The following is a 52,945-nucleotide window of genomic DNA, read 5'->3' as shown; positions in this document are numbered from 1 at the left end:
TAAGAGAAATCAGGTTAACTTAGCGCTAATTTACAAGCCTCCTGCTTAATGCATTGTGTGTGCAGTTCTCTCTTTAAATAAATGGGATATCTCTCGGTTTCCTGCTATAAAGACGAGCCTATTAAAAAGTAGCATGTCATTTAATAAGTCCGCATTTCAATCATTTTCACATGAACTATGCATATTGTCTGACAATCAAGACCAAATGATTGATGAAAAATGACGTTTCTTGATTTCGATTAGAGGCTTAGGCATGCAGGTAATGTTAGGCATATGAATTAAAGTGATACCTTGCCGTGGATGAATACCAATATACTGTTGCAGCAATAGGCCAAAACGTGCATGGTGACAATTGCATTTCTCACTCTTCAGTGTCAGTCTTTACACTGGCCATTATCCATTAAACAGAGGGCAGTGCAATGTCATTACTTACCATATAGGCTACTCGGAGGTTAGATCAATGGAAAGTGGCGAAGCGTTGGAGAGGCATGCCCAGGATCCCAGAGCAACTACACCTGCTCTGCACATGGGCGTGGGCCTACACCTTGACCCCAAGGACAAACCATGAAACGTTATTTGTTTTCAATATGGCGCCTAAAGTTGAAAAGAGTTGTGGCGCCAACTCGTGGCTATTCTAAGTCTTCAGCAAAAGGCTTCGACCACAATGCTACTATATAACATTGTTAGGCCAATTTGTCGTTTCCAAAGTGACTAAAAGCACACAAACTGACATAGCAAATTGTAATTATTCAATGTAGCTCTTAGCGTACTTAAATATCTAACTGCATCTATCAACTAAAATAATCAATTAACTGTGAATTAGTTTTTTCAATTGTCATGTTTGTTGTACTATTTTCTTATTCAAATAAAGCCAGTCGTTAATTCATACGCCCATCCTTTATTTCAGTAACCCTCTCCCCATTTAATTGTATTTCAGGCCTGCTCTCTGCTCCACTGACCCTGTCATTGCGTTAACTCCCCACTCTTCTCCATCTGTTCATCTTCTTCTCCTTTTCAGTTGGTGTGTGTTTTAGCACATTGTCATTCACACGTTTATTGACACCTCTTTTCCACGTGCACTCTGCTCGCCTTTGCAGGTCGCGAGCAGCCTTCTCATCTGGTCCATTAACTCATTGAGATGAAGTCTGGTTAAACAAAAGACAGAAATGTGATGCCTTGTATTCATAAACCGTTCATCCCCTCACGCCTGCTTCCCAGTCAGCCTGGTGGGCATGGGATCCATTCTATAATATATCTGTTAATACACCATGAAATCTGTGAATAATCTCACAATGTTAAACAGGCCATGTCTATACTAAATCAGGCTCACATAACTTGATAATAAATTGACATGATAATGGACCCAAAGTATTTACGCATTTAAAATATCGATTTGAATTGCTATCATTGGTTGGAGAAAAAGTCAAAGAATGTTCTACATGCTTGGAGAGTTCTATATAGTTGTAATAATGAAACCGAATTGTGATCAATATTTGACATTAAAGACCGTGTTCATGCTTAATTGTGTTTTTGATCGAAAACAATACAGATATGGCCAGCCAATAGGCCTCTCAGATGCATGGATTATTAGGGACAATCACCATGTAGGCAGCCTATCGGAATTGAATCTCGCATAAAAGGATTATTAACCAAGAATAATACTATTTTATAATAGAAAAAAATAAGGCGGGTTTCTGCCTCCTAATTTGTCATGATGGCAATTACCATCCAATTTAGCAACACCACCAATCTTGTATTTGTCTGGATGCTCAGGCGTTTTTATAGCAGGATAAATAAATCAACCAAATCGTTATTCAGTTCTTCTAAACGCACACCTATCGAATAAAAAATGCATTCTGTCCCTGAAAAGCACAAGAAGCTCGTTGAGTCGTTATGAAGGTTAATGATATTCAAATGACTTGTATCTTGCCTCATTGAAACTTTTAAAAACTGGATTAGATATCAAATGGAGGAGACTTGCAAGGATTGGATTTAGAATCAACGGATTATATGCATTTGAAGTTTGGATCATCCATCTGATTAAGATCATATTTCACCAATGCAATTATGAAACTTTTTTGAAAGAGAAACTCAAATGAGTAGAAAGTTACTTAACTGTGATGGTTTAATAATAATGGTTTTAGTAACTGGTTTACGTAACTGGTTTAGAACCTGTTTAATTGTGGCCTCTCATTCTAGAAAAAAAAACTACATTTGACTCCTGTTTTTCAGGAGTGTAGAGAGAAACTACAGAGTTGTTGTTGTTTTTTTACATTGAATAGGCTTTAGGAGACTGTAGCAGGGCTAGTTGTGCTATAGCTCTCACCTAAGAAACAGTGGCATACTGAGATAGTCCAGAACAAAGTATGACCAAGGAGATTGAGAGGTTGGGGGGGGGGGGGGGGGACGACGACGACGAGGACATATAATTCGAGCAGATATAGTGTGAGCAAAGGGAGAGGAATCCCTATGATGAACCAGGTGTTCAGCAAGCGATGCCATCTGGCAGCAGAATTAGCCATTCATGAGCCAGGTGCTACAGTACAGGGGAATAATCTAGAGGAGTGCCTCTGTGATCACTTCACCCAGCCTTTGATCATAACACTGTACTGTTGCATAATGAGAATAGTCCATTTTGTGGGTTGATTCTACTATAGAACTACTATTTCCAGCTATTTGACCTCTTGGTGATGGGGTTGGTCCTGCTATGGTGTGTGTTTATGTGGATTCCAGTGCCTCTTCAACAGGGAGTTGCTGCTTTAAGTTAGGCTTTGTTTCTAGTAACATAATCATTAACAATCGCTTTCTTTTTCATACTCATGTCGAAAGTGTCTACAACTTCATACTTTCAAACCTGAAACTGACTAGGTAGGCCCACCCCCACTAACTCCCCCAGTGACACTTCTGTACATATATATTGTAACTTTATCTTTGTAATGACACATTTCCTCTACAGTTACCCTTCTATTAATGTATGCATGAAACACGAGATTAGAGAGTCTATTAATGGGACTGCCACAATACAAAAACACAATATGACCAGTAATAAACAACCGGATGTTGAAGACTGTATAGACGTCTGAAAGAGCTCTGCTGTCACCATCTGGTAATGATATGCCATTACATTGACTGCAGTATTGCACATGTTCCTCTTCAGACTCACAATTGCTTCCAGTGTACACAAACGTGCCTAGCTCATATGGGCCATTTCATCAGCATGAATGAATCACCTATAGCCTATATTGTGCTGATTAATAAAAGGGCACATTTACTTGTGAAACAATGATATGTGCTCTGTGAATAACACATCTGTTATTCAGCAAGTAAACAAATACAATATCAAACAGAAAACAAAGTTGGAAGGTGATAACTATCCAAAATCACAACTAGCATCATTCTGCTTATTTTGTGTGCTTTATTATACCCTAGTTATAGACCTACCATGATTACAGAAATGTGATTAATTCTGACATGGCCTTTCTGAACTAGTCTGGCGAGAGACTAGCTAGTCACCTTCATATTTAGTCACAGTGACACGGAATTATTAAGAGCTGTCCGTGGTGCTGGTTTGAGACAACCCAAACACGTCTCAGTTAGACGTTTCGTAAAATCCAGCATCATGGACAGTTCTCAACAACGCTGTGTCACTGTGATTGATCAAAACAACGCTCCATCCCTGCCTCGTGTGGTACATTCTGGAACTCCCTAGCTAGTACAACCGCGAGGAGGGGCGTAAACAACAGCGTCAGTGACGCTTCGATGTAGCTGGCTTTCAAGAGAGCTTGCTAGCCACTCGCTTCCTCAAAGTTTAACGTTAATTTCAAAGCAAGAGGGGGAAGAATAATCAAATAGAGCTGTCTGGTTGAACCAAGTCTCTGGGTAAGTGAGAGGAGTCGCCTATTGCTGCATGTATTTTTCAATGTACTATGGTTTGCCGTTAGTTATCGTATCTAGCTAGCTAGTCAGCCAACCAAACCAAGGCAAGGGTGTCTCCAATCCATATTCGCTTAAGTGTTAGCTAACTAGCTAACGTTCGTGATGGTAAACAATTGTCCCAAATATATTTGTGCTAAATAGTATCCGTTTCGAATTAAAGTAAAGTTAAATTAGTAATTAGTAACGACTTAATGTTAACGTTACAGTAGTTGTCTAGGATGTTAGCTAACAACGTTAGCTTATCAGCAAGCAAGCTAGCTTAATTTAGTTGTTGTTGGCCTGTAAACCAGGAACAAGCTCATCAATGGTATTCCATAAATAACTCACTAGTTAACGTTAGGTAGCTTAAACACAGACAATACTAACAATGGTCTGCTAGGTAATTGCATTTATGTCCTCGAGCGATTGTACAGGGAGGAGCTGGCCTAGCTACTAGCTAGCTAGCTTGCGGCTAGTAGAGAGGGAGACTGCTGCTAGATACCCCATAATAACTTAGCTAGTTTAGCTAACATTAGTCAAAATGGCAAATTGTAGGTAGCAAGAAGCGATGGCATGATTCAGCATTCGTTATCATAGGAAGTCCTAGCTACCTACATCTAGATGGTTAGTTAACTACCTGTCAGTGGACATTCTTCCACTGACTGTACACGTCCATTATAAGCCTGTTACATAAGCGTAACTAACGTTAGTTGAAAGGGAAGCACGTAAACAAAGGGACTTTTTAAATAGCCTAAAATTGATATGCTGAATCTACTGTTCTTAAAAAATGAAGTGACGCAGACTAAGTTAGTTTATTTAGATAACCTGTCACAGGTAAACAAACATTGTTTATGGATGATCTTAGCTTATCTATGTATCTTTCAATTGAAGGGTGTATCACCATAGTGCCATGGAGTTTCCAGATCTAGGAGAGCATTGCTCTGAAAACTCCTGCAAGCAGCTGGGTGAGTGGTTTGTTATGAAATGCTATCTCCATTTACTACCTCAGTGCCTCTGGGACCCTGCCAATACAGAGCCTGTTTGTGTTCCCTTCCTGTCCTTTCTAGTATGGCTTTGGTATCTGTCAATAGTTGTGTCAAAAGTCCAGTCGTCCATAACCAATTGGCATGGGCTGCACTACCCATTATCATGATTGAAGAGTGATAGTGAGAATTTCATTTATCTAAATTCATATGGATGATCCTTTGCCATGGAATAAACACCTTGACATATTTCTTATATCTGACAGATTTCCTACCATTGAGATGTGATGCCTGTGAAGAGATTTTTTGTAAAGACCACATAACCTATGCAAATCACAAATGCATGTCATCCTACAAGAAGGTACATTTTAAATAAATTAGCAGCATTGTATGTTATAATTAAAGCAAAGTTCCTATAAAGTGCAGTTAGTATGTAGAAATTAATATATGTTGTTCAACCTTATTAGTTGTCTGTATGTTATCTATTGATCCAAACAGAGCTTTATTACGGCTCTCTGCTTGATTCTGTCCCCAGGATATCCAGGTCCCTGTGTGTCCTCTGTGCAACACCCCGATCCCCATCAAGAGAGGGGAAATGCCAGACATCAAGGTTGGGGAGCACATCGATCGCGATTGCCAGTCGGACCCTGCTCAGAACAAGAGAAAGGTATGATTGATAGGCTTCTCTACAGGACAATTTACACAAACTACCCATGGTTAAAGTGAAGTAGCTATGCCTAATCTAAGCTAACCAACCTTTTTTTATTGTAGATATTTACAAACAAATGCTCGAAAGGAGGCTGCAAGCAGAAAGAAATGATCCGAGTGACATGTGACCAGTGCCACATTAATTATTGTCTTAAACACCGACATCCACTAGACCATGACTGTAAGCCTGAAGACAAACCAGTCTCCAAATCTGGGTAAATATTTCCCTCCACCTGATGCCATTTATTGATTGTGGTGCACATTGTGAGCTTTTGCGGTATAATGATGATTACATTGGATTTCTTTCAGATTCGCTGCTTTCATGCGGTCCCAAGGAGCATCCTCTAGCAGTGCCTCCATTTCAGGCAGTAGAGGAAGTTCTAGGCCTGTTTCTAATGGGAATGCTAGGACCCAAAGTAGTCGGTGAGGATCCTCATATTGATTTTCGAAACGCCACGCTGAAGAACCACATGAAGCTTACATAAATTAACAAGTGATATTGGCAAGCACAGTTTGTTCTCCACATTCATGAGGCATATTCTCACTAAAACACATGGGATGGATGAATTGACATGTTGTTTTTTATTGTCAGTGAAATATACTAACACATGGAAAGGATGTGACATTTGTTTTTCCTTCACAGAACTGCTCTTACCCGTTACCGCTGTGCTTTTGTTGAGTTGTTGACTCTATAACCGCACTATAGCATTATTGTTTTTGATTCTATCACAGCAGCGCTCAGGCCATTTATAGTCCAGCTCCGGCCATGCGGCCCCTTCCAGCACAGAATGTAGTACCTGCTTCGGCATCCTTTCAGGCTGGCCTGGTATGCCTAACACTCTTACACCACTTGATTGAAACTACTGTAAACTCTCTTCTCTGAATAATTCCAGTTCATTTATTGAGATTATTTAGTTTGCTCCTGTTTTATTCATTGAGATTCTATAGCCTGCTGTTTATTCATTGAGATTCTATAGTCTGCTCCTGTTTATTCATTGAGATTCTATAGTCTGCTCCTGTTTATTCATTGAGATTCCAAGAAGAAAAGAATAAACATCCTGTAAGTGTTTATCTGCATGGTGTGATTGTAGACTGAGGAGCAGGCCTTACAAAGAGCGCTGGAGATGTCCTTGGCTGAGTCGGCTCGCAGCACAGTCCAACAGCCAACGCTCAGGTAATAAACAATCCCCATTAAATCCCATAATCCAGCATCACCCACACATAATATAGGCTGTAATCATGTCCAGATGCCATCAACACAATCCAGTTACCTATTGTTTCTCTTCACTAGCTCTTATTGCTATGTGTTTGTTCTAGCTGAAATGCAGGCTATTTGGTTATTCTAGGAAAACACAATATTAATAGGTTTGACATTCCACTGTTTAGCCCATCTTTCTTGCCCATGACTTCATAAATTAAGTACAGTGGTGCCCACAGTTCAGTTTTCCTCATCTCATGATGTTGCTGTTCCTCAGACCTGTGACTGACTGTATGTGTGTGTCTGTTATCCACCCTTTCTGGTGAGTGTGTCGTTGTGCCTCTTGCATGCTCTCTGCAGTGTGATGATGATGCATTCCTCTGTGTGACATAGAAGTGTCTGTCTCAGCCCTCAGGAGCAGGAGGATCTGGCTCTGGCTCAGGCCCTAGCTGCTAGTGAAGAAGAGTACAGACGCCAGCAGCGGAGACAACAGGTATCCAGAAAACTTTGGCGTCAGTAGCATGCTAACAGGACAGGACCTCACCTAGGTACATTGTCTCCCTGGTGTTCCCTATATTCCTTCATCATCGTCACTGGGTGCATTTAAAGATCAGCTACGGAGAAAATTAATGACACTTTGAAGTACTACTTAATGTGTATTTTATCTGATTGGACCTATTAAATTATACTTTTTTTTCTCTCCCCGTGTTGAATATTTACCGTAAATGGTGAGACAAACCTCTCACTAATGATTCTTTGTCTTGAATTAAATTGACTTTTGCCTGTACTAATATCTTACTTTCTATCATAGGAGAGAGAGTCCTCCAAGCAGTCTTCCTGCAGCCTATCATAAACCCAGACCAGTGTCTGAGCCCAAACTGCTACCACCAGTAATCAACTAGCAACTGTGCTACATCGATGGAACCCTCCAGCAGAACTCTAACGTCCAGTATCACTGATCCCAACTAATGAACAGTCTGGAACTTTCATTGAGATATATTGAATAGTATCACTGCTTTCTCTCTACTCAACACACCATTCTAGACAGACTTTCTGTCCTGTTTACCAATGGCTCTCTTATGTACATATTTTCTATGTTGAACATGGACATTTAACCTCAGCATCAATGTTTCTTGAATAAATTATTTTAAAGATGTATTTGTTTCTGATGCACGTTCTATGTCCAAGGCATATATACAGGAGAGGAATGAAGTTTGGAGAACAGAACTGGAATGCGATTCAATTTCTATGGATTAGAGAGAACAATCTCAGGCCAAACTTTGACAATTAAGAATAAAAAAGGAAGGCCATTATATAATCCAACATATTTAAATCAAAGTTATTGGTCTAGTACACAGTTTAGCAGATGTTATAACGGGTGTAATGAAATGATAATGTTACTAGCTAGTCAAAACAAGTAGACTCTTGTCTGCATCATCATGACAACTGAAAAACAGCAGGTACACAATACAGTTGGTTGTATTGTGCTATTGTCTAGTCTATTCAATTGGCAGTGCTTGGTAAATGGAATGAACACAAATACACTTGTTGATTTCCATGATGTTGATGTGCATTTTGTTGTTCCCCAACACATCCATCAGGGCCTTTGCGACGCAGTTCCAGCTTTGAATTCTCTCAGGGTAGGCCTTATCGACCTTGGCTGTTGAATTTGAAGGTAAGTGGATAGAAAGTGTCTTTATTGTCAACATTTCATCAGTAATGTCTGTTTTCAAGAAGACCTTAGCAGTTATTAAGCACCACCCCTAGAAATAATTCCTAACAGCAAAAACAGCTGAGACAAAACCAACATGAGCAATATAGCCGGAGTAGAGCAAACTAACTTCAGTGCATATTCATTACGATGATTCTGTTGCAAAACGTTTCTTAAACGGGACAAAATGAGGAGGGACCTACCTGAATTTGTCCAACAGAAACTCTTGTTTAGCTTCTGTTGGTTCTTAAACGGTAAACGGTTTCCGTAATTAATACATACACCTCTGGTAAATCGTTCCTGTTATTCAAGGAATGAATAGTCGTGAGACCTGTCTTTACCACTACGCATTCATACTTTGTCCAACAGAGGGCAGCATAACGTTGAATGTGAAATCTTTGAGGGAGGCCAAAGAGGATAAAATAAAATTGTATTTGTCACATGCGCCGAATACAACCGCTGTAGACCTCACCGCGAAATGCATAATTACAAGCCCTTAACCAACAATGCCGAGTTAATAAAATATTTACTAAATAAAGTAAAACATATTTTAAAAAGTAACACAATAAAACAACAGTAATGAGGCTATATACATGGGGTTCCGGTACCGAGTCAATGTGCGTGGATACAGGTTAGTTGAGGTAATTTTTTTACATGTAGCTAGGGGTAAAGTCACTATGCATAGATAATGAACAGCGAGTCGCAGCAGTGTAAAAACAAAGGGATGGATTATTTCCATAAAGAAGGCTCATTTGTTGACCATTTCATGACAGATTGGGGAAGTGCTGCTCGTGTTGTCATGGTTATGAATTAGTCAGGCTAGTGTGTCACGAGCATGATTGTAGCACTCACAATTAAATTCCTTGAAATACATCGGATGCCATAAATGAAAGATTATTAAATACATTCTGAGTAATATTTTTCACTGATAAAATATAACCAAGGAAAATATGACCAAGGATTGACAGAAAGAAACCATGTTCATTGGCAAACTAAGTTCATTTGCATAATGGTGTGCTTGGTCACCTTCATTTAGCTCCCTTAGCTGTTACGACCTCCTCACCCTCAAACATTTGGAAAATAGCACATCATTGTCAATTGTCACATAGTGAGATTAGTTATAGGATTACTCATTTGGATCTAGTTTCATCTGAGCAAACAGAATAAAGGCACACTCTGTAGCTTCCCTCTGGGCACACCGAATAATTTCAACATGGAAATGTGGGTAATGTTTGATTGACGTTGATCAATGAGATTTCAACCTTTATTCACCCTCTCAAAATGACAGCCAGAAGTGTGTTGAATTCCCAATGTGTTATTACTTCCAACCATCTAAAAGCACAACCAAATTCCAATGGAAAAACTAAGATTTTTAAATTAGTTGTCATTATGTAAATGTACTATCACTGCGCTTTCAACCATTTAAAAGCACAACAAAGTTCAAATTTAAATACAAAATATCTGACATTGTATTTATACAAAAATTTAATGTGTTATCACTGTGTTTCTTCTAATAGCACAACCAAATGACTAGGATTGCAGTTGAGATAACATTAAAAGTACAGAGTGTAAGTGACCAGGCATAATAGGACCCATTTCATCCGAAAAGGTATATGTTTGAATCGTCTGTCCATAGAACATTCTTCCATGAGTCTTGATCATCATCCAGGTGCTTCCAGATGCTTTTTGACAAACTTGAGTCAACTTTTTGGCTGGTCAAAACCAAACAATGCATTTCACAGTAAGAACCTCATACCAACTGCCAAGCAGGGTGGTGGTAGTGGGATGCTTTGGGGATGCTTTGCTGCCTCAGGACCTGGACGACTTGCATAATTGAAGGAGCTACGAATTCTGCTCTGTATCAGAGAATTCTACAGGAGACTGTCAGGTAATCTGTCTGTGTGCTGAAGCAGAAGAGCAGCTGGGTCATGCAGCAAGACAATGATCCACAACACACAATCAAGTCTACATGAAAATGTCTGAAATGTAACAAATTGGACGTTTTGGAATGACCTAGTCAGTCCAGACCTAATCCCTATTGAGATGTTGTGGCAGGAATTGAAATGAGCAGTTCATGCTTGAAACCCACAAATGTCGCTGAGTTAAAGCAGTTCTGCATGGAAAAGTGGTCCAAAATTCCTCCACAGCGACTAATCAACAACTACAAGAAGTGTTTGGTTGGAGCCATTGCAGCTTAAGGTGGCACAACCAGCTATTGAGTGTAAGGGGTCAATTACCTTTTAACGCAGATGCATTGGGTGTTGCATAATTTAAAATAAATAAATAAATGGAATAAGAATGTAATTGTTGTGTTATTTGTTCACTCAGGTTCCCTTTATCTAACAATGTTTTGTTTGAAGATCAGATAACATTCAGTATCAGAAATATGTAAAAGTAGAGCAAATTAGAAAGGGGCCAATTACTTTTTCACATCACTGTAAATATCAACATTTAAAGAATCAACATTTATTTAAAGTGATTTTAAAGTTTGATTTGATTTAGTCCTGTTCTTCAACTTTGAATTTTGGTTTAGATGGAGATGTGAATCCAACATATCAATTATAAATGATGAACTTGAAGAGTACATTTGAAATCGACCACAGCTTGAAACTATATTTATTGTCTGTTTTTAGTTGAACCCTGGGTTAAATTGAAACTAGCTGTTGATGATTTTGCAAATGCTGTTTAAGCCAATTGATGATTGTTGATGATGTATGACTAAAGTATAGTTACATTTCATTTGCTCTGTTAAACCTACCATTGGAATAGTTATTAAGAGATCTATCAATAATCATTCTCACAATAGCACGTTGGTTGTAGTCAATCATAAATATCAAAGCTATGCAAGGCTGGCCATAGTTAAAACCCTGGATGTGAGACCAATGGATAGCTGTAGATAGGTCAACCTTCCAGGAGGAGGTGCTGCTGCACTTTGTTTTTTTCTGATAGTGGATATATAACGTTGAACGTTGATCTTGATCTGACATTGTTTCAAAGGTACTAATTCAACATATTTTATACAAGGTTTGTCTGCTGTTGAAAATTGGTAACCATGATGACAATCCTGTGGTAGAAAATGTACCCTTGACTTTTTGCAAATCCAATGTATTTTCCCTGTAGATTCCACATCACAATACATTGAGAAATTCCATTGAAACAATGTTGTGTGCTCAGTGGGTTATGTTTCCTGTCAGCAGGGTGGCCCTGATTGGTGTAAATAAATGGTAGACTGTAGATTGGGGTAACTATGGTTTGGTGATGTCTATGGTATAAGAGGAACTAGTGAACCCATCTGTTAAGTAATGTATTCTGGGAAATAACCAAAATGCAGGTCCTCTCACATGTATCATTCCTCAGAGTGACAGAAGAACCATCCCTCCAATGCACCCTGTCTACACAAATCCTTATCAGTTGGGATGTGAAGCATATTCAGGGGAATGACAGCTGCACCTGTTACACCAGAAGCATGTGATTGAAAATATATCTGAGCGTCATGAACATATCAGTTATTAGGAGTCAATATGCGAGTGGGTATCAAACAGAAATATATTCTGTTGTTGCACATTAATCAAGAACATCCCATTTGATTACTAGTCTACCTTTCACGTTCAGGAAAGCTGGAAGATCCTCCAATCTGTCTTGTTTGTGCTTTGCAGTGCTCTACATCAAGGGTTTTCAAACTGGGGCCTGCGGCGGTATTGCAGGGGTTCTGCAAATAAAAATAAAATTACATTGGGAAGTCTACAGGAACAGTTATCATGCAAGCTGTTCCTGATCATCTTACTCTGGGATAGTAGATAAAGGGCTTCATGCAAAATCTCAAACTATCCCTTGAATAGAGAGGAAATTACAGTCATTGGAGCTAATTTCACTTTTTTTCATCTATAGAGAATTCTTATGTGGGCAGTCTAAGTGGTCATTTTTGGGATGAAAAACTCTTTCAGTGTCAATTTAAAAGACCAAAACCAGATAGAGAGCATGCAGAAAATTGAACAATATATCTTGTTTTATAATACCATCTTTGATTTTGTTCTAACGTTTGAGCAAAGGTACATAGCATTAGCCATGGCAAAATGTATAAAATGCATAAAATTGCAAGAAATTAGCTTTAAAACTATAACATTTTCTCTCAGCTCAATGGAACATTTTTGAAAAATGTGCTTTACAACTGTGAAAATTGTCTCTATGTCGCAAGATACCTTTACCGTTTTACCTAATAGACCATGTTAGAGTTTACATTTCCTCTTCCAATGAACTGTGGGGAGGCAAATAATGAAACTGTCTACCAAATCTATTTATTTTAAAATGTTGATTACTTCTACTCAAGACATGATTTTTTGCTAACATATAATGGGGGTCCCTGGGTAGCCGATTTACCTGAGTGGGGGTCATTGGGCAGGAAAAGTTAGAAAACTCCTTCTCTACATTATTCAGCAGCACCTCTTGGCTGACCTTGAAACAAGTTTCTCTCTGCATTGTCTGTAGTGCTGGTAACATAATGGATCCTTTAGTTAACTGTGTGGATGGTAAGATTCAGTGAAAGGATATTTACCTTGAATCCAGTAGTATTCAAACTGAGATAAGAGCTCAGTCATCAAAAAAATAAACTGTGTGGGCAGGGTGTTTTGTTTTTCTTGCACATAATGCCCCCAGTGACTGAAATAATATAACATAGAAAACAGCAAGTAGAAAACATGTAGGCCTATTCTCACATCAACTACAAAGCCGCAAATTCAATGTAACCTATCCACCTACTTTCTTTTTGAAGGATTTGCACACTTACTTTCATGCTCAGGCTCCAATGAGACAACCGTTCTCAAAGTAGTGCTATATTGTATTGCAGGTGCATCTGGGTTAGCGCTGCTCCTTGGAAAATTATTTTCCTCTCGAGTGCAGGCAGGCAGCCTCTCAGACGGGTGGGCGATTGTGGTTCAGTGTGGCTTCAGGGGGTTGGTGATGAATTTGTGGGCTTCTTTGGCTTCTTACAGCAAACAGGGCTTTGTGAATATTGTCAACCTCAGTAGGATGTGTCCTTAATCCTCGAGGATATGGTTTTGTAAAGAGGTCTGACTTGCAGTGTCCTTTGTGTTTTCTAGAACACGAGATCAGCAGAAGGTTTATTACAAGCCATAAAAAATAATGTAATGATCTGTATTTATTGGGTTGTACCTTCTTGTGCTCCGTCCAATACATCTATTGACACAAGTAGGTAACACCAGGCTCCCTGTCTGTTCTATTTCCTGTTGTATTACCTGTCTTTGACAATCATGTTAACCCGTCTCAAAAATAAAACAAATTAAACTAATATTATTCTGAAAAACATTTGCTTTCATTACCCTGTATGTCTTTTTTTTGCTCATGGAAACTCACATGGAACAAATTTAAAAAATATTATATTATCATGCTCACGTGAAAAAAATATTTCAGTTTACTATAGAATACTACATTACTTACTATATAATTGTATAGTAAACTCTAGTATACTGTAGAATACTATACTACAGAATGTAGAATCCCTCGCTCATGTGTAGGTAGTACTTACTATAGAATGTTGAAGTATATGGAAAAATACTATGCTAAATACTACAGTAGATATCTGCCAAAAAAAGACTGGAGTGTTCACAAAGACACTGCTATAGTAAAAACCACAGTGTCTATTTCATTTACATATGCCCTGCTCATTCCACTCGCCATAGCACAATTTGCCACATTGTGTTCCCTACAGCTTCTAGAAAATAGCGGAAGCTCTGAACTCAGAAAATGTGCTCTTTTAGTATTTCTCTGGTAGGTTTCCTGATATATCTGCAATAACACTACAGTAAATACTACAATATACTACAGTCTGCAAAAACACTACAATATAGTACAGTCCCCAAAAATGCTACAGTAGATACTACTACAGTACTACTACAAATACTACTACAATTTGCAATAAACATTACATTATACAACAGTTATTTTCCTACAGTATTTATACTATAGTTAACTATAATACTTTAGCATACTACAGTCTTTAGTCTGCAAAAACACTACAGTGAATATTACAGTAAAGTCTGCAAAAACACTACACTACAGTGTGGTCCCATGGTGTTTATACTTGCGTACTATTGTTTGTACAGATGAACGTAGTACCTTCAGGCATTTGGAAATTGCTCCCAAGGATGAACCAGACTTGTGGAGGTCTACAAAAAATGTTCTGATGTCTTGGCTGATTTCTTTTGATTTTCCCATGAATTCAAGCAAAGAGGCACTGAGTTTGAAGGTAGGCCTTGAAATACTTCCACAAGTACACCTCCAATTGACTCAAATGATGTCAATAATCCTATCAGAAGCTTCTAAAGCCATAACATAATTTTGTAAGCTGTTTAAAGGCACAGTCAACTTAGTGTATGTAAACTTCTGACCCAATGGAATTGTGATACAGTAAATTATAAGTGAAATAATCTGTCTGTAAACAATTGTTGGAAAAATTACTTGTGTCATGCACAAAGTAGATGTCCTAACCGACTTGCCAAAACTATAGTTTGTTAACAAGACATTTGTGGAGTGGTTGAAAAACGAGTTTTAATGACTCAAACCTAAATGTATGTAAACTTCCGACTTCAACTGTATGTCTCATAAACAATGAAACATTATAACAAAGGGCTGCATTCATTTAAAAATTCACCATGACACTTTTGAAGCTTGTATTCTCTTATGTAATTCATTAGTGTCCATCAATCTTTATGAAAGTAGATATCATACAGTATTAATACCTGTGACAGCTCTTTTATAGTCAAATGATTGCAGGAGTTTCCCATTCTGCATTGTTACTGTGTTCTCCTGCCTGTCATCAGGTAATGTGGAGCTGATTAATAGCCAAGAAGGAGAGCTATTACCTAAAGAAATCTTTGAATTTCAAGATGTACTGTTATCCTAATCAACCTCACTGCAGGGGGACAATGCTGCATCCTCTACCAGCTCTCACAGTCTCACATCAGACTCAGACGTTCATCCATGTTTATCAAACGTCAACTTTCAAAGTTGTTCCAAATGTCAAATTCCCAAGTGTTTCAGGTTAGGTTTAGCTGTTAACTCCAAATGTTTAAGGTTAGGATTAAGCTCAGGCATTAACTCCAAATGTCTAAGGTTAGGATTAAGCTCAGGCATTAACTCCAAATGTCTAAGGTTAGGATTAAGCTCAGGCATTAACTCCAAATGTTTAAGGTTAGGATTAAGTTCAGGCATTAACTCCAAATGTCTAAGGTTAGGATTAAGTTCAGGCATTAACTCCAAATGTTTAAGTTTAGGATTAAGTTCAGGCATTAACTCCAAATTCTTAAGGTTAGGAATGAACTCTGAATGGTCAAGGTTTGGGATAGGCTTAAAAAAATAACTCAAAAACAACTTTCTATCACTGGGTTCAAACATTTTTGACAAGAGGCAGATGTTAACACCCTAGCAAAACCAAAACTTTCTTGAAGGTAACAGCACTCACTGCACCTGGTGGTTGGTTTCTACATCATCTCCCTACGTCCACAGATATAGATGGACGTCGAATACTGACTTGTATCACGATTGAACTGGCTGGCGAGCTAGTGTTTCATCACAATGTGTCACAGTCACACATAGCAAAACACAGGGAGAACCCCATACTGAGCTCGTATTCCAAGTATGTGCTGGAGCATTCTAGTACTGGACAAAAACAGTCTGAATAATTAAGTGAATCAATATTATTTCCTGCAATTTTTTTCGCTTAGTCTAAAGACGGACTGCCAAGAGGTGTCAGAACAACAGGTTTCATTTGGGACTGTTAGAAAAAGCATTGGTAGTGCTGCAGGCCCTGGATGTTCTTATTGGCTGCAGAAGCCAGTAGAAGCAGTGAAGTAGCAACAGCTTGAAATAAAGAGAGCGGCAACTCGTCTGTCAAAGACCAACCAAGCCTCCAGAGTACACCCTGTAAGAGTACACCATGTAAGAGTACACCCTGTAAGAGTACACCACGTAAGAGTACACCCTGTAAGAGTAGACCCTGTAAGAGTACACCCTGTAAGAGTACACCATGTAAGAGTACACCCTGTAAGAGTACACCCTGTAAGAGTACACCATGTAAGAGTACACCATGTAAGAGTACACCCTGTAAGAGTACACCCTGTGATTCCAGCTTTCTTAAGGTAATAGCTCTCTTTCTTGGCTATTAATCAAGGCCAACATCAGGTAGTGCAGCAGATGGCATCTCAGTGACATCAATATTTTAAAGCCAATTATCTCCACTGCCTTTTGCATGAAGCGATTCCTCAATAACTCCCAGGGCTCTAAAGGCACACAATGTTGATATCCACTAAAGTGGTTGCAAGATGACATACTATATGCCAATGTCTCTAGCCTTTACCTGCATTAGCTGGCCGATATTGATGTATGTGTGCGCATCTCCACTTTCTTTCAGCATCCCCACTTTAGCAAAAAAGGTAGTTGTATAATTACGAACAGTGTCTTGCAGGACTCAGTAGTTGGAATTGTAAGAGTTGTTGTCCTGTCCCTTTCTCTGTGATGTCATTCTAATGGAATCTAGAAAGAACAAAACCCTGTCCTCAAACATTTCCATCAAAAGGTGCAGAGTTATGGGCAAAGACACAAAACATCCACATCAAAAGTAGTGCACTGGGCCTTTACTAGTCCTGAAGTAGCACACCGATATAGACATTGGTAAAAAAAAACGTAGCACCCACACCCCCAAAAATACTTCCTGTGGCTATGGACACACCACTGCAAAGTGACAATGGAGCTGATAAATAAATTGAGCTATGACTGTATATTGTGAGGCTCAAGGCCCGCTCTCATTAGCCTGGCCAAAAAAAGTTGAGCATCTATGTCAGAGAAATCAGACAAAAGTGCACCTTCATTACAGCTCACAGAATATCACTGTCTCCTTTGCCATTGTGATCGTAGCATTGGCTATTCATCTGCAGTTTAGGAAGAACATTCAATCAGTGATATGCAATTTACAGCACATAGAATACCACAGTATGCTTTGCCATTGTATTTGTAATATCGGCTAGCATATTCAAAATATATTATAATATACATTCCATTTAGTCATCTGCACTAGGTAGAGCGTGCAATCATTGACGCAATCACTGACGCAATCAATTTGATTAATCCTTAAGAGTCTATTGACTCTTTATTATCTAAGTAGCATAATAAAGAGATCCCCATCAAAGTCAGTCAATTTAAGCAGCATCTATTTATCTTTGATGATTTTTCACACTAAAAATCGAATCAGTCTCTGAAGCTATGCAAACTGTTGCACCTGGGTAGGAGAACTGGTTGACGATTTACTGTAGAGCACGATTTACTTTACTCTCTGCTGGAGAGTCATCAAGGACATATTAGAGAATTTTGTATCAGGTCAGAGCAATTAGACAACTCTATCTAACACCCAACAGACAATGCTGTCTGAATTCAGATACTTGTGTTTCCATGACAACTAGGAGAAAGACAGGAGGTGATTTGTGTATTTATTGGAAGCTGGGACTGATCCCTATATTCCTGATCTAGGGAATAAACATGACTGATCCCTATATTCCTGATCTAGGGAATAAACATGACTGATCCCTATATTCCTGATCTAGGGAATAAACATGACTGATCCCTATATATAGGGAATAAACATGACTGATCCCTATATTCCTGATCTAGGGAATAAACATGACTGATCCCTATATTCCTGATCTAGGGAATAAACATGACTGATCCCTATATTCCTGATCTAGGGAATAAACATGACTGATCCCTATATTCCCGATCTAGGGAATAAACATGACTGATCTAGGGAATAAACATGACTGATCCCTATATTCCTGATCTAGGGAATAAACATGACTGATCCCTATATTCCTGATCTAGGGAATAAACATGACTGATCCCTATATTCCTGATCTAGGGAATAAACATGACTGATCCCTATATTCCTGATCTAGGGAATAAACATGACTGATCCCTATTTGATCTAGGATGATGATCCACTATAAACTGATCTGAATAAACATGACTGACTGATCTAGGGAATAAACATGACTGATCCAATTGTGACTATTCATGATTTAAGGCTGAGATCCGCAATAGGTGAAACAGCACCACTGGCTGCCCCAGGGGAATTTGTTATTGTTTTTGTTTGGAGGAATTGAGCATCCAGCATCATGGTAACAAAAACAATTTTACTATATACTCTGTTTTTCTATCTCTGGTGCAATGATGAGCAATGATGTCTGAGGGGAAAAAAGCAGTGTTTATTGTTTGAAGTAACGTCTTTGTTGTTGTAATAACAAAATGTAGAACAATATTGGCATATCAACTATTTTCAATTACTATCTAATTATGAAATCTACATAAAAACGAAGGCGGACATAGTAATTGGAGTGTATATTGAAAGTCTAGAGGGTAAATCTGAAACTGCACCCTAATCCCACATGACAATTTATGAGATAGTGTGTCATTTCAGATGCTGCCTATGCTATCTCATCCTAGTGCCACTTCCAATGTACAGCACTCTTAACAGAGTGGTTGTTGCAATTCTGGAGAGAACTGATTAACTAGGCAAGCCAGTTAAGAACAAATTCATATTTACAATGACGGCCTACACCGGCCAAACCCGGATGTAGCTGGGACAATTGTGCACCGCCCTATCACGGCCGGTTGTGGTACAGCCTACAGACTCTACCAGAATGATTTAGGATAATATGTTCAGTGGTGTCAGAGGATTCCTGTGACTCAATTTTCCTGTAACCAATCTAACATCTTCAATGTAACCAAATAGTGTCAAATGTGTTTCTCTTTCCATGCTTCAGTGGTCACATATCTTCTAACACTTACAATTCCTGGGTGAGAGTGTGAGGTTACCTCCTAAATGAAATCACATGATCTGAGCTGACACTGCTGTTGACCTCAGAGGACACAGGTTCAGCTTCATTCCAAATGGGAAGAAACGCAATGAGAACTACATCAGGACAGAATTCTCATGAGAAGATCATCTGTCTCACAATTCTACTGTACAACATTTGAAGACAGAGATTGTGACCATTCGTTTATTTTTATTCAACCTGTCTTTACCCAGTCAATTGAGAACTCATATGCAGCAAGTTTCGAGGTGCTTGCCAAGGTACTGCACAATATACACTGATGTGGAAAGAGGTAATCAGCCTCTGCGTTTTCGTCACATGTTCTGTTGTAGATTGGAGCAGGTATTCCTCTAACTGGCCTGTCCTAATCAAAGCAGCTACTACTTCAACTTCCTGTGCTTTCATCATGATGGGAGAGAGGATCTCCCTCTAATCACCACAGTGTTCTGGAAAATAGCCCCAATCATGAGCCAAAATATACCTTTCTATGGGTTATACAATGACTGTGATGAGGATTCTTTTCAGCCTGCTTTTAAAAAATGTCTCTGTGAACAGAATCCTCTGACACGTCTGCTTTAATGGTATTATGGACATGAAAGTTTGAGTCTCATTAGTTGTAATGTACCTCAACTGGCTAATCGACAGAGAATTTTTTTCCCGGTCTAATTATTCTCATCTATTTTAGTGTTAGTGTGTTGACGTTGACTGGAACTAAAATAGTGAGAAGTATCATGTCAACCACTGGCCAAATCAAAAAATGTATTGTGATTATTTTCCTGTTTGATATTACTGCATACAAGCAGGCACAGATCTGCAGATTGCAACCATACAGTACAGGAATAAAATTAGCTGATTAAGGATTTACAGTACATACAGTACCTCTAACTACTCTGACAGATTGGCTCCTCTTAACCCCATCATTAGAGTGAGTATTATATGAGATGAGAACCCATGGAAGGTTGAAAGTTTAGGGAAGAAATAGAAGGTTGGAATAAATCCCATATATGCTGTATCGCAGTGCTTTTGACAACGAGTGGGTACTTCATGTTAATTCGATTACACAACACATGAATGTCAGAAGAACATCTCACTAATTGCTGTGCTCTTGATGCCAAATCAATCTGAAGTGTCAGATAAACTCAGTACGGAGCATAAAGTGCTAACGATCTGATCAGTGTCCTGTGAAAATGAGCCTTCTTTGGTTGCCATGGGAACCTGCCCATGAAATAACCTAGGAGGCATTTCAGAATGCTGATTTACTGTAACCTTGCCGCACAACTTCATAAGCCATGGGCACTTTGATAATACTTTAGTGTTTTCTTCCCCCACCCACAGACACCCATCTTACCATTCACTAAATACATCATGATGCAATGTACTGCAAAGCTGCCCACAACATGTTGACTTATCATTGCAAAGCTCTTTGCAGCCAACAAAAGCTTCCCTAGGCAACCTTGAGTCATACATTGAATTGTACCGTATGACGTTTCTTTCTGAATATTGTAACAATGCTTAACAACAATACGCTCTGAAATCTCAAGAAGTGTAATGACAAAGTACCACTTATGCCATTGCTATTCAAATGCAGTATGAACCCCGTAGAGTCGATGTCCGCGCCCCACTGTGGAAATCTAATTAGCATAAACATCTGTCAGTTTAAGCTAGAGATATCAGATTTGTTGCATTGGATGCGTCTCAATCCACCACATCTGACGATGTCGCACTTCCGCATCTGTGGTGAAATGTGACAGAGCTAGAGCGGTGTTTGTCAGACCACAAGACATCCCGAAAATCTGTCTTCTCACAAAATCGTCTGTAGTGTCAGAACTGTTTGGCCTACAAACTATTCTGGAAAGGTGAAACCCTCACAAATACGTCGGTTGTTTTCCTCTAGGACACCCAGAGGCCTCACAAGAGTCCTCTGAAGGTCCCCAATACCATTTGAAAAAATGAATGGAAGTACATGCAGTGCCTTCGGAAAGTATTCAGACCCCTTGAGTATTCAGACCAGTTTTCCACATTTTGTTAAGTTGGAGCCTTATTCTTAAATTGTTTAAATAAATAAAAGCTCCTCAGCAATCTACACACAATACCCCATAATGAGAAAGCGGAAACTGTTTTTTAGACATTTTTGCAAATTTATTAAAACAAAAACGGAAATACCTTACTTACGTAAGTATTCAGACCTTTTGCTATGAGACTCTAAATTGAGCTCAGGTGCATCCTGTTTCCATTGATCATCATTGAGATGTTTCAACAACTTGATTGGAGTCCACCTGTGGTAAATTAAATTGATTGGACATGATTTGGAATGGTGTGTCTATATAAGGTCCCACATTTGACAGTGCATGTCAGAGCAAAAACCAAGCCACGAGATCAAAGGAATTGTACGTAGAGCACCGAGACAGGATTGTGTAGAGGAACAGATCTGGGGAAGGGTACCAAAAATTGTAGAAGTTTGGAACCACCAAGAATCTTCCAAGAGCTGGCCGCCCGGCCAAACTGAGCAATCAGGGGAGAAAGGCCTTGGTCAGGGAGGTGACCAAAAACCTGATGGTCACTCTGACAGAACTCCAGAGTTCCGCTGTGGCGATGGGAGAACCTTCCAGAAGGACAACCATCTCTGCACCACTCCACCAATCAGTCCTTTATAGTAGAGTAGCCAGACAGAGCCATTCCTCAGTAAAAGGCACATGACAGCCCACTTGGAGTTTGCCAAAAGGCACCTAAAGACTCTCAGATCATGAGAAACAAGATTCTCTGGTCTGATGAAACCAAGATTGAGCTTTTTGGCCTGAATGCCAAGCATCACGTCTGGAGGAAACGTGGCAGCATCCCTATGGGGAAGCATGGGGGTGGCAGCGTAACACTGTGGGGATGTTTTTCAGCGGCAAGGATCGAGGCATAGATGAACGGAACAAAGTACAGAGAGATCCTTGATGAAAACCTGCTCCAGAGGGGTGAAGGTTCACCTTCCAACAGGACAAGCACACAATGCAGGAGTGGGACAAGTTTCTGAATGTCCTTGAGTGGCCCAGCCAGAGCCGGACTTGAACCCGATCGAACATCTCTGGAGAGACCTGAAAATAGCTGTGCAGAGATGCTCCCCAACCAACCTTTTATTTTATTGTTTTATTTTTTATTTTACCTTTATGTTACTAGGCAAGTCAGTTAAGAACAAATTCTTATTTTCAATGACGGCTTAGGAACAGTGGGTTAACTGCCTGTTCAGGGGCAGAACAACAGATTTGTACCTTGTCAGCTCGGGGGTTTGAACCTGCAACCTTTCGGTTACTAGTCCAACGCTCTAACCACTAGGCTACCCTGCCGCCCCCTGACAGAGCTTGAGAGGATATGCAGAGAGGAATGGGAGAAACTCTCTAAATACAGGTGTGCCAAGCTTGTAGCATACAACCCAAGAAGACTTGAGGCTGTAATCGCTGCCAAAGGTGCTTCAACATAGTACTGAGTAAAGGGTCTGAATACTTATGTAAATGTGATATTTCAGTTTAAGATTTTTTATAAATTTGCAAAAATGTCTAAAAACCTGTATTTTGCTTCGTCATTATGGGGTATTATGTGTAGGTTGATGAGGAAAATAAACAATATAATACATTATAGAATAAGGTTGTAACGTAACAAAATGCGGAAAAAGTAAAGCTGTCTGAATACTTTCCGAATGCACTGTATTGATATGGAACCTGTTTAATACCAAAAATAAGGGATTAAATACATGTAACAAATGTTTCCTGATCATTCTTATATCTCTCAGGACAGGCACTTCGAGATCAAACTTCCTTTTGATATTTTAGGGGACTATCTGTTGTTCCATGTAGTGAATCTGTTATTCAATATGACCTTCTTAAAACAATTCCATATAGCTTACTGTAATGCTAAATGAAACGTTTAATCAAATAATAGTTTTTTAAGGGGGGGGGATAGGTTTCAGGTGTCTCCTGGCGTCGTGAGGGAGTTTGTTCCACCATTAGGGGCCAGAGCAGCGAACAGTTTTGACTGGGCTGGCAGTGGTAGGGAGAGCGAGCAGGCCAGAGGTGGATGAACGCAGTGCCCTTGTTTCGGTGGGTTTAATCAAATCAAGGGGGTCTAAAAATTAAAAATCAAATAGCAAAATTATCCTTGGTATGACCTCCTTAAAACAATTCCAGTAAATAGTAGTAAATTGTTGAGCTAGCTAACTAGCAGATTTACATCAACAATCAGCTGATAGCCCACCCTCTTTTCCCAATGTCAATCATGTCATTAAGATGCACTGTAATTAGCTTGCATTTATGTACACACTCTTATCCAGAGCTTGAGCACGCCGACAGATTGTTCACCTAATCTGCTCAGGAACCATCAACCTTTCGATTACTGGCCCAACTCGCTTAACTGCTGGGTTACCTGCCAACTACAGCTAGGCTACCTGCCAACTACCGCTATGCAACCTGCCAACTACCGCTAGGCTACCTGTCAACTACCGCTAGGCTACCTGCCAACTACCGCTAGGCTACCTGCCAACTACAGCTAGGCTACCAGCCAACTACTGCTAGGCTACCTGCCAACTACTGCTAGGCTACCTGTCACCTTCTTACAATTTGTGATTGTAAGGAGTGTGTGTTGTGTGTATCAATTAGTGAGTGTGTGTTGTAGTAATAAATAGGCCTAATTCTAAAAACAACATTTTTGGCCACAGAGGCAGTTAGTATGTTATGAATTTCGAGATATGAACTATGAATATCAACAACCAAAAAATCTATCAAAGGGAGGAGGGGGAGAGGGGAGGGATGCCTCTTGGGTGGCTTTTTTTCATTTTGAGCACCTGCCCCCTGAAAGGTCTGTGCACGGCTCTGGTAATATATTATGGTGTATTGTAACTGAGGACAGACAGCTCTGGAGCGCTCAGACCAAGCATAAAGTGGTGCTGAGGTAATAAAAGGTCAATACCGTGAGCCTCATGTGAGTTTTCCTCTGAGGTTTGGCTTTCCTCATCTATCTCCTCACTGTAATCTCCCTGAAATTGTCTGGTTACTGCCTCCGTACGCATTGTATTCCCTAACCGTACAGAATAAAATACAAAAATGTATCACAAAAAATCATAATGGCAGATGTTATTTTAAAATGATAATTTGCTAAAATGTTATTGCTTAGTAATTACAATACATTTGTTTCTTTGTATTATAATCCCAGCTAATTACCAATGAATTACTTGAAGGAAGCACCAGAAGGAGTATGCATTTTGACCACACCATTCTCTAGTAAATACCAAGGACATACCAGCTGGAACAACACGTCTTTAAATGGCCATTGCAGTCAAAAACGTGATTTTCCTGTATTATATGCATAATTACACACTATGAGGTTGGAATAATACTGTGAAATTGTGAAAATTATAATAGCCTTTTAGTGTAAGAGCTGTTTTAAAAGACTGAAATTTCAGCCTGTTTTGGTGGGATGGAGTTATCAAAAGACTGTCCTATCAAAAGTATTGTTTGAGAAATTGCTGTTTGCTAATCTTTGCTAAGAAGCTATGTTTGTTTCTTTTTGACCATTTTAATTGAAAACAATCACAGTAAGGTACTTAATGGTTACCCAGAAATGATTTCATATGGAGATATACTGTAAATGGCTACATAGGACCTTTAAAGCAACTCTTGAGCACAGGGTATGTTCAAATATGCATACTTCACAGTATTTGTATGCAAGAGCATTAAGCCTCCTTCTCAACTGGTTAAGAGGCTGCTTTGAGAGGTCAAGCTTTAATTCCTGTTCAGCTGAATAATTGCCCACTTAGATGTGCTTAATGTGCTGTTGTCATTATTACAAAAAACCTATAATACTATTTTTGTAATGCATAGTAACACACACCAAGCCAACTCTGTGTAATTACGAGCTGGTTGTGAGTGTTTCTTAGTTTAGTTTAGTTTCTTAGGCTACAAGGTGTGAGTAATTAATTCTGTTTTCAAAATCTTGTTGGAAGTAAAAACAGAGCAAAATGTTAGGAAGATTGGAGACTGAACTCTACAAACAGATTTATACATCTAAGGCGAATGTAATGGGTTATTTAGATTTAGACAGCCCGTGCGGATTACGGAATATCAATATCATGTCACCCTGATGTAAACACTCACAGGGCAGACAGACACGCATACATGCATTGACGAAAGCACACACAACACAAATGTATTTGAACAAATCATTGAAATGTAATATATGTGGATTAGAGACCCCGTTTCCTTAGGGACTGCTTTATCAAACTGCTGTATCTGGTAATCCAAAAGGGTTTAGTTTAGAAAAGCATAAAGCATAGCCATATTCCCTAACGTTGCAACTTGATCTCACAACCAAACAATTAATATAACACCCTTTTCTGAGTTCACGAGTTCAAAGCCCCTAAAGACAAGCACTCCCAACACATTAGTGAGAACAATCCAAGAGAGCTGTATTGAGCTACTGTTCACAATAACCTACCAGTCAAAGTTGCCATAATGATGGATTTATGGAAAACTTTGTACCACAATTAATAGCTGATGAGTTCCAGCCGTAGTGCCGTAGTCTGGGTCCAGCAGGGGCTTGACTGATTGACAATATTATTCCTTTATTCTACCAGCTGATAATAAATAGTGGTTGTTATGCCTTGCTCCAGTACGGACGGTAGTGTGTAAAACACAATGCACCTCTTCTGCAGTGAAGTGTGAAAATTCAATTAAATGTGGATGAGGAGCTTTTGTGAGAGGGGGAAAGGGAAGGGTTGAACTGAGAAAGAGAGAGAGAGGGAGAGAGAGAGAGAGAGAGAGAGAGAGGGAGGGGGAGAGAGAGAGAGAGAGAGAGAGAGAGAGAGAGGGGGAGAGAGAGAGAGAGGAGAGGAAGAGAGAGGGGAGGAGGGAGAGAGAGAGAGAGAGAGAGAGAGGGAGGGGGAGGAAGAGGGGAGGAGAGAGAGAGAGAGGGAGGGGGAGGAAGAGAGAGAGAGAGAGAGAGAGAGAGAGAGGGAGGGGGAGGAAGAGAGGGAGAGAGAGAGATCCAGGCAGAATATCAATGTGCAACGGAGGAGAGGGAGGAGAGAGAGAGCTCAGGCTATGGAGCAGATATTAGCATGAGCAGCATTGTTTTTCTGTTGAGGGTAGCAGAACACAACAAACATAAACAGGACATTTGAACAACGGATATATCGTTTGCCAGTAATCCTGGTAAGTAATGATCACCCTAAATGCATCTACTTCTAATTTGCATGATGTGTCTACATTCATACACAAACACCTTCAAATATTTATAAAGCAATTATTCTAAAGGTTTCACATGCATTTACCATGTACCATATTATGTTGTGAGGAGGTGTATAACAGCCGACCACTGAAATGTGGGATGCTAGATGGAAATGAACTACTCTTACTGTTGCAATGAGAATGGGCTTCAGAAGTTTGGCTACATGTTGTCTGTGTCTTCACGTTCATTTAGTTTAATTACATTTGTTCATTATAAACATATTTATTCCACTGAGCTACACTCACCGGACAATTTATTAGCTACACCCATCTGGTACCGGGTCGGACCCCCTTTGCCTCCAGAACAGCCTGAATTCTTTGGGGAATTCTACAAGGTGTCAGAAACGTTGCCCAGGGATGTTGGTCCATGCTGATTTGATGGCATCAAGCAGTTGCTGCAGATTGGCCAGCGGTACATTCATGCTGCGAACAGCCCATTCCATCTCATCCCAAAGACGCTCTATTGGGTTGAGCTCTGGGGACTGTGCAGGCCACTCAAGTAAACTGGACTCGCTGTCATGTTCCAAACGACGTATTTCCACTCCTCAGTTGTTCAGTGTTGGTGATCACATGTCCACTGGAGCGGCTTCTTCTTGTTTTTAGCTGAGTGGAACCCGGTGTGGTTGTCTGCTGCAATAGCCCATCCAAGGAAAAGCAGAAAATCATATGTTTATTTTATATCCCGTCATTTACCCTCCTCTTATTTTCCATCACTGCTGTAATTCCAAACAAAACCATCATTATGACTCAAGACGAGAGGCAAATTCTGCATCCTCTCCAACTGTTGGTTCACACAAGCTAAGGGATTAGCTCGATAGCTCTTCTAGCTCGTCCTCTCTGCCTGCCTCTCAGGCTGGCTGTCATGCTGCTCTTCCTGTCAGACAGCTCCTGCTACTCAACTGACATCCCACTGCAAAACTCAAATGACATGTATGTCAAGATTGTTTCCCCCTGAGAGTTCAGCTTGCTGAGGGTGAGGAGAGTCTGGGCTCTGACTCTTGACAACAGGAGTGATGAGACACATCTTGGAAATGGAATATAGACAGTAGCAGTAAAGCTAAAGTGGTAGGCTAGAGAGCATTGATTTAAATACCAGAACGACTTACTTATTGTCTCACACAACTCCATTGAGGATACCTCAGAGTTTATTAAAAAATAATTGGTGTATTTCACATAACCACCCTTCCTCTTTTGGTAATCGGCCATTAGCCACAGAGTTTGCTTTTTCATTATTATTCGAGGTCACATATTGGCAATATGTGAGGAACAGTGGGCGAAGGCAGCCTACTGATTACGAATGTGGTGTTGTGTTAGGAAAATCTATGCTTTTATTATCGGATATATTCAATTTAATCCTGTTCTCCAAAAACCTCATTTACATTAAAAAGGCACAACACTGTACATGTTGTTGTGGTACCACAGCAACAGCAAAGTAGAATGTGATTATTAAATTATTTTATTTTTTTGTATTTGATTATTGGAGATTTTAGGTATGTTTGTATGTGGTCATTCCACGATGTTTGCTTCTTTGTGTTTGTGTTCCCAGGTTAAGTCAGTGTTTGCCACTGTAATTTTCATCTCCCAGATATTCCAATTAGATATCATATGAAGTCTGTAAGAGATTTAATAGGAGGTAGAAAGACAGTGTTTTTGAGAGAGACTGTTTCCCATTCCTACGAGCCAGAAAGCATTCAGTGAATGAGACATTTTAAAAGGGGTTTCCTGTATGCTGTGGTAATGCTCCAAGGCCTATATGAGAAATATGTAAGAAGAGTCAACAATAGTAGTACAGCGCCCCTGGAGCAAATTAGGGCACAGACAGATTTTTCACCTTGTCGCCTCAGGTTTTCCGACCAGCAAACCTTTTGGTTACAGCCCCAACATGCTAACTCCTAGGCTACATCAAATACCTGACTTTCAGCTGAATAATTTGACAGTGATTTGACAAAATATGACTTTTAAAGCTTTCATGATCCCTATATTAACTCAGAGATCAAGCCAAGGCATGCAATGTAAAAGGTGGGAAAGGCAGGATGCTGCACAATGACAAATCACCAGATGTACTTTCATATCACCCTTAATGTAGTATGACTTATGAACGATTTGGGAAGAATCTAAGCAGTTCGTTTCAAGACGATGTGAATGTGCTATAACGCCTTTACAGTTTTTGTTATTTTAAAGTGGGTCTTGAATCCTCTGCCACAAATATGTAAAACTGTAATAACAATAATGTCATATCAGATCAAATGTTTCGGACAACAATGCTCTCTGTCGTGGCAATTTAAAGTTGGTTACAGCAGCTGTTGTTTTGACATCTGACTTGTCATGTTCATGGTATGGTAGAGATCAGTCAGTCCTGTGCTGGATCAAGTCCAGTTTGGTTATGAGGAGTGATGGGTCTGGTGTAGGCTGATGGAGATCTATGAGGTGGAGGTATATGGCGGTACAGCTCTGCTTTGAGAAATGTGTGTTTTCTAAGAGCTGTCAAATTTATGCTAGACAAGTACCATCCAAGCTAACAGATTTATTGTAACCTATTTTTCCTGTGGTTTAATGGTATAATCGATAACAAATCTCTGATAACAAGTAGGTTTTGGACCTCAGTGGAGGTAGAGAAAACTAGCTTAACTGAACCCTACACAATAACTGCAACATCTACAACACCATCAATGTTTTACTCCTTTTATGATAGATCCCGATAGTGACATACTATATCTCAGAGGGAAAAAAAATGCAAAAATATGAATTACAGTGAGTGAAATGGTGGATTGCACGAGCAGCTTCTGCTGTATTTTGGAGGATGAGCCATACTCTGTCCAGAGTGGCACTTACAGCAAGTGCCAATTTACCAACACTCATCGTTGATCCAACATGAACATTGAACAGGAAAAATAGAGTGAGAATGGTCCAATGACGTCAGTAGGCATGGTACTCACATATAGACTGATTTACTATCTGCATGGGGTTAGGAAGTACAGTATGTATTTTTATTTCTAGTTTAGTTCACAAATAAGATAATGACTGCAGAACTGTAGACTCAAACAAGCCTCCACTGTATAGGCCTACATTCAGCTTTCATACAGTACAATGTAATCACTCTCATACTAACAAATCCATCTCTGCGTCATCTGTCATGGTTTCATCTGAATCTGCGTTTAAATAATACTAGTGATTGTGTATGTGTGTCATGTCATTTCAACCATTTCCATTCAAATGTGGACATCGTTGAAACGTTATTGAGACACACTCCAAAGCCATTGCTCTGGCAGGCCTACTGTAATCAGAGGTGATCTGATATCCTGATTTTATCAGTATGGAAAACTTGTTTCCCAAACTCGGTTTTTTGTTTGTTGCCCTAGCACTATTACAGCTGATTCAAATAATCAAAGCTTAATGAGGACTTGATTATATCAGCTGTGTAGTGCTAGGGCAAAACAAAAAGTGCACCCCTTGGGGTCCCCAGGACTGAGTTTGGGAAACTCTAAGTAAAACAATGACATCCCTGCGGATTTTGAAGTAAGCACTCCCAAAGATTTCTTGATTGACGTATTTCTATGCACATGATTTATTGAGACCTGTCCATCAGAAAGCAACATCTCTCCCTACTCAATTTCTTACTAGACCTTGCTGCTGGCATGGCTTAGCAGCCAATGGATGTGTGCAAGAGGCCATGCCATGCAAGAGGCTAACCAGGTCACTTTGGGTGGGAAGGCTACAGAAAAGACACAAGTGGCGTGGACAGGTCTGAGCATGCACCGGCTCCCTGTTATGAAAATACATGGTTGTCTTTTGTTTTCTTCTCCACAGCTCTGGTGATTTTTGACATGGAAGAAAAAACATTTCACCTTTTCCTATTCAATCGCCTGTTAGCACAAGAGCCTGATGACAATAGAGCTGTAGAGCGGGAGTGTTTCTCACACTGTGTACTGCATGCTGTGTTCTGTGTTGACTGATATATTCCCTTCCCCATAACTAGTGAAGCATTAGATTAGCTATCATACAAGCTATGGGTAGTGTTGTATATTGGAAGGAATTCTATCGGGTCGGCTTTGGTCTCACAATTCTTTCATCAGTCCCAGTGAAACCAGCATCAAACTATTGTACATGATTAATTTGAAAATACCATGGAAGCATAGTCTGTTGGCTTTTCTGAACACCAGCCTTTGACTTCAGAACTATTTTATCTCTCAATTGCTGTGGAACCATCACTCATTTCTGCAACGTCACTGTGATTACAGCATTACTAGGGTGACTCATGATTAAACCTATTAGGAGTACATTTTTATCCTCACAGTTGGAACACAATCCACCGTTCTTGTAAAATAACACATCCAAATGGAAATAGTTGCTCAAATTTGCGCAATGTAAGGGATTCATGGAAATGAGACATAATAGAAATTGTAGTGTTATGAGAACCAGAAATATTTAAGGAACTTTCCTATCTATCCTCGTGGTTTGAACATTTGAATTAATTGGTTTTAAAACATTTGTGAATCCATACGTTCAACAATGATCCGTCTTGTGTTCCCTAAAGTCCCTGTAGCCCCATTGCAGTCATAATTCAGCAGCATTAAACACATCATGTACTTCTCTTATTCTTTTACAGAACTTATAAAGTGCTCCCAAAATGTCAGATCTGGAAGACTTCAGCAAAACAGCAGGGCACTGGAACACATCCGACAGCTACCAGCTGAATCCCACCAGTGTGATCGTGCCCGTGGTGTTCTCGCTCATATTCCTGCTGGGGACCATTGGGAACAGTCTGGTCCTGGCCGTCCTCCTCCGCAGTGGCCAGGTGGGATACAACACCACCAACCTGTTCATCCTCAACCTCAGCGTGGCCGACTTCTTCTTCATCATCTTCTGCGTGCCTTTCCAAGCCACCATCTACTCCCTGGAGGGCTGGGTGTTCGGCTCCTTCATGTGCAAGGTGGTCCACTTCTTCATCAACCTCACCATGTACGCCAGCAGCTTCACGCTGGCCGCCGTCTCGGTCGACAGGTATGTACGCTGTAGCTCTTGTTCGCTAATGTCTCATTTTACGTTAAAATGTCAAAACATTGAAATACTCTATACAAATATTTCTACATGTATACAGATTCCATAAGAATATATTTATTCTAATATTGGGTTAGGACTTCTTTATGGCTCATAACAAGGAGCTGATAGGAATAGACTTAATTTGTGAAATACTTTGTCATTTTTATTCGGCTGAGTTCTAACCTGCACATAACCTGTGTAGCATCTCTGAAGGTCGATGCCAATTAAAGTACAGAGTTCAAGGTCACTATTTCCCTCACCTCATTAAAGTCCAGCACACTTCCTCTCTCTACAAGCGCCCAATGCTCTCTCTACAGAAGAGGATGGACGCTCATTTAGCAAAGCACACGGCATTAACCTATACTGTAGTCATCCATTGGTCATTATTACAAAATAGCCTTGACATTTTCACAGAGCATAGGGAGATAGGGAGAATGCTAATCAGGTATTTATTTTTTGGCAACCATGTTGGTCATGTTAATGAAACCCAGTATTCATGTGATCAAGGGAAGGGCATTTTATCTGTATTAAAATGTGGAAATGAAAGAGTAGGTCTTGACCTGAAATCGAGGCTGAATCTGTGATTGAGTACAGTAAAAGACCACTAATGTGTTATCCCTGCATGAAATTGACATATTCTTCTTTCCTGCATAAATGAATGACTTTTATTCTGCAGGGCCCTCGCTATGCTCAGCCCAGTGAAAAAAGCTGGTCTTTTTTCCCCCTACATTAAATAAGGGAGCAGAAACCCTGGTGTTGTTTACCTTTTGGAGGGGGACATTCATTTGATAGATGTCCTCTATGTGAACAATGAGCATCCACTCAGGCTACAGCTGAGACCTATGATACCCAGCAGCAATTATTTCACTGCCAGGTTGGGATGAACAATATACACACACACTGATTGCCCGTTCATTAGTTCCATTTGCAGCACCAATGTGTCTCTTTTCTATTAAACCCCAGAAGCAAGCGCTCATAATATTTGTATGTCTTTGTGCAAGCAACACAACAGTAAAAACAATTAATTCCATTTAGGAGGTGGAGTATAATGAAATCCCAGTTGACTTGCAATTACACATATAAAGCAAACAGCATACAATGAGTGTACAAAACATTAGGAACATCTGCTCTTTCCATGAGACTGACCAGGGGAATCCAAGTGAAAGCTATGATCCCTAATTGATGTCACCTGTTAACGCCACTTCAATCAGTGTCGATGTAACGCAGGAGACAGGTTAAAGAAGGATTTTTAAGCCTAGAGACAATTGAGACGTGGATTGTGTATATGTGCCATTGAGGTTGAATGGGCACGACAAAATATTTCAGTGCCTTCGAATGGGTATGGTAGTAGGTGCCAGGTGCACCGGTTTGTGTCAAGAACTGCAATGCTGCTGGGTTTTTCATGCGCAACAGTTTCCCGTGTGTATCAAGAATGGTCCATCACCCAAAGGACATCCAGCCAACTTGGCACAACTGTGTGGAGGATTGGAGTCAACGTGGGCCAGCATCCCTTTGGAACACTTTCGACACCTTGTAGAGTCCGTGTCCCGACGAATTGAGGTTATTCTGAGGGCAAAAGGGTGGGTGGGTTAAACTCAATATTAGGAAGGTGTTACTTAATGTTTTGTACTCTCAGTTGATTCATGGCATTATGTTTTAATGGAATATGTAACTAAGTATTTCTGTTTGGTATAGGTATCTGGCCATTCGCTACCCTCTTCGCTCTAGAGAGTTGAGAACGCCCTGTAATGCCGTGGTTGCCATGGTAGTCATCTGGGGACTATCATTGATCTTCGCAGGACCGTATTTGAGCTACTACGACCTCATAGATTACGCCAACAGTAACATTTGTGTTCCAGGTTGGGAGGAGTACAACCGCAAGGTGCTGGACACGTGCACTTTTGTGTTTGGTTATGTGATCCCTGTGCTCATCGTGAGCCTGTCCTACACCAGAACCATCAAGTACCTGTGGACTGCTGTGGACCCTCTGGACGGGATGTCAGAGTCCAAGAGGGCTAAGCGCAAAGTCACCAAAATGATTATCATCGTCACGGTGCTCTTCTGCATATGCTGGCTGCCCTATCATGTGGTGATCCTATGCTATCTGTACGGAGACTTCCCCTTCAACCAGACCACATACGCATTCAGGATCCTCTCTCACTGCATGGCCTACGCCAACTCCTGCCTCAACCCCATTGTGTACGCCTTGGTGTCCAAGCACTTTCGGAAAGGCTTCAAGAAGGTGTTCAGCTGCATTCTCAGTAAGAACGGCAGGAACAAAGTGCATGTGGTACATGTAGCCAACACAGTGCCTGGGTTCCAGGCGGGGTCCACAGAAGTGTCACAAATGAATGAGGACAATGTACGACAAAATGACTGTGAGATGAGCAGCCGGCCCATCGCCGAGCCGAGAGAAGCAACTATAAGCCATTTCCAGAAACAGTCTTGAAAGATGAGGCCTATGGTAAAGGACTGTGCAGATTGCCTTATCACAAAGACTTTGTATTCCAACCTCAAAGGGAAACTCACTGATGACAGTATCTCGGTATTTGAGATGGTGACAAATGGGAATTTGATGAGAGGGTAAAGAGAGCATGATCCTTAAAAAAACAAACATGAGAATGGTTCAAATATATCATTTTAAATTAGAATAGTAGTCATTTAAGTTATGGGTTGCACCTATGTTTCATCACAATATTGGTTGAACATTTGTTTTAGAACTGATGCCGACTGAGCATTCTACTCTATGCATTATCAATGAGCGCTGAGGAAGATATCATCAAGTGCATTACAATGGCTTGGAGATACAATTACATTTCAAAATGAGGCAAATAATTAGTAGGAAGACCTTTTGTCATCATTTTGATGTCATCAGATGGAATAACGTTAGCTAGCAAGCTAAGATTGAGTGGAGATCACCGGATTTTAGCTAGCTAAGTTTAGCATTGCTAGCTATTTTTGAAAAACTTTGCTAGTTAATGACAACATTACCCTCTGTCTAAAGTACATTTTATGAAATGATAATGATGGCAAAGTTGTTTCCTACTAAATATTTTCCTACTTTAGCAACGTCATTGTAACTTAGACGAAGCAGTTATTACCCTCCGTTCAGAATGACTGGGTTTATCACAACTTTTGGGCACCACTATGGCAGAGGGCGGCTTGAGAATGCTCATAACAACGGCATGACGCGACCAAGTGATGTAGGTGCAACCTATGAATAGGATATGGGTTCAAATGTATTAGGCTGGTGGTGTTATCTTTTTGCTTTGCACATATTTGTATTTTTTGCATGTTTCGCTCTGATGTTTACTGCACTCAGTCACTTAAGAGTTGTGTTGCTGTTGTAAATGCCATGCTGCTAACGATATTATCCTTTATGGCCTCTATTCACTTGTGTTAGCTAATCTGTCTGTTAAACTCTATGAAGTCAACGTTCTCTTTTCTCTGTTTCCTTTCTTCACTTTCCTAGTTTCCCCTTTTCTAGTCAAGTCTCCTTAAACGCTTGTATACTACCTCACTGCTGTGTTAAACTACCCTCCCTCTCATTTAGAAATTCCAAGAAATGCAATTTTCCACCAGCAGGACTGATTTTCATGCAAAAGGCCAGAATAGAAAAGTATATATTTTATATTTAGAACTGACCTTTATACCCGGCAATTTTATCAAAATGCAATGTGCTTTCTGTATGATTTGTTTTTGCCTTTGTGACACTTCCTTATGTCTGTACTTTATGCTCTTCTCTAACTTGTTTATGTGTATTGGATGAGATTATGTATTTGGTTAAATATTGGCTCAACATTTTAGAAGTGGATGTAAATATCAATGATCAAATAAAATGTTTTATGTTGCAGTATTTAATGCTATTATTGGTAACATATCTAACCCTAATCCAAGCTTCATGTGCACAACCCGGTTCAACCCTAAACATAGACATATCCTTAGGAAGTTTTTATGAAAGGTACGTTCATGTAAAGTAGCTATTCATAAGCAATGTTTAAACTAAGATGAGCAAATATTGTGTGTTCTAAACATTCAAGCTCTAACAGACCATGCTTTAAAAGCTCAATTGGTTCAGCTTACTAACAATTTTTCCAGTGAAACAAATAGCTCACCACCTCATGGGTATCTTAGCCCATATACTGTCGATTTTCAAGGTCTCTAACTCTCAGTATGACTAAGTAAAAGCAAATTCCGCCTGGGGGAATAGCAATTGCTTTCATGGGAATTGCTTTTTATCCCTATATGGGATTTCAGTCCCTACATCAATATTCATAAGTACAGTATTGAGACATTTAGAAAAGCAATAAGGAGTTGAAACAGTCTCATTACAGCTCATTGTGTTCTTTGCTATGCTAGGTTTGGCAACATGCACATTACCCATCTAAAAGCCAGGATGGAGTATGTATCCTTTTCTTGTTCACCCATTAATAATAGGAGGAAACACACGTGACACACACTTCACATTAGAAATGCTTTGTGTGTTCGTTTTGAGAGCCTTCGTTAGTAAAAGGTAGTAGGACAACAATGCTCTAAAGTGGTCAGTTTCCCACATCATTCGTTCTGAAGGTTGGAAAATGAAATGAGCTCATCTGATCTCAATAGAAGACAGCAACTATTATCATGCCAAGAGTAGAACTACTTTACAATGCAAGACGTGAGGAGCCTCAATTAGCTAAATCCCACTTCAGGTATACTGCATGTCTAATAAAATGACTTATCATACTAACAGTCACAGGTTCAGTCTCACCCAATTCTTATGAAGCATTTTCTAAGACCTTTCTAGTCAGGCTCACCATCCTACACATTTTATAATTGTCTCTCCAAATGGTGGTTTGATACATCCACCAACTCCATTGATGGTATTCTTTCAATCGCAGGCAATAATTTCCCATGTTTCATTCACTGGCATTACAATGAGTACAGAGAGTAAATATAATTATTGAACTACAGGCTCTCTGTTTTGCACTGTTATGATTATAGAAAGGCATTGTTTGTCTTGTGATTTTTTGAGGATTTTTCAATGACGCTCTAAAAGGCTCAGTACTTGTTTCTGAATTATGGCAACCAATCAATAAGCCTGCAGCCTCCCTTGTCCTCAGAGCGCTTACCCTCATCTGTTTCACACCTTGTAGCGTTACATTCCTGAATGCATCTGACCACGTTTGTACATGGAATAAATATGAAACTGTATGAAGATAGAGCACACAGTGCTGTGCGAACACACGAAAGAGGATTATTTTCTCCATTAAAGCCAGTGGAGGCTGCTGAGGGGAGGACGGCTCATAGTAAAGGCTGGAATGGAGTCAATGGAATGGTATCAACCACATGGAAACCACGTCTGATACCATTCCATTGACTCCACTCTAGCCATTATTATGAGCCGTCCTCCCCTCAGCAGCCTCCACTGGCTTTAATGGAGAAAATAATCCTCTTTCGTGTGTTCGCACAGCACTGTGTGCTCTATCTTCATACAGTTTCATATTTATTCCATGTACAAACGTGGTCAGATGCATTCAGGAATGTAACGCTACAAGGTGTGAAACAGATGAGGGTAAGCGCTCTGAGGACAAGGGAGGCTGCAGGCTTGGCAGATTGTTCCTTTTCCTCTAGGAAGTAACTCATACTGTAATAGAATATCAATGAAGCAGAGAGAGTGAGTGAGCGAGAAAGGGGAGAAAGAGGGAGCCCCCAGAGATCCTTGCATCTCTGGAATTTGACCCTGGGCAGCATTTGCATACAGGAGTTGCCTCTGCTTCACTTTGAAGGAGCTCCTGATTAAAGAATAAAACTTGTAAATAAGAAAGCCAAATGTAATTATCATGCATAGACATTACAGCATGACTCTGTCCAATGTGTGCTAAATGAAAGCAACGTTATGCATAAACACAGCATGATTATGACTCATCAGTGTATCATCATCATGGTGGGAGTGCATTCCTTAATGTAATCACACTGTAAGGCATTTCAGCTTGAAATGTAGCATGTCACACCCAAAACCCAAAGCAAGCAATTAAGGCTGGGATGAAAGCTTTTATCTTGGCTCACAGTAATTGACTGTAACATCTGTCAAATGTGCAGTGGTGGTACAAGATTTGAAGTTAAATAGAGAGTGGTTTGTCTCTACGGATTCGTCCCTGAGATGTGTTCTCTCACTCGTTCACTGTTAGGATAACTCTATTGTGCGGAAGATTTCCTCCATCCCAGAATGACGCAGCTCGGACACAATGTCCTGGATTTTTATATTGACAAAAGACAGAGATTCAAATCCATGTCCATGCACCAGCTGAGTCAAGAATCAAGTGCCTTACTGTTTAACATTGTACCACAATCTGTGGGCAGATGATACAACTGCAATGAGTTATCTTTCAAAGAGAACTCCATTGGTAGCCTACAATGTCCATTATCCTTCAATATTACCAAATTAGAAGCAGGATAATGAAAAATTAGTGACAAACAAATTAAATGTGTTCCGACAAACTGGGTAAATGTCTGTGCTTTAATTTTATGAACTGTTTTATTGCCTAGTAGAAGTAGAGCTTGAACATACTCTACCAGCAGGTCAATACTCTATCTAATTGTCTTTTTAATTGAAAAATACGTCATTGTCTCTCACCACGAAGAGTTACTAACTCCTCAAGACCCTTATTGCAGCACTTCCATGTACTGATAGATTTGAACAGTTTTTATATCAGGCTACCCTTATTGCTTTAAGCCTCAGCCACTTTTTTTCTTGAAGAACAATTTAGTGGTTAGTGATGAATGGTTTCATTTGTACGGTTTCAGGCTTGTACTGAATTGAATCTGTTCTTCTGTAACAGTCTCTCCTCTCTCAAGAGCATTACGGACTTGTATTAAGCTTGGGTGATAAAGTGTGGGCCAACAGGGTGGATAACAAATAATTACAAATATACCCTTAGTGTATATAGGGAATATGCTGTTAGATTAGATGGCATTGAATGTCCCATGATTAACTCTTGAAAGAAGACGTTAAATACGTAGTAATGTGTTGTAATTACTGATGATCCAAGGAAAGGTCAGAGGTGAGTGGACAAACCATAACCTCCATTTCCCTCAGAACCCATCTGCAGTGTAGACACTTCCTGTGAAGATAATCATAGCAGAGCTGAACGTCTAGAGGAGTGGAGTGCTTTAGTCATGGCCTTGATGCTGTTAAAACCCCTCCATTCCCGAAATCCGGGGGTGTCAGGCAGCAGTAAACGTGATCTATGAGACTTCACCCTCCGGTTGCTATGACTCAGGGTAGAATTAACACGAAGAACAATTTGGAACATAAATAGACGACGTTTGAAAAAACTCACCCCAATTACTTCTGAGCATCATATAGATTGTTAAAAAAAAGCCCTTTTGCTTGATATGGATCTAAGAAAGTCAGGCAGAACAGAATACACACACACTTGCACAGACACACACACTTTAATTCTCTAATATAAGGAACTTAATAATTTCCAAGACTCAGCATGTAGTTAGCAAGCTCCCTTACTGCTTTTGATATATCCTATCTGGTATATGATCGTTTATAGCGGTCTTCACTTGGTCATTTTGTACATATGTATACATTCAATTTTCTGTAACTACTACATGTGTCTGTCTCATTGATATCAAATTATTAGAGGTTTTCAAGTTGTTTTTTGAAATAGGTCACAGTAATTATATCTACGACCACCGCGAGTCCTGCCAATAATGGATATATGGGCAGGTTTTCCAACAGTTTCTAACACAGGGCCTAATATTTCCACTCTGGTTGTGTCTGTTCATTAGTAATTCCAGCTCAGGACTGGTGTCTGCATAGGGGATGTAATACTCACCCACGGATTCCATTTATTATCCTCCTCGCTCCCTGCAAAAGAAGCCTTCTCCTACTGCAACAGATGTAGGCCTAATTAGAAAGGCACCAGGCATATAAATGTAGGATACATTCACAACTGAAAGGCTTCTCTGGGCAAGAGTGCTTGCTCAACCCAATATGTGAAATCCAACAGGGACTGTGGAAACATCCAACAACAATCCAACAAGAACTACGTGGCTGGCTGAAGGAGGGAGCTTGAAGAATGTGCTTAGGCTCATGATGCTGCCAAGTGTGCCTACGGACCCTTAAAAGAAATACAGTATACTTAACCTCTACTTGCTGATAGTGGTGCTGTATGAGTCCCTCTTGACTTTCAAATATCTAGAATATTGAAGACACTAATAGGCAAGGCTGGCATGGACAGATCAGCTATTAAAGGGAAATCAAAGGTTGGGTCAAGATAGGGTAATGCCAGGGAGTTGGATATATGGTTTGAGATTGACAAAGCACGGGTTTATATAAGGACTGAGGAAATAGCATAGAATTAGGAATTAGAATAGTAGAATGGTCATGAAACCTTCTTATGATGATATAAAAGGTCAGCCATTTTGGTAGGGGGTTGTTAAGCCATTGGTCAAACAGTGCTATAATACGATATTAATAAAACAATTCATTTGAAGATGACTGCCACAGTATGTTTGTTAGCTAGCTAGCCAGACAGTTTAAGTGGAATGATTCCCCCCAAAATTCTAATGAACTGCCAATATGCCAACATTCCATACAAACAATGGAATCAATCCACAGCCATACACTGAAATTAGTTCATAGGACTTAGAAAACTTGTAAATGGAACAAGTACCAATATTGTATCATAGTATAACACACAGCATTCCAAAAAAACAAACATTGAGACATTTATGGTCTGTTTACATGCAGTTGAAGTCAGAACTTTACATTAAAACTCATTTTTCAACCACTCCACAAATGTCTTGTTAACAAACTATAGTTTTGGAATCTGTTAGAGTTTTGGACATTTACTTTGTGCATGACACAAGTAATTTTTACAACAATTGTTTACAGACAGATTATTTCACTTATAACGCACTGTATCACAAATCCAGTGGGTCAGAAGTTTACATACACTGAATTGACTGTGCCTTTTAACAGCTTGGAAAATTCCCAAAATTATGTCATGGCTTTAGAAGCTTCTGATAGGCTAATTGACATAATTTGAGTCAATTGGAGGTGTACCTAGGGATGTATTTCAAGGCCTACCTTCAAACGCAGTGCCTCCTTGCTTGACATCATGTGAAAATCAAAAGAAATCAGCCAAGACCTCAGAAAAAAAATTATAGACCTCCACAAGTCTGGTTCATCCTTGGGAGCAATTTCGAAACGCCTGCAGGTACCACATTCATCTGGACAAACAATAGTACGCAAGTATAAACAACATGGGACCACACAGCCGTCATACCGCTCAGGAAGGAGACGCGTTCTGTCTCCTAGCGATGAACGTACTTTGGTGCAAAAAGTGAAAATCAATCTCAGAACAACAACAAAGGACCTTGTGAAGATGCTACTTCCGGCGCCGACAGAGATTGCCGCCTCGCTTCGCGTCCTAGGAAACTATGCAGTATTTAGTTTTTTTATGTGTTATTTCTTACAATGTCACCCCAGAAAATCTTAGGTTTTATTACATACAGTCGGGAGGAACTATTGGATATAAGAGCAACGTCAACTCACCAACATTACGACCAGGAATACGACTTTCCCGAAGCGGATCCTCTGTTTGGTCTACCACCCGGTACAATGGATCGGATCCCAGCCGGCAACCCAAAACAACGGCGCCGTAGAAGGGGCAGATGGAGCAGTCTTCTGGTCAGCCTCCGTAGACGGGCACATCGGGCACCACTCCCGAGCATACTACTTGCCAATGTCCAGTCTCTTGACCCCAAGGTAGATGAAATCAAAACAAGGGTAGCATTCAAAAGAGACATCAGAGACTGTAACGTTCTTTGTTTAACGGAAACATGGCTCACTAGAGATACGCTATCCGAGTAGGTACAGCCACCTGGTTTCTCCACGCATCACGCTGACAGAAACAAGCATCTCTCTGGTAAGAAGAAGGGCAGGCATGTATGCCTTATGATTAACGAGATGTGGTGTGATCATAACAACATACAGTAACTCAAGTCCTTTTATTCACCTGACTTAGAATTCCTCACAATCAAATGCCGACCGCATTATCTACCAAGAGAATTCTCTACAATCATAATCACAGTCGTGTATATTCCCCCCCAAGCAGACACATCAACGACCCTGAAAGAACTTGTCACGAGTCCTACCGAAGGTGGCTCCCCTTCCTGTTTGGGTGGCACTCGGCGGTCGTCGTCACCGGCCTACTAGCTGCCACTGATCCTTTTTTCCCCCTTGTCTGTTTATTAGTTACATCTGTGTTTCGTTAGGTTAATTGGTTGGTCTTTATTATCCAGCCGGCCTGCCTGCTGGGTGTGCGGGATAATTTTCAGTGTACGAGTGCACGACTGTAAGTCACGGTTGTCCGTGTATCTGTGTTTTGCTGAACTGTTTAGTTGTCCGTGTTTTGGGGCATTTGTTTGGCTTGGCTTTGTTTCCACCGGTGTGGTGAATTAAAAGTATCGCTACCCTGATCTCTCTGTTTCCTGCGCCTGACTTCTTCCTCCACTACACCTCGGGCATTACAGAACTTCATTTGACTCTATGTAAACTGGAAACCACATATCATGAGGCTGCATTTATTGTAGCTGGGGATTTTAACAAGGCTAATCTGAAAACAAGGCTCCTCAAATTCTATCAGCATATCGATTGTGCTACCAGGGCTGACAAAACCCTAAGCCATTGTTGTTCTAACTTCCGTGACGCATATAAGGCCCTCCCCCGCCCTCCCTTTGGAAAAGCTGACCACGACTCCATTTCGTTGCTCCCAGCCTATAGACAGAAACTAAAACAGGATGCACCCGCGCTCAGGTCTGTTCAACGCTGGTCCGACCAATCGGAATCCACGCTTCAAGATTGCTTCAATCACGTGGACTGGGATACGTTGATGTATACGCTGATTCGGTGAGCGAGTTTATTAGCAAGTGCATCGGTGATATTGTACCCACAGCGTCTATTAAAACATTCCCAACCAGAAACCGTGGATTGATGGCAGCATTCGCGCAAAACTGAAAGCACAAACCACTGCTTTTAATCAGGGCAAGGTGACCGGAAACATGACCGAACACAAACAGTGTAGCTATTCCCTCCGCAAGGCAATCAAACAAGCTAAGCATCAGTATAGAGACAAAGTGGAGTCGCAATTCAACAGCTCAGACACGAGAGGTATGTGGCAGGGTCTACAGTCAATCACGGACTACAAAAGAAAAACCAGCCCCGTCACGGACCACGATGTCTTGCTCCCAGACAGACTAAACAACTTGTTTGCACGCTTTGAGGACAATACAGTGTCACTGACAAGGCCCGCTACCAAAACCTGCGAGCTCTCCTTCACTGTAGCCAACGTGAGTAAAACATTTAAACGTATTAACCCTCTCAAGAATGCAGGCCCAGATGGCCTTCCCCGGCCGCATCCTCAGAGCATGCGCAGACCAGCTGGCTGGTGTGTTTACAGACATATTCAATCAATCCTTATCCACGTCTGCTGTTCCCACATGCTTCAAGAGGGCCACCATTGTTCCTGTTCCCAAGAAAGCTAAGGTAACTGAGCTAAATGACTACCGCCCTGTAGCACTCACTTCCGTCATCATGAAGTGCTTTGAGAGACGAGTCAATGACCATATCACCTCCACCCTATCTAACACCCTAGACCCACTCCAATTTGCTTACTGCCCCAATAGGTCCACAGACGACACAACGCAATCGCCATCACAGTGCACACTGCCCTAACCCATCTGGACGAGGAATACCTATGTAAGAATACTGTTCATCGATTACAGCTCAGCATTTAATACCATAGTACCCTCCAAACTGGTCATTAAGCTCGAGACCATGGGTCTCGACCCCACCCTATACTACTGGGTCCTGGACTTTCTGACAGGCCGCCCCCAGGCGGTGAGGGTAGGTAACAATATCTCCACCCTGCTGATCCTCAATACTGGGTCCCCACAAGGGTGCGTTCTCAGCCCTCTCCTGTACTCCCTGTTCACCCACGACTGCGTGGTCAGGCACACCTCCAACTCAATCATCAAGTTTGCAGACGACACTACAGTGGTAGGCTTGATTACCAACAGCGACGAGACGGCCTACAGGGAGGTGGCGAGGGCCCTCGGAGTGTGGTGTCAGGAAAATAACCTCACACTCAATGTCAACAAAACAAAGGAGATGATCGTGGACTTCAGGAAACAGCTGAGGGAGCACCCCCCTATCTACATTGACGGGACAGCAGTGGAGAAGGTGGAAAGTTTTAAGTTCCTCGGCGTACACATCACGGACAAACTGAAATGGTCCATCCACACAGACAGCATGGTGAAGAAGGCACAGGAGTGCCTCTTCAACCTCAGGAGGCTGAAGAAATGTGGCTTGTCACCAAAAACACCCACAAACTTTTACAGATGCAGAATCAAGAGCATCCTGTCGGGCTGTATCACCACCTGGTACGGCAACTGCTCCGTCCATAACTGTAAGGCTCTCCAGAGGGTAGTGAGGTCTGCACAACGTATCACCAGGTGCAAACTACCTGCCCTTCAGGACACCTACAACACCCAATGTCACAGGAAGGCCAAAAAGACTGTCAAGGACAACAACCACCCGAGCCACTGCCTGTTTGCCCCGCTATCATCCAGAAGGCGAGGTTAGTACAGGTGCTTCAAAGCGGGGACCGAGAGACTGAAAAACAGCTTCCAGCTCAAGGCCATCAGACTGGTTAACAGCCATCACTAACATTGAGTGCCTGCTGCCAACATACTGACTCAGCTCTAGCCACTTTAATAATGGAAAATGTATGTAATCAATTTATCACTAGCCACTTTATATAATGCTTACATACCCTACATTACATGTATATACTGTACGCTATACCATCTACTGCATCTTGATGTAATTAAATGTATCACTAGCCACTTTAAACAATGCCACTTTCTATAATGTATTCGTACCCAACATTACTCATCTCATATGTATATACTGTACTCTATATCATCTACTGCATCTTGGCTATGCCGTTCGGGCATCACTCATTCATATATTTTTATGTACATATTCGTATTCATTCCTTTACACTTGTGTGTATAAGGTAGTCGTTGTGAAATTGTTAGGTTATATTGCTTGTTAGATATTACTGCATGGACGGAACTACAAGCACAAGCATTTCGCATCTGCTAACCATGTGTATGTGACAAATAAATTTGATTTGAGATGCTGGAGGAAATAGGTAAAAAAGTATCTACAGCCACAGTAAAACGAGTCCTATATCGACATAACCTGAAAGGCGCTCAGCAAGGAAGAAGCCACTGCTCAATAACCGCCATAAAAAAGCCAGACTATGTATTGCTACTGCACATGGGGACAAAGATCATACTTTTTGGAGAAATGCCCTCTGGTCTGATGAAACAAAAGTAGAACTGTTTGGCCATAATGACCATCGTTATGTTTGGAGGAAAAGGGGGAGGCTTGCAAGCCGAAGAACACCATCCCAACCGTGAAGCATGGGGGTGGCAGCATCATGTTGTTGGGGTGCTTTGCTGTAGGAGGGACTGGTGCACTTCACAAAATAGATTGCATCACGAGGATGGAAAATTATGTGGATATATTGAAGCAACATCTCAAGACATCAGTCAGGAAGTTAAAGCTTGGTCGCAAATGGGTCTTCCAAATGGACAATAACCCCAAGCATACTTCCAAAGGTGTGACAAAATGGCTTAAAGACAACAAAGTCAAGGTATTGGAGTGGCCATCACAATGCCTTAACCTCAATTCTATAGAATATTTGTGGGCAGAACTGAAAAAGCTCATGCGAGCAAGGAGTCCGTCAAACCTGACTCAGTTACACCAGCTCTGTCTGGAGGAATGGGCCAAAGTTCACCCAACTTATTGTGGGAAGCTTGTGGAAGGCTACCCGAAATGTTTGACCCAAGTTAAACAATTTAAAGGCAATGCTACCAAATACTAATTGAGTGTATGTAGACTTCTGACCCACTGGCCATGTGATGAAAGAAATTAAAGATGAAATAAATCACTCTCTACTATTATTCTAACATTTCACATTCTTAAAATGAAGTGGTGATCCTAACTGACCTAAGACAGGGAATTTTTACTCTGATTAAATGTCAAGAATTGTGAAAAACTGAGTTTAAATGTATTTGGCTCAGGTGTATGTAAACTTCCGACTTCAACTGAACGTTTTAGAGGCTATTTATACCAAAAACTGTACTTGTAGTGATATGTCAATATTTTTGCTTGACAATAATTCTGTTACACAATTTCTGATACATTGCATGCCCAGGGTGTCAATTGGGTATGGCAGAGTATGGCTGTCGCCTTACCCTAGCTCAGCACCAACACTTGAAAATAGGCTACTAAAATCATCCAATCCCGATTAAAAGGCAAATGCAGTAATAGCAGGCTGTTTTTTTGGACCATGCTGATAACTCAGAGCAGGATGGGAAGGTTGTTTGGCCTGCTGGCTTTAGGCCTATGGACAGCGCATTGACACAGCTCTGCAGTGTCAAACTTTTCTCTCAAAACAGTGCAGATCTGGAAGATGTCTCGAGATGGCTAGATAACTGCTGTTTGACTTGACATGAAACTAAATTAGAGTTTTTGATCCCAGTGCTGAGCTAGTGCATATAGCAGAGAATTGCTGTATGACGTCTTTTGTAGAATGTTAAGTCTCCTATGGACTGAGGTGAATGAAGTTACAGTAGCCAAGTTGATGATGGCTGGAGTACATTTTGGTTGTTTTTGCTGTTCTCCAAAATGCACTTTACAGTTTTGAATTGTGTAGAAATGCAGGAAATGAGCTTGAACTTTATAAACCCCACCCCCTGCACTTTGCCATACCCTAGGTTTAGCTTAAATGACACCCCTGCACATGCCTTACTTTTATTTCCCTGCGCATCAGTAAGAGAAGGAAATGCATCACCTATGCCTCTACTGCCATTCATTCCAATTAGACTGGTTTGGATTTATGCCTGACCACAATGGCTGCCATTTTCATACCATTCTGGAACTTTGAGGGTTTATAACATAGCGCCTCTAGTAATTGAATAGGATCTTTATAATAATAATAGCACTTTTCGCACAGATTCTCAGTCACACAAAAAAAAAGATGTCATTGAGCTGGCAATTCAAGGGAGATGGTCTTCCACAGCTGGATGATGATGATGCAGTTCTGTACAGGAGAATCTTGAGTCGAGGTGGTGTTGATGGTCCAGCTAGGGAGTAAGATTATTCAGACAGACAGGCCCGGAGCTATTCATCTGGCACCTTTGTCTCTGAAGTTCACAGCTACTCCTCCTCCGCAGTTGGGAACAGATTCACCACTGAAAAGTGTAGCACGCACCTGGGTGATGCTTCGTCAGCTATAAGCGCCTTAGAGACCACCACAAGTCAGCAGTAATCAAGAACGGTTTCCTACAAGGCGAGCCTCTGCCATCCCCTCACAGTCCACATCCTTCCAGAAACCTGGGCAGGTGGAAACAAACAGCTGGTGCATCATTGAAATTTAGATTAGCCAGCTAATGTTAGCCTAGCTAGCTATAGTTAAGTAAACAGACTTGTCCATTGTCAATCCTGCAAATCCATGGGTTACCACCAGATATTGTAGCTCAAGGTTATCAACCCCCCGCACAAAAATGTTTAAAAAAAAAATATTTTCCAAAAATCACTTAAAAATAACAGCAGTAGGTACAATAGACAGAGCTCTCTGCCTAGGCTTCCCTCACAGCACCATGGCAACAAACTACGTGATATAAAGTCTGATGGATCAGAATACAATATCTTGACAAACCCGATAACATGGAGGAAAACATGCTGGGTCAAGGGTAGGAAAGTTTGGTTTCTGATGCTGTACAAGGCTTTGGATTCTCTCGGCGTGATCCTGCCATTGCTGTTTTGATGAGAATTGAAACGTGTTCTTGTTTAAAGAGAATTGAAAAGAGTTGCGTCAGTAGCAGTATGTTCTCTATTTTCTATGGTGAAGGCTGAAGCCTTCACAGGGAGTACGAGTTACTTACAGGTCCACAAATCAATGATTATGCATTTTTTAGGCTGTATGTGGTCTTTCCCTTTCACCTCTGAGCAAGATAACAGCGTAGGATTACTGTATACTGAGGACAACACATAGGCTGATAAGAATCTAGCCACAGATTAGAATTTTGTGTAGATGTAAACCTCAACATTTGCAAAGAAACCCAAATGAATGCAGTTTATGGCTGGAGTATCAATGTGTTGGACAAGCAGAATTTTGGATAATGTTCACTTTTCCCAATTCTCCACTTTACATTTTTTACTATACATTTTTTGCCTAGACATTACTGTGACATCCCAAAGCCCTGATTGCTTTCTGTCTGGATCTCTAGCACTGTGAAAATCAAACTTCAGGCAGCGGCATGGTGAGGAAAATACACACACACACACACACACACACACACACACACACACACACACACACACACACACACACACACACACACACACACACACACACACACACACACACACACACACACAATGAATGAAGGCATTCTGCAGACAACAGGCTGGTCTCCATCTCTATTAATTTCTGATGAACGCGAGGAAAAGCCTCAATGGGGATCCACACAAAATAAAATCTGAAAAGTATGCATTAGTATGCTTTACCATAACACCGTTATTTACATATGAAGGCCACATGCAGTATACTGCATATAAAGTAGTATAATTGACCTCCATATGATTTCTTGAGCATTGTTTGATCTCAAACAAATATGTAACAAAAACACAGGGTTGAAACCCAAACAAAAGAGCGAGGAGTACCTTGAATAAATAACACGGGACGTAACAATGATTATCACACGGGACAAGACACGTAATCATCTGTGCAATCCACAAGGACACGAAAGCCCAAAACACACAGCACAGCTACTCACACGCACCAACGGACATTGTAACAATAATCGACAAGACCATGGAAACCAAAAGGCACATACAAATACTAATCAGTGGGAATAGGGGACAGGTGTGCGTGATGAAAGTTCCAGAGGGATCCATGACAAGTACTGTATATTCAAGACAGACTATGATATAAGAATAGAAAGCATCTCTATATCTATAGAAACACTGGCTGCACATTAAGGAGCAAGACTGAAATCCAGAGCTTTGAGAATAAAAATGTTGAAGCCATTCTGTCTGCCACAAGGGAATATCCCAAGGCCAAGAAGAAATGAAAATGAGAGGAGATAGATGGGGTAAAAGTAGATAGCTCTTGAAGTTCAATATTCTGAAGCAGAAAAGTGGGGTGAGGGCTGAGATGGAGTGGAAATGAAGTATGGAGAGCATTGGAATACTGCAGCTAAAGTGCTGAGGGATTGAAGAGAGAGAGGGAGAGCAAGAGAGAGAGAGGGAGAGAGAGATAACAGCTCAATCAATATTCTACAGTGGTTTAGGAAGATGATTAGATTGAAAAGGGATACCATGCATACAAAAAAAGAGAACAGCAAAAAATTAAACAAAGCAAGGTGTCAGGTGTTTAGGGGTAATGTTTCTAATCTGATGATTATCTAATCTCATTCTGCCTCTTACACAGAGGCAGGATGAGATTAGATAATCGTCAGATTAGAAACATTACCCCTAAACATCCATATATGGCAACATCAGTGGGAAAGATAATGTGGAACGAAGAGGGCATAATTCTCAGCACTCACAACACTTGAAGAGCACTCAAACACACCTGTGGTTTAGATGCTGTAGTCTGGATGAAAGCAAAAAAGAGTAGTCTTGATTCTGTATCGCTTCAATAGCCTGCAGCAGCTAAGACTGATACAGCAGCAGCTATGACTGCAGGAGTGATCAGAAAACCAAAGAGTCTGAAAAAAAGTGATGGCCATCACTGTATGAAAAACATAGTGGAGGTGAAATGTCAGTCATAGCCATCACTTCCATCACTAATGACATCCAGTGACTGAAGCCCTTTTGATGTGATATGTTGGTTTATAACACAATTATAAATGTTTTTACATGACCTCTCCAAGAATCGATGGATCCCTGAGAATATCTGACTCAACCTCGATCCGAACCCCGGTATTATGAGGGACCTGATTTCATAGACCAGTGTTTCAGAGGGCTGCAATGAAACTGTGTACTGTTGGGGGTACTCGAGGACCAGGGTTGTACTGTTGGGGGTACTCGAGGACCAGGGTTGTACTGTTGGGGGTACTCGAGGACCAGGGTTGTACTGTTGGGGGTACTCAAGGACCAGGGTTGTACTGTTGGGGGTACTCAAGGACCAGGGTTGTACTGTTGGGGGTACTCGAGGACCAGGGGTGGGAAACACTGTCACAGACCTTCCACAAATGTCTTTATTTATTAAAGCCTTTTCATGATGTAGTGTTGTTTTTAATTGATTTGACATTTGTCAAAGCCGTGAGAAATGTGTGATCTGCTGGAGTGTTGCACTTTGAACAGAGTATCCTGAACTGAGAGTGTTCTGAAAATGACTTGAGAGCAAGTCATGAAAACAAGCAGTTGTCATACGCACACCTCAAAACACTTATTAAATGCAGCTGGTCGAATGAATATACAATACAATCTTAACATGTTCATACTATTTGATTTAGGATGAAGTTTCAACAAGGCAGGTCCTACAGGCCCTAGTTTTGTCGCACCTGGACTACTTTCCAGTCGTGTGGTCAGATGCCACAGAAATTACAATTGGAAAATTACAATTGACTCAGGACAGGGCAGCAAGGCTGGCCCTTAAATGTGCATGGAGAGCTAACATTAATGATATGCATGTCAATCTCTCATGGCTCGAAGTAGAGGATAGATAGACTTCAATACTACTTGTTTTTGTAAAACGTATTGACATGCTGAATGCACCGAGCTGTCTGTTTAAACTACTAGCACACAGCTCAGACACCCATGCATACCCCACAAGACATGCCACCAGAGTTCTTTTCACAATTCCTAAGTCCAGAACACACTATGGGACGTGCACAGTACTACATAGAGCAATGGCTACATGAAACTCTTTTCCACATCAGGTCACTGATGGAAGCAGTAGAGTCAAATAAAAGAAATGAAGATAAAAATACACCTTATGGAACAACGGGGCCTGTGAAGATATACACACAGGCACAGACACACGCATACACACACAAACATGCACCCTACACACACGTACACATGAAGTTTGTGTTGTAGATATGTGGTAGTAGTGGCCTGAGGGCACACACTTAATGTGTTGTGAAAAGTGTTGACATGTAGTGTCTTGTAATATTTTTAATAGTATACAACCGCCTTCATGATGCAGGAAGAGTATTAATGGGGATCCTTAATAAATACAAATACAACAATTCACGTTACAAGTCTCGGAAATGGGTAGGAAATGAAGGGGCTGAGCTGAGTCACATGAAGACGTTTTTCACAACAATTAACACAACCCCATGCAGTGGGAAAATATACAGCAGAAAATAGCTCAACTGAACCTGTCGTTGCTGTGGCGCAGTTAGAAAAGATGCATGTTGCAATTAGTTTGACACATCCATTGTGTTATTGACTGGTTTGACCACATGGAAGTGGGCTCACGGTCTGCCTGTTTACATTGTGGTTTCATCAATGCTGTTTTTCACACCAGCACAAAACCTGACTGACATTTCTCCATTCCTTCACCCATTTGTCTTTGGTCATATCCATGGTACATTGAACCCAGTTCGTACACAGTTGACAGTTTTATTGACACCTATATGATGATGATCCTACCTACATCATTTGCATGGTTCTATTTAGCTGCCCACAAACATTAAGCAGAATATGTCAACAAGTACTGCAATTGTGCATTTTCTACACGAGGGGACATCCTGTATGTGCTGCTCTGTGCATTCCTCTTGGCCATGCATGATGAATTGACTGAGTCTAATTAGGCATACTGTTTCTGTTGGGTGGGAGTAACGTGCACAGCTGCTTTTTATGTGTGCTTTAGACACCAGTGATTCTCAACACTGGATACACCCCCACACACAACAACAGCGACTGTATAACGGTGTGAATGCAGAATGGGAGTCCTGGCACAGTCTAACGACCAGCAATAATTGATTTAACGAGAGCACATCTTCACCATGGTATCTTGATGGAGGCCATATTGCTTTAAAGGATGTATCGCGATTAAATAACATGTGAGTGTTTAGATTTGGTTATCATGGGGATTTCAGACTCGCAGGTTCAGTGGGATTTATTGACCGCTGTGCTGCAATCTAAAACATGCATAAATTAGTCAGAAATACAAGGACTGCATGTAATAAAAATACATTATCCTTCCTTCCTCCCTTGCTCTCTCTCTCTCTCTCTCTCTCTCTCTCTCTCTGTTTCTCACACACTGCTCCCAGTCATTACTGGTTTCTCCATCAGAACATTGCCTACGTGGGTGTTACATACAAAGGAGACGTTCCATTGATAGGTTTGTGACCCTGTAAAGTACGTGAGGTAGTGTGGTATTGTATGGAAGGTTATGCCTGAAAGGAGGTTGGACTGGCATTGACCACTAGCCTGGAACATTGGACAATAGTGACCTGACAGGCTGACATTCATTCCTGACTTTTGATGTACAGTCCAGTCCAGGTCTCCATACTAAGCACAGCATGTACAATGTGTACAATGACGTACTGATATAGCTGTATATGAAGTCAACATCCTAGCCAACGTTTCAGTGTGGCTTTTCTTTAAGTACAGTAAGTGCATGTCAGTGCATGTTCATGCTTTAAGCAGGTGAATCCTGCTGCTTGTGTGCATGTGTCAAGACAATGAAGAACACCATGGTCTGACAAAACGTAGTAGACTTACACTAGTCCATGGTAAAGAACCGAGGATGCTGGAAAAGGACATAACACAATCATACAAAGCAAGTAATCCACTGGGGTGGTGTGAAGGGAGATGAAACAGGTTTGGGAAGAACACAGAGTCTCCATCAGAAGTGAGAAGAAAAGCACGGGTCTGTTTGATCATTACAGACAACCTCGAATTGATGTTCGTTGCAAAAGGCTGTGAAGTGCAAGGTTTTTGCAAAACAACTTGGATATACAGTTGAAATCGGAAGTTTACATACACTTAGGTTGGAGTCATTAAAACTTGTTTTTCAACCACTCCAATCATTTCTTGTTAACAAACTATAGTTTTGGCAAGTTGGTTAGGACATCTACTTTGTGCATGACACAAGTAATTTTTCCAAAAATTTTTTACAGACAAATTATTTCACTTATAACTCACTGTATCACAA

At 40.7% G+C, this 52,945-nt stretch overlaps 2 protein-coding genes across 11 annotated transcripts; both read left to right on the top strand.

Annotated features, from left to right (window-relative positions):
* Positions 1-3,724: 3,724 nt before the first annotated feature.
* LOC135555673 (AN1-type zinc finger protein 2B-like) lies at positions 3,725-7,960 on the top strand. Of its 10 annotated transcripts, none has more exons than XM_064988311.1 (12): positions 3,725-3,879; positions 4,807-4,880; positions 5,165-5,259; positions 5,434-5,565; positions 5,670-5,821; positions 5,916-6,029; positions 6,342-6,432; positions 6,698-6,780; positions 7,082-7,126; positions 7,213-7,297; positions 7,516-7,532; positions 7,616-7,960. In XM_064988311.1, exons 2-12 carry the CDS (start codon positions 4,826-4,828, stop codon positions 7,704-7,706), a joined length of 960 nt encoding a protein of 319 aa, XP_064844383.1. In that variant the 5' UTR covers positions 3,725-3,879; positions 4,807-4,825; the 3' UTR covers positions 7,707-7,960. The 10 variants fall into 10 exon arrangements, 9 of the variants coding, with proteins under 9 accessions (XP_064844383.1, XP_064844382.1, XP_064844384.1 ...); XM_064988310.1 differs by having other exon boundaries at positions 6,339-6,432; XR_010457896.1 differs by having other exon boundaries at positions 3,726-3,879; positions 6,339-6,432; positions 7,220-7,297; positions 7,616-7,666.
* Positions 7,961-26,449: 18,489 nt separating this feature from the next.
* Positions 26,450-35,547, top strand: LOC135554996 (galanin receptor 2b). The gene is made up of 3 exons (XM_064987369.1): positions 26,450-26,576; positions 31,258-31,652; positions 33,387-35,547. Exons 2-3 carry the CDS (start codon positions 31,279-31,281, stop codon positions 34,138-34,140), a joined length of 1,128 nt encoding a protein of 375 aa, XP_064843441.1. The 5' UTR covers positions 26,450-26,576; positions 31,258-31,278; the 3' UTR covers positions 34,141-35,547.
* The last annotated feature ends 17,398 nt before the right edge of the window (positions 35,548-52,945 follow it).

Source organism: Oncorhynchus masou, chromosome 15 (genome assembly GCF_036934945.1).
Source record: "Oncorhynchus masou masou isolate Uvic2021 chromosome 15, UVic_Omas_1.1, whole genome shotgun sequence".
Taxonomy (NCBI): domain Eukaryota; kingdom Metazoa; phylum Chordata; class Actinopteri; order Salmoniformes; family Salmonidae; genus Oncorhynchus; species Oncorhynchus masou.
The sequence above is the reverse complement of the archived record's forward strand: the minus strand, read 5'-3'. Positions and strand labels throughout refer to the sequence as shown.

What these genes read in the sequence shown, in the direction of transcription:
- LOC135555673 (XM_064988310.1), top strand. Translation starts at nt 4,826, where the DNA reads ATGGAGTTTCCAGATCTAGGAGAGCATTGCTCTGAAAACTCCTGCAAG. An exon ending in AAACTCCTGCAAGCAGCTGG is followed by an intron (nt 4,881 to 5,164) that starts GTGAGTGGTTTG and finishes TATATCTGACAG; the next exon opens with ATTTCCTACCATTGAGATGT. An exon ending in CTGCTCAGAACAAGAGAAAG is followed by an intron (nt 5,566 to 5,669) that starts GTATGATTGATA and finishes TTTTTATTGTAG; the next exon opens with ATATTTACAAACAAATGCTC.
- LOC135554996 (XM_064987369.1), top strand. Translation starts at nt 31,279, where the DNA reads ATGTCAGATCTGGAAGACTTCAGCAAAACAGCAGGGCACTGGAACACA. An exon ending in GCCGCCGTCTCGGTCGACAG is followed by an intron (nt 31,653 to 33,386) that starts GTATGTACGCTG and finishes TGTTTGGTATAG; the next exon opens with GTATCTGGCCATTCGCTACC.